At 38.4% G+C, this 72,089-nt stretch overlaps 3 protein-coding genes and 3 pseudogenes across 5 annotated transcripts; 4 read left to right on the forward strand and 2 right to left on the reverse strand.

Annotated features, from left to right (window-relative positions):
• Positions 1 to 19,211: 19,211 nt before the first annotated feature.
• Positions 19,212 to 20,149, forward strand: LOC147480461 (putative pectate lyase 4; annotated as a pseudogene).
• A 7,658-nt stretch (positions 20,150 to 27,807) lies between these two features.
• LOC147480462 (uncharacterized) lies at positions 27,808 to 30,518 on the forward strand. Its single transcript, XM_086578661.1, has 4 exons — positions 27,808 to 28,560; positions 28,680 to 29,477; positions 29,834 to 30,073; positions 30,168 to 30,518. The coding sequence occupies exons 1-4, from the start codon at positions 27,808 to 27,810 to the stop codon at positions 30,516 to 30,518; spliced, it is 2,142 nt and encodes a 713-aa protein (XP_086434787.1).
• Positions 30,519 to 31,866: 1,348 nt separating this feature from the next.
• On the forward strand, positions 31,867 to 32,424 carry LOC147480463 (uncharacterized). The gene has a single exon (XM_086578662.1). The coding sequence runs from the start codon at positions 31,867 to 31,869 to the stop codon at positions 32,422 to 32,424; it is 558 nt and encodes a 185-aa protein (XP_086434788.1).
• Positions 32,425 to 46,980: 14,556 nt separating this feature from the next.
• Positions 46,981 to 55,941, forward strand: LOC147480464 (uncharacterized; annotated as a pseudogene). The gene is made up of 2 exons (XR_015206530.1): positions 46,981 to 47,015; positions 47,256 to 55,941. The product of XR_015206530.1 is annotated as an uncharacterized LOC147480464 (transcript).
• LOC147480465 (F-box/kelch-repeat protein At1g26930 pseudogene) lies at positions 54,814 to 57,834 on the reverse strand (annotated as a pseudogene). The gene is made up of 2 exons (XR_015206529.1): positions 57,571 to 57,834; positions 54,814 to 57,198 (listed from the first exon to the last, which is right to left on the reverse strand). The product of XR_015206529.1 is annotated as an F-box/kelch-repeat protein At1g26930 pseudogene (transcript).
• A 9,797-nt stretch (positions 57,835 to 67,631) lies between these two features.
• On the reverse strand, positions 67,632 to 69,897 carry LOC147480466 (tubulin alpha chain). The gene is made up of 4 exons (XM_086580478.1): positions 69,604 to 69,897; positions 69,268 to 69,502; positions 68,812 to 69,182; positions 67,632 to 68,504 (listed from the first exon to the last, which is right to left on the reverse strand). Exons 1-4 carry the CDS (start codon positions 69,694 to 69,696, stop codon positions 67,851 to 67,853), a joined length of 1,353 nt encoding a protein of 450 aa, XP_086436604.1. The 5' UTR covers positions 69,697 to 69,897; the 3' UTR covers positions 67,632 to 67,850.
• Between the last annotated feature and the right edge of the window lie 2,192 nt (positions 69,898 to 72,089).

Raw genomic sequence — 72,089 nt, forward strand, 5'->3', positions numbered from 1 at the left:
CTGATGTCATATATTAGGTGGGCATTTATTGAATGTGCCATAAATGGCCCGTTAGCGTTATATATGGGTATTCATTGAATGTGTCATGAATGACCCGGGTATTCATTGAATGTGCCATGAATGACCAGATTGTTTGGACTGCCCTAGAGAGGAACTAAGGTATTCGCCTTGCGGGTTAGTTGTATTCTTTGATTATGCGAGTGTTTGGGTTACTTTTGAATACATAGGATATCTACATATGTTATATGCAAGTTCTAACTTTCTTTTGCAGGAGGGTAGGACTTAATAACATTTTGTGCAGGGACGCGGTCCTACCCTTATACAGCGGCGGACATCGGTAAGTGTAATTCAATTATTTAGATATTAAAAGGAGTTATTAGAATGAGTTAATAAAATGGAAGTTTTGCTTGGGAAGAAACTATGTCGGTTGAGATGACGGAACTACCTGTCTTCCAAGCTGAGAATGATTAGGTTATGATAGATTTAAAGTGTTAGTTGGATAAGTAAAGTTTGAAATGTTTATATGTATTTAGTCTACTCATACCAAAGAAATTCAATTTTATTTGACCCATGTTTGCCAAAACGTGAGTGTGTTCTTGGGAACATAGGTGGAAGGCAGTGGAACCGCGGCGTTTGAAAGAGATTTGACTTGGAGCAGACCGGGAGTTTATTTTTATTAGGTCTAATCTTTTGGAAGTATGTAATAACGTAGTTTTCTTTTCATATGACATGAGAATACGATGTTGAGGACAATTATTCTTAGAATGTTATATTGATGATTTTTGGATGGAAGATAGACTTGTATAAAGTAATAAAGAGAAATTTTGGAGATTATTTGTGTTGTTAAGATTCTTTATGATGTGGGTTTTAGGTTTTGAACTGTGTTGTATTCACCCCGTCATAGCCTAAGTTTTTAGACAATTGAACCGAGTGAATGTTTGAGATATTTATATTTCAAATATTCTTTTTTTTTTTTATTGTTTAGAAATTCGGGCTGTGACAGTTAGACAACTTAGTTTCCATATCCTGTAAGAATCTAACCAAAAGCCTCAAAATGTGTGATATATGAGTAATGACACAGAGGAGTAGTTCTTCCGAATAGAGAAGTTCACACGTCTAGTTACTTGATCACTACCCAAATCCTAGGCGATAATTTAGGCTTTCTTTGGAGCAATATAGCCAAAAATTCACACCTGTAAAAAAAAATTACCGCTAGTTGCCCCACTGAACCTTTCATTAATCATTTCTACTTCACCAAAAAATCATTACCCATCTATTAACCACAAATAAATAAGCCTACCTAGATGATAAGTATGAGAAATAGGATGAAGTGCAGAAAAATGAAGAGAAAAACTTTGTCACAAATCAAAATCAGTTACCTGTTTCAGAAGAAAAGAAAAAGAAAAAAATAGAAATATGTTTCCAAAAATCAAAAGAAATATCAAGGTTAGAATTCCCCCCAAAAAATCAAATCAAAAGGGAATACAAAAGCTTGAAAAATCCAAGTATGGAAACCCATGTTAGAAGCAGGAAAGAAAATAAGGATTCTCTAGTATAAATATCTCAAGACCTTATTATTCTCTCATACTTATCATTTTTGAATTTTCCATTCCAGTTTCTTCTACACTACCTCCTAACCCCCATAACACCTAATAAAGACCTCTAGCTCAATTAGGAGTAGGATAGTGTGATAATAAGTAGTAGTTGTAACTTCTCGACCTCGGCTCTCTAACTGTCATTGAGTATGTGAGGAAACGTGTGCCCACTGCACACTGGAGATAGCACAACTTGAGTTGAAAAATTAGAGAGAAATTGTGTTTCGACACATACCTGTGAGCCTATTTAAAAATGTTATCCAAAGGATCCAAAAACGGCTCTGCTCGTACATTTCATTATAAGATCACTGCATGCATGCTCATACGTAGATGTTTTGATTATTGTATGTATATTAACTTGACATTCGAAAAAATTAAATCCTTGTTTCCCCCGCTAGTGAGATGTCTAGATACCTGAGATTAATTAAGGAAACAAGCCTTTGTTACTGAGTCATTGTAGTATAAACGAAGTTTGTGAGTATCTTCTCTGGAAAACTCTCACGAGGCTATAACTCGTCCACTAGGGAATTCCTAGTGGTTCAAGGCCTTGTTGCATACGGTTAATGCAACCGCACTCCGCGAAATGAGATTTAACTTAGGACAATACATTTTTGACCACTTATCATTTTAATGTCTCCTCTTTGCTTGAGGACAAGCAAAATGCTGTTTGGGGGTGGTGTGATAAGCACCCAAAACTGTAATATTAAACCCCGAGAGACATAGCATTTTGGTTGATTATGTGTTTAATAATCATGTAATAATTATATTTTCGTACTTTAGCAGGTTTCCGCATTTAAAATGAATATAATGATAAAATATGCATCGAAGTACGGGAATACTAGAATATTTGAAGTTTCCCACTCAACCCCAGTGAAACCCAATGAGGCGACTAGAGCCAAAGTTTCCAAAAGAACAAAACCGGTCTGAGAACGGGTCCACATATAAAGAAGCGACAAACTTCCGAAGCTCAAATCGATAAATCGAGGCCGGCGTTGGCTAGTGAACCGCCAGAGCGACGAGGGCGACAAACTCTATAAAAAGCGTAAAGTTGTAAAAATGTCAAAAATCGGCGCCCCACTGTACATACTAAGTGGACCCACTCTGCGGGCCCAAAAGGCATGACGAGTCAGCATAGGCAGGTGGCAAGTGATGGTTTTAATTTGGTGCCACCTCGCAATATAGAAGACACGTACCAATTCAAACCAGGTGGTTTGAATTGAAATTAGCTAAAGGACGAAACCTTAATAAGGTAAAAGACAAAATTTAAAACAGATAAAAACAAAACTTTGATTCTCAAAGTTTTGAACGTTTCAATTAGCATATGGCCAAAACCCAATTAATCCGTCTCCAGTCTCCCGCCTATATATATGACGGGGTAGCCTTCATTATTTTTCCTTCAGCATTTTCATGCTTTAGCTTCCGTTTAGCAGATAGTTAGTTTTATTTCAGCACTTACATTCCGTCATTTTCATTCTAGTAGCTTAAATACTGTAAGTCATTTTACCCTTAATAACAGTCATTTCTTTTCTAGTTTAATTGATGTCCTGCATTTATTTACTTAATGTATACAACAAGTTTTATTATTCCCTCAATGACCATGAGCTAATCCCCCGGGGGAGGGTTATGATGCTCGTGTGAGAATCCGGATTGACTTTTTAATATTCTAGAATCACTACTTAGGAATTAGGCATAGATTAGACATCCGGTCCCAAAATGACTGAGACTATACAAATTTGGAGTCGATGATGCTCGAAGCGGTCGTCGCGACCAAAAAAATGTCTCAGCGACTCTATGGTGTCAGACAGCTCTCCAATTTGTCCAGCTGATGCGGAATCGAGCTAGGAGCTGAAATGATATTCCAGAGATAAAATATTAGTTCAACTCCTTATGCTAGTGCAATGTGGCTCAGAGATGTGGGCATGCGCTAGGGATCAATACTCGACGTCGTCTCCGAACACGAGACGAATTAGAGATGTAGTGATGTGGTAATATAAACTATTGAAAAATGATTCTTGCATGAGTATTATTAACTCTCTCCCTATTTTTCTATTTTTGTTTATCTACATCAAAATCACCGTAGTAATTTACATTATTTGCATTACTGTTAATTTAATTAAACCAACTAAAAACCTAAAATCCTACTCACAAAAAGTTGTAATTCCAATTGTGAACCTTTCCGAGCCCTAAGGTTTAGACGATCCCTTACTCGACCTATCCTACCAAACCCACGTGAGTAAGGTAACTTGACTAAAAACGTACGACTAATATGGACTTTGGACTTTGGTCTTCGGACTTCGGACTTTGGACTGTGGACCTCGGACTTAAGTAATTAATCAAGAAAACCAATAAACGTACAAATAAAAGCGTTTTTATCAATATGTCTCTCAGTTGGATGATCAGGGGTGAGTGACCAACAATTTCATCTTGTTTCCTAATCTAGACACCAGTATCTCAGCTATCCAGGAAGAACTTATACCTGATGCATCATCATCTTCTGAAGAAGACACCGATGATAACATGCCTCCCGTTCAGCTTCCTTTTTTGCCAGTTCTAGCTTTTGGTCAGTGTTCTATTCAGCCTTTGTCCATTCCAGCTTATCCAACCACACAGTCTATTCTTGAAAGTAAAACAAGAGTTCTTGGCGATGGTGCAGCAGCAATCACTGATGGTGAACCAAAGTTTGATTCTACCCCTACTTCATAAGCCTCTCAATTGATGATTGATGATTTAAAAAAACAATTATTTTTAAATAACTATTCTATAGGTCTGTAATATTGAGCTATGTAGCTCACATACTATTTACTTACTGAGCCCTACAGATTTTCTAGTTTATGTATGCATACTATTTACTTACTAAACTCTGCAGCTCTTCTAGTTTATGCATACATTTATAACATTTTATGTTTATATGACATATATTACTATGCACACTCTACCCCTAATGCCCCCAAAGTTTATTTGGAACAAAAATAGGTGACCCTCGTAGGCTAAACAAATAATGAGGCATAACCAAAATCTGATCAGGATGTCATGGAAGCCACTCAAGTTAATTGTAATTAAGAGTTCGATCGCAATAAAGGCATATGCCTTTGCGAAAGTAACTTGGTGTCATGAGCACGACACTGTGTTTAATAATGACAAGTCCTATTTATTTTTAAATAGGCTGTCGTTCGAACAATAGTAGGGGAGTCTTCCTCAGCGCCATCATGCTGATATAGTTCCAGGCCAATGATTGCATGCTAGGATCTGGATCCAACCCAAATCTTCCCAGCAACCCACCCCTATGTATGATGTATTGAGAGCTTTTAGGAACTGACATACAGTTCAGGCTCTTAAGAACACTATCTCTTGTTCTAAGTCAAACTGGCATACAGTTTACTAAATAGTTAGTGTGGTCCGATTTCCTAAAGGCTTAACCCATCAAGGATAATCGCAGTTTAAAAGAACTGGCGTACAGTTCCAGCTGCGTGGGGATTGATAGGGTTATATACTAAAAGCATTACTTTTGTATTAACTCTAATTTTTTATATTTTGAATGAGAATCATATGGGCAAATGTTATATATATTATATATGTTATTAGTTATATGCATGTGTCTAATACTTTATGTTGTAGATGATATGGTGTGAACACACAGAAGATCATATCATCAGTACCTTATAAAGTATAAGTAATTGTTCACAATCTAGATGGATTTGGACAAACCATTGGTACGATTGTAGTATAATCTGGTATTAGTCTATCTTGACTATAGGATTACACTAGTACACTTTGTGTGTATTGAACAGGACCAAGTGAGGTTGTTTCTCTTTATACTGACTATATAAGAGAACAAACGCCTCTGTTATTATGGATGTTTGTCCTCTTAATCCGGATATAATAACGGGCACTTACGTGTATTATACATTGCTTTAAATCATCAATGAGTGAGATTCATTTGTGAATCAAAAAACTCGATGGATTAGATAATGACATTGTATGTAAGGTGTGATGTTGATTATAGAAGGAATCCGTGACCCGCAGGAAGTCGGGTTGATGATGTCCCCTTGAGGAGCTCAAAAAGATTGTCATGTAAACCCTGCAGGTGGATTTATTTCGACATGACAATGAGGTTAAGTGGTACTACTCAAGGACATAAGAAGTTGATTAATGTAGTTGTCAGTAACTTGACTTAATCAACGGACATTCGATATCTTAAACACAGGGAGATCAACAAGCATATAATATGGAGCCCATAAACGCTGACACATAATTTGGGATTAGGGCGGTAGTGCAACAATGGCCTTTAGTGGAATAAGCCATTTGTTGACGGACTTGGGCCGTGTGTTCTGGGCGAACATGGAAAGCCCAAGTCCGTCAAGAGGCCCAACTATAATTTCTCTTCATGGTCCCTGTTATAGCCTATAAATAAAGTCTTTTTTCTCTTGGCGGAACTGATTGTAACTGGTATTCAGTGATTACCCTGATAGTGTGGGACTGGAAGTACGATCGTAACTTCTCTGCTGCAAAAACAAGGGCTAAAACAACTCTTTCGAGTTTAGGATATCTTGTTTCTGCTGGTAGGAGCGTTCAGCTCAAGAAATAGACAGCTTTTTTAACCTTCTTTTCATCCACGTGTATCAGTACATAACTGATACCATAGTCAGATGAACAGAGATAAAGGCCCCAAACTTCTCCCTCAGTTGGCTTGGAAAGGATTGGTGGTGCCCCAAGGTATGTTTTGAGTTAATTGAATGCTTTTTGGCATTCTTCTGTCTATGCAAAAGAGGTATTTTTTCTGAGTAACTGAAACAGAGGTTTGCACTTATCTGAACTCTTGGAGATTAACCTGTTCAGAGCTGCTAACCTGCTTATAACCTTTTGAACCTCTTTCATATTCTTAGGTGAAGGCATTTCTATGAGCATCCGGATCTGATCTGGGTTTGCCTCTATTCCTCGCTTTGTAACCAGATACCCTAAAAACTTCCCTGACGATACGGCAAAAGCACATTTCGCAGGGTTGAGTTTCATGTGATACTCTCGGAGAACGTCAAATACACGCTTCAAGTGGGAGAGATGATCTCCCCGTTTCAAACTCTTGATCAGGAGATCATCTACATACACCTCCACAATGTCTCCCATTAACTTTTCAAATATTTTGTTCACCAAGCGTTGGTAAGTGGCCCTGTATTTTTTAGTCCGAATGGCATAATCTGATAACAGTACAGGCCATCCTCGATTGTGAAACTTGCATGCTTGTGGTCTTCCTCATGCAATGGGATCTGGTTGTAGCTAGATGACCCATCTATGAAAGATAATAGTTCATGTCCAGCTGTCGCATCTACCAATTTGTCAATCCGCGGTAGAGGGTAACTGTCTTTCGGACATGCGTGGTTTAGATCCGTGAAGTCAATACATATTCTCCATGACCCATTCTTCTTACGTACTAGGACAATATTAGAGATCTAGGTGGGGAAATTGATCTCCCTGACAAAGTTAGTTACCTTCAGTTTTTCAACCTCGGCTTTTACCGCCTTGAACCTTTCATCACCTATCCTTCTCGATTTCTGCTTGACTACTACTGCATCACTCCGGACATTGAGTCGGTGGCATGCCACGTGGGGGTCAATTCCTGGCATTTTTTTGAATAACCAAGCAAACACGTTTGTGTGTTCTCGGAGGAACTGTATCAGAGCCTGACACTCTTCAGAACTCAACAAGGTGCCAATGAAAGTGGTTTTTGGCAAGCTGCCTCCTACAATTTCCACTTCCTCTAATGGCTCCAGTGAGGGGGGACCCTCCCTCTCTCTTGGGACCAGGTTTGGGAGAGGGGGATCCAACTATAATTGCTATTTAATAGGTTGCCCTACCTCCATTGGTTCAAAAGTGAGTGGGGACTGCTTCGTTGCCATAGTGTAGCATACTTTGGCAGCCACCTGATCCCCTCTAATTGTCTCAATTTTCCAGTTGTGTGGGAACTTCAAACATTGGTGATAGGTGCTTGGGATATCTCGGAGTCTGTGCAGCCAGGTCCTACCCAAGATCATATGATAGGGTGTATTAGCTTTTACCACAACAAAGTTTATGATGAGAGTTACCGGACCAGTAGCTACAGGTAGTTAGATTTCTCCAACCATCAGAGCTTTGTCCCCACTGAATCCATATAAGTTGGAGTTGGTGGCGACCATCTCAGAATCAGGAATCTGTAGCTTCTTGAATGTGTCATAGTATATCACATCTGCTGAGCTGCCTGGATCAACCAATATGCAATGCAAATCATAATCTCCAAAAAGGAGTGTCATAACAAGCGCATCTTCATGTGGCCTTTGGATGCTACAATAGTCAGCCCTCAATGAAGAGGATAAGCGGATCTTTGTGGGGTACTGCATTGAGTCAGTTCACTGTTCACGATCCTCATTTGCTTGGCAATGCGCATTTGATGTCGCGTGCCCTTTTCAGTGACCTGCCCACTTCGTTTGCTTGCCTTTCTAAAAATCGTATTTAGCTGGAGGTGGCCATTGAGCGGTCTAGTTCCTGGGGGATCCTGAACTGACGTACTAATCTCCTCAAACTGTACTGCGTTCGCCTGTTCGTGTGCTACAAACTGCTTCAAATTCCCCTTTTCAATCAAATCCTGTAGTTCATTTTTCAGGGTCCTGCAGGCTCTAGTGCTGCGTCCCTTACTCTTATGGAACTTGCAGTAGGTCCTTTGGTCTCTGGTACCAAAGGAGCCTGGCTTAAGTGGAGCTGGCCATTTGAGGTAGCTCTGATTCTTGATGGAGTCCAGAACCTCATCTGGCATTTTGTTCAAAGGGGAGAAATTTATGTCCATTGAAAGAAGAGCTTCTTCAGCTCCTTCCACTCGTGGCTTCTTATGTGGTTTTCCATCTGTGCCACTGGTTACATTCTAGTACTGACCTCTGGGAATCCGTCCCTTTAATGGGGATTCATCCCTTTGGCGGCCACGATTACGGTCTCTTTTTGACTTTTGAAGGGAAGAGTTCCCTTGTCAATGGGCCACAGGAGCTATCCGACTTGCCTTTTTTGCTTCCTGATGTCTATTCAGGACATCCTCCTCCCACCCCGTATAAGTCTCAACCTTATCTAGGAGTTCCTCTAAATCACAGGGTGGTTTCCTGGAGAGGGATCCGAATAAGGCGTTGTTTTCTTCCAACCCTTGTTTGAAAGCTATTATGGCAGTCTGTCGTCGCAAGACTCTATCTGGATTGAAATTTCCATGAATCATTACATATAATACCTCAATGTTTCTCCGTCCTTTTTCTTGATGTTGAACAATGCGTCAATCCGCTTTAATTGGTGCTTGTTGCATGAGTACCTGTCTATGAAGGTCCTAAACATTTTTTTCTTGAGGACCTATTAGTCTCTCAGGTAACCTATGATACCACTAGAGCGTAGATCCAGACAGGGAAGCTTTGAACTCTTGACACATCACATGGTCATACCTTATATATTATCTCATAGTTGCTCGATATCTGAATACGTGATCCACCGGATCTGACTTTCCATTGAAGACACTAAACTTCGGTTGCTGGTAGCCTCGGGGGTAAGGCTTTCTCATTATTCGAGATGCAAAAGGAGATCTGCCTGCCCCCATTATAGCGGATTGAACAAGGGAATCTTGCATTTTTCTCCCCTTACCTGTCATTCAATGCATCTGACGTATCAGGTCATTCTTCTTAACTTCCCATATAGCTTCTTTGGTGGAATGATTCTTGGTCTGAGCTCTTTTCCTGTGTCTAGGGTCGACGTCACAATCCTGGTCAGTGGACATTGGTTCGGATGCCATATCCTGAGTTACTGTATTCCGACTCAAATGTCTCGCGTCAAGCTGGGCCCCCACACCTTGGGTTCTTTGCATGACCACCTTCTGGAAGGTCGTCATCATCATGATCGATGAGTGGCTCCTTCCTTGTGTCAAATTGATACGATGCCTTAGCAGTTGTACTTCTCATTCAAGATAGTTTCTTTGTTGTTACAGAGCTTGTGCTGCCTGGCTTGCCTGAACAGACTCGGGGTTGGTGAAGACAGCATTCTCACCATCTTGACACTCCTCTTGAGCGTTATTCCTAGGGCCTACACTGGGAGCAGCTGGTCCGTCGATGCTGGTCATAGGTCTTTGGAGGAGGTTATTCACATCATTGTGTCCGGACGTTCTCCCCCCCCCCCCCCCTTCAGGTATCTCGTGCTCTTCTTCTTTCACAATGATGCTGCGCGTGGTAGCACCACCCTTTATTTTCTTAGATCCTGCCATCACAATGATAAGAGTTTTTAAACTAAATCAGTCATTTGAACGAATGTTTACCTGCTTTCGTCCCCACATACGGTGCCACAAGATGTAGGGGAGTTTTCGAGTATCCCCTGATCTTTCTCTATGTCTTGCAATCCATAATCTTTTACTGAGTAGCGAAGGGATGAGATGATTGTGAGTTCAAGGTTGAACCGCCTGGCGGCTGCCTATGTATCTCCCTCTTGATTTAGGATAATCAAACCCTATTTTGCGTAATTCCTAAGAGTGAATCCCTCTGGTTCTTATAGGAATAGTTACGAGAGTCCTAGGTTTAGGGTTGTCCTCACCGCTTATGAGTTCCCTTCCATCCTCAGACTCTATCTTCCTATTTATGATTCCTCTCCTTATGGAAGTTTGAATCTAGACTATATCTTATAAGAGGTAAGTTTCCTTGTTGATCATAATATCCTATCGTATATGGGAAGGTTATATCTAAAAGGTAACTCCTATATGGGAAGGTTATATCAAAAAGGTAACTCCTAAGATATATATATATATATGTCATCATGATTCCTTCCTTATCATCATCGAGAACGTTTAGGAAATGTCTAAGAACGACTTGGAGAACTGCCATACTTAGAAGCGGTCAACCACGTGCCTAACACATGCCCACTAAACACTCGTGCTATGCACGAGATCACTTATTCACAGAACTTATCCAATTGTCCTCGTCTCATTCTAGACATCTATAATCTTAGGTTATTTCACATACACATGTCATATATTCAATGATGGGAAATCCCCCTTACACATACCATGATTCATACTCAATTTTCCACTAAAATTCACATCCTTCGCTCTGACAATGGTGGAGAATATGTCAAACATGAATTTCAAAGTTATTTTCAGCTTCATGGCATTCTTCATGAGACCACTTGTCCTCAGACTCCTCAACATAATGGTACTACAGAACGAAAGAACAGGCATATTTTAGAAACTGCAAGGTCTCTCCTTATTGGTGCTCATGTGCCTCAAACTTACTGGGATAATGCAGTTGTCACAGTTGTATACTTGATGAACAGTATGCCCTCTAAAGTATTGGATTTCCAGACTCCACTTCAAGCTCTTTCCAAACATGGACCATTACCTTCCATCTTAATACTTACTCCTCGTATCTTTGGATGTGTTGCCTTCATTCACCTCCATAAAAATCAACGCAATAAGCTTGATATGTGTCCTGTTTGTTGTATTTTTCTGGGGTATGCTACACATCAAAAAGGATACCGTTGTTACCATCCTTCCACCAGACGCACTTATGTTACTATGGATGTTACCTTCTTGGAGACTGCGATGTTTTTTAGTGCCTCGATCTCCACTTCTCCTCTTCAGGGGGAGACACAGAGTGAAGAGCAGAATTGGATAGGCTTTGACAACTTAGAAGCCCCAAGTGAACAAACCGGCTTGGTAAGTGAAAGAGAAAAGCCAAATGATCCTCTCCTTGAGTTGGCAGCTCCTTTTGAGTCATCCATTATGGAGGAAATTAAACAGGTAGAAAGAGCTACAGCTGAAAATGAAGACCCCCCCCCCCCCTTCTCACTCTCTTATACCAGACAACCAATCTCCTGAGAATATTCCTGAGGTAAGCCCTGCTACTATTTCTCCTCCTCCTCCAAATGTGTTGGATACTTCTGTTGGTTCTAAATTACCTTACAAGCATAATCGAGGAAAATCACCAGACCGGTATTCTCCAGAGTATAAGACAAAGAAATCAAAATATCCGATTACCAATCATGTATCATCTCCGAAGTTATCAAAACCACTCAAGGCATTTGTGTACCAGTTATCATCTATTCATGTTCCCAGCAGAGTACAAGAAGCTTTAACAGATCCTAAGTGGACTCAGGCAATAAAAAAAGAAATGGAAGCACTATAGAAAAATCAGACTTGGATTCTTGCGCCATTGCCAAAAAGAAAGAAAACAGTGGGATGCAAATGGATGTTTACTATCAAACACAAAACAGACGGATCCGTTGAAAGGTACAAAGCAAGACTTGTGGCAAAGGGGTATTCACAGACATACGGTATAGATTATCAGGAGACTTTTCTCCAGTGGTGAAACTAAATACTCTCAGGGTATTACTATCCATTGCAGCAAATTTAGATTGGTCGTTGCATCAATTGGATGTAAAGAATGCCTTTCTTCATGGTGAGCTCAAGGAGGAGGTATATATGGACATTCCACCATGATACAATGTATCATCACAAACTGGGGTTGTGTGTAAATTGAAGAAGGCATTATACGGGTTAAAACAATCACCCTGTGCATGGTTTGGGCAGTTTAGTTTGGCTATGCACTACAAGAAAAAAGGTTTTATATCACTGTTAAAAACAGTGACAAAAAGTCTTTTGTCACTGTTTTTTTCCAAAACCGTGACGGAGTGGGAGTCATTTATTTTTTTCTCAAAACCGTCACAAATATTTGTTCCAGATAAGCCTATATCCACTACATAAAACAGTAACAAAAACTTAAAAATTGTCACAAAAAATCAAATCATTTGTGACGCTTTTAACAAAACAATATTGTAATCATCCTATAACCATCACATAAAGGAAACCTAGTCATGATGGTTTTCTTAAAACTGTGATAAATATACTTTTTTTTTTCAAAAAAAAAATAGTGAATACATGCGAAACAAAAACTACTCATAATCTTTTTTCTAAACAAACATAATCCATTAAGTTTCAAAATAGTATTCACAAACACTTATTTCATTGAAACTTTACAAACCAAGATAGACTTAGATAACCGATGAGACCATATTTAACATAGCCAGTGAGCCAATTCCCTAAAATCTAGGCCGAGGCATCATCATTCCTCTTATCCCACACATCATACCCGTACTATTTGCACCAAGTAGCATACGAACGCCACGATTTTTTGCAAGACCTAGGAGTAGCCATGCCGGAATGTTGAATGTTTTTACTAGGAAGCATTATTTGATTGTATGGTTGCATCTTTTGACTTTCATTATTCGATACCGACGCTGGTCGCAGCACACCATATCTTTGAGCATCCCTTATATATGATAAACAACTAGTGGTAAGCATGAATGAACAAAATTAAGGGTGGCAAAGAAATTTGATAGCTATCTTACAAACCTGGAAGAGGTATTGAATGCAGCATGATGGTGGTGACAAACTATTTTCATAGACAATGGCAGCAGCAAATCCTTGTAGCAGATGGAGTATGCACCAGATGTAGGATGTATTGGTGGAGTAGGACCCTGGTTTGAGATGGGCAATCCACTAGTATGAGAACCTTTATATGCAAGGTATGAACTTGATGTAGTTGGGTCACAAAGATCAAGAGACCATTATTAAATCAAATAAAAGACTCAATATGGATATATATATATAGTTCAAAGAGACTTCAATCAACATACAAAACAATACCCCAACGAGATTTAGTAAATATTGATAAAAGATAAATGAGTAGACAAATTCATGGAATAGTAGACAAACACAAGGACTTGCGTTAAAATTACTCAGATCAAGTTATTTGGGCAGGACTTTGGAAAGAGCAACAATATGAGAATTGTGAATTGGTACAAGTTTAGTCCCCTGTTTATCACTCTTCAGAAGAAATAAAAAGAAACAAAACAAAACAAAAATTAGTAAATAGATAAATCAATAAATCAAAATTACAAACTAGCATAAGAACTAAAACAAGAAAATATTTAATGAAACCATGGATAACATATTCAGATGACGAATAAACATCCAACAACACATAATTAGGATGTCAAAACCATGATGACTTGCCAAAAAAAGACGTACAACTTAGATTAGCATGACACGAACACCATGCATGCATTGAGGAAAAATGAAAGATATTAATATGCAAACAAGTGGTAGCACCTAAAGGCATTTACAAGAGAATCCATATTTGTGTTCTACCAAGAAGTAACTCTCGTGCCAATTGGAAAACAGAAGCCACAATGCCTAATAACCTAAATTAAACTCCCAACTTAACAACAATTGCAAAAAGAGGAGTGGAAACGACACTGACGCCAAAGATAATCATGTGGTGGTATGAAATATTTATAAACAAACCTGAGTTCAGTGAGGATGATGTTGTTCCTGCACACTAAAAATGAGACTTCAAAGTATCCTCTTCCATAGGTCCTTGCAAACGTTGAAACAATTGTCTAGCACTGCCCTGATGAATGGCATGGTATCCAAAAAGATAAGATTAGTGAAAGTGACAGGTGCCAATAAAAAAAAAATGGAAACTATTGGTCCAAATCTAAAACACAATTCAAATTTTGCAACAATTTCAAACATTCATACCTTCGGAATGCCTGGTAAAGTGGACGGATAAGGTTGGGAAGACCCTAAATCTTCCGCACTATCAGCCCCATCACCAGCGTTCCTGTCCATTAAAATTTTGTGGCATTCTTTGCATACTTTATGGTTTCTATATATACATTGTGAATGTCGGACAGGAAAATCAAATTAGCATTTCTTATTCTTCACGAAGAGATGAAATTAGAATAATCTTGGAAAGTTTAATAACAATGACTTCGAACAAATATAAGAAAAGTGAGGTAGATATTAAGGATTTGGGATAAGAAATATGAAATCCAAATCCAATATACCTTGAATTGCAGAGTAATACTGATGGCATCACTGACAAGCTCCCAGTTTGGATCGATATCATGTACAAGACAACAAGTGCCTGAGAAAAATAAATTTAGGACATCCTTTCACACATCACGACAAGCCAAAAAGGAAATTAATGAAAGAAACATAAACCTGAACTTCAAACAAAGAGCACGGACTCCCAAACCCTGACTGCCCAGCAGGCATGTGCCACAAATTTAAGAACCCAAGTTATAATATATAATTAACCAAAAAAAATGCTAAAACTGATTAATTGGATGGCAATCCATTAATTAATATCCGTGGTTGCACATTTTCACATATTAGAGGATATTTTTTTATTAATATTCAAATACATAAGAAAAAAAAATTATATTGGATTCGGAAGCATCAATTGGTTTATGATTACCTGTCAAGGTCCTAAATCCATACAAGTGTACATGAGCTGAAAATAATGGCAAGCAAAGGATTGAGCTAAACACTACCATAAATGAAAGACTAAGTATTAGTGAAATAGAGCTCTAGTGTAAAGTACAAGCTAAGTGTGCAACTGCAACTGTCTTTAGAACTACTAAAGATTAACATTCAATAAATACAAATTATAAAATGTTAGATGTGCAAAGATAAGAACATGCTTCTTAATTTCCTATAATGCCATGGCCAAAATCCTTTTGAGTTCTACGCAGATGTACATGGTCTTTACTCACACCTTGTGTTCTTGTAACGATCCAATAGCAAGCCAAAAAAACCATAACTATTACTAAACTGTTAGTTATGTGTTTCACCGACCTGAACAAGATAATAGAAGATACGAAGCCTTCTGGATCATGGCAACTTTGCTCATCTACAAGTGACTCGATCTTTGAAGTAGTAAATGAGTTGTGCTCATTCCATATCACAATCTAAAGCTCATGCCTCCCAATATGGTCAGGAATTGGCCAGTTACTATCGTTTTCCTCCTTATCTGAAACAAAATTCCACCATTTAAAACCCATCCAAATCTTCAAGACATACATTTCAATTACTTAACTATATACCTATCCTAATCATTTCTCCACGTACACACCCAACATCTCCTATTTAATTCACGTGTTCTAAAATCAGCATTTAATTGGCATAAACAAGTCCAATATAACATTAAAATCTTGAATTTCCCAACAATAAAGCTTAATTAACTAAACTAAACAAGGAAAACAATCGAATAACGAATTCAATAAAATATCACTTACCTAGTACTCAAAATGAGTTATTTTAATAACCAAGCTCACAATAACTTAACACTAACTCCACTAGCAAAAACCTACAACATTGAATCAAAATTATCAAACTAACCTAGGCTAAAATTCAAGACATTACACCAAGCCACTATATAGGTAATCACCAGGCCATTACCGGGCATAACCAGGAGACATACGGATGAGTACAGACCATGGGGAGTTGTGGATTTCAATTTTCAGCATGAACTAAGTTAAGTTAAAGCTATCTAGCATAAAAAACAAAGGAACGGATGGAAGTATCTAGGAGTTTATGCATCCTGATCCTTGCTACTTTTGGATTCAAAGTCGTAGTAGGCTACCTTATTAACATTGTAAGTTGACATTCACAATCTATTCTGGAAGATTCAGTCCTTCAAATCCTTTTGCAAGAAAGGAAATGAGAAAAATATTAATTAGCTCTGTTTCTCCAGTCATAGCACAATGTTGTTATATAAGTAATAATCCCTCCACATCAAAAGAAGAACTTAACTCCAGAAGAAGGGGGGGGGAAGGTCAGTAACGTACAGCATTTTGTGGTAAAGTTGGTAAATTCCCGTTCCAGCCATTGCAAGATTTACACTGACAAGGTTCCAATTTTTCTGCAGCCCAGTACAATATAATTGATTTTAAATTTATATTCAAGTGACTACTCTGTAGAAGACACGGGTCGAAAGAAGCCAAGGCACACTATAGAGGTGACAAACCAACTTACAGGAGTAATAACTGCGCTGTAGAGCCCCCAGATAACTCCAATGCATGTGACAACTGCGTACCAAAAAAAAATTTGATATATCAGTAACACAAAACTGTGTAGAGGAGAAATTTCATAATGTATCCATGAAAGAAGGACGGAGAAAGTTCTCATTTAAAAACTGAATACCTATTTGCTGGGGATATATATGATAGTTTCTCTGGGGGCTTTGCAAAGTCAACAATATTAGCTATGCTAATACCCCATTTAAAAGTTGGAGCCCAAAAGTGAACTGCAATTATAAAAGTTAATTTCACACAGAGGAAATTTAAGACTCTAAATTTTGAAAAGAAAAATTACGAAGAACAGTTTCTTCAAGTTCAATAATAAGAACTTATTATTTCTCACAAGAAAATGGCAACTTTGCATCTACTCAGTAAAGTTTGAGAAGTTTAATTAACCAAAACAAGAACAAACTAGCATAAAAAGAGTAACCTTGCCATTTTATCCACGGGTGTGTGGAGAAATCGGGGAGATAGATCAAGCAGAAACTGGGGAGCAAAAACCCTAGTGACAGACGATTTTCTAAAAGTTTAAATTGGGGAGAAATTAGGGAGTTTCAGTGAGACTATTTTTGGAGTTCCCAACCAACCAAAATTTTCTTTCTGAAATTGGAGTGAAGAGAGAGTCATGGGTGTTCGAACCTTTTTTTTCTTGTTTTTCATTTTGTGTAGAGGAGAGCACGTACGGTATGGGCTAGAAGTGTTTGAAGGAAGCCCATGAATCTGAACGTGGGCTCACTGGGCTGTGTTTGTGACTTTGTGTATCTAAGTAGTTATTTTTAGTGGAGTTGTGGTGCACTGGACCGAAAACTAAATGGGTCATATACTCATATGAGACTGTGACATAAAGTGGGGGTATCTAACTGTTTTGGGAAAATAGTCACAAATAATTCGTAATACATGAACCTTTCCTAGAAAAAAGAATTTGTCACGGTTCTAGATCCGACGGTCACAAAAAACATTTCAAAACAGTCACAAAAGCCCCTTTCTGCCATTTGTGACCGTTTCGAACAAAACATTCACAAATAACATTTTAAAACAGTCACAAAAACCCTTTTTTCTACTAGTGATGAGAAAGTATAATTTCAAGCAGAGCAACTCAGATCACACTCTATTCCTGAAACACCGGAAAGGAAATGTAACAGCCTTAATAGTTTATGTAGATGACATGATAATCACAGGAGATGACATAGAGGAGATTGCTAATCTTAAGAAGTATTTGGCAACCGAGTTTGAAATGAAAGATCTTGAAGGACTAAAATATTTTTTGGGTATTGAAGTTGCTTGGTCAAAGCAAGGCATATTTCTATCCCAAAGAAAATATGTGTTAGACTTGCTTTCATAAAATGTAATGCTCGATTGTAAGCCTGTTGACACTCCTATGGTTTAAAATCATAGTCTGGGAGAGTATCCTGATCAGATACCGACTAATAAAGAAAGATATCAAAGGTTAGTTGGGAAGTTAATTTACTTGTCACATACAAGGCCAGATATTGCTTATGTAGTGAGCTTAGTAAGTCAATTTATGCATTGTCCTAGTGAAGATCACATGAATGCAGTAGTTCGAATTCTTCGCTACTTGAAATCTGCTCCTGGAAAGGGGCTTATGTTCTCAAAGAATAATCATCTGGATATTTGTGGTTATACAAATGCAGATTGGGCAAGAAGTGTTATGGACATAAGATCCACATCAGGTTACTTTACCTTTGTGGGAAGCAACTTAGTCACTTGGAGGAGTAGAAGCAGAAGTTAGTAGCCCTATCTAGTGCCGAAGCTGAATTTAGAGGAATGACCAAAGGGCTATGTGAACTTCTTTGGTTAAAGAGGTTACTGACAGAGATTGGGTACACACCTATTTCTGCAATGAGTTTATTCTATGATAACAAGAAGGCAAATATTGCTCATAATCTAGTTAAGCACAAAACATGTTGAGATTGACAGACATTTCATTAAACAGAAACTCGAGGCCAAGATAATTCAGTTTTGATTTGTTAAGTCTACAGACCAACTGGCAGATATACTAACAAAGGTTGTTTCCAGTAGAATATTCTACAACTCACTTGTCAAGTTGGGCATTGGAGATATCTACACACCAAATTGAGGGGGAGTGTTGGCGTGAGCTGTAGAAATTGTAATAGTTGTAGGAAATCTAAAGTTTCCTTATTGTATTAAACTCCACATATTGTGGGATCTAGATATCCTAATATAGCTCCTTCCATGAGCTATATAGTAGTGTTCTTCTGTGTATAGAGAAGGAAGGAAAAAAAGAATAAAAAAAACTCTACCACTAGTAGAAAAAAGGATTTTTGTGACTATTTTAAAATATTATTTGTGATCGTTCTGTTCGAAAAGGTCACAAATGGCAGAAATGGGCTTTTGTTACTGTTTTAAAATGTTTCTTGTGACTTTTGGATCTAGAACTATCACAAATCCTTTTCTTTAGGAAAGGTCCATGTGTATTGAAGATTATTTGTGACTATTCTCCCAAAACTGTGACATAGTCCCCCACTTTATGTCACCTTCTTATAAAACCCATTTAGTTTTCGACCCCGTGCGCCACAACTCCACAAAAAAAAATTACTTTAGATTCAGAAATGCAACCCACGTTCAGACTCACGCTTCCTTCGAAAACTCTTACCCTTGCCCTAACCTTTCTCCCATTCTTCTCTCTCTCCTCTATTTCACTGTAAATTATTTATCTCTCTCATCCCTATTTCGCACAATCCTTTATCTCGCTATTTGGATGCACCAACAGTTTTACCATTTAAGAAAAACTAAAAGCCCCCGACACATAGATTCTAGCTTGATAGCTCTAGCTGCTCAAGTTGAAGGGTTTGGCCGGTTAGCTATCGGTGGTCTTCATGGTCCTCTTTATCATGTCACTACTCTTGCAGGTCCTCGCTTTCAATTCCCTATTTTGATCAAAATTTTGGTTTAATTTATTAATATTATTTTAATTTTTTTGTTGTGTAGATGATGAGCCTGGGTCACTTCGTCAAGGGTGTCGCCAGAAAGAACCACTGTGGATTGGCTTTGAAGTTTCTAGCACCATTCATCTTCTTCTTACTTGATTGTCTCATCCTTTAAGACGATTGATGGTCGTGGCCAGCGGATAAAATTTACTGGAAAAGGTCTAAGGCTGAAGGAATGTGAACACGTTATAATACGCAATTTGGAGTTTGAGGGTGGTAGATGGCCTGATGTTGATGGTATTCAAATTAAACCCAAGTCAAGGCACATATGGATTGACAGATGCAGCTTGCGTGATTATAAAGATGGATTAATTGATATTACTCAAGAAAGCACAAATATTACCATTTCTAGGTAAGGGAGGTTATCATCTGTTTGCCATTAGTTAAGATTTTTGGATGGGATTGACATAGTTTGATAGTCAGTTTTCTTTGCTTGAGGCTTCAGATGTCACTTCTCAGGACACAAGACGATGCTTATAGGAGCAAACCCCACTCACATTGGTAACAGATGCATCAGGGTGACCATTCACCATTGCTTTTATTGATGGTACGCAACAGCGACACCCTCGTGTAAGATATGGGAAGGTTCATTTGTACAACAATTACACCAAGGACTGGGGCATATCATTGTCGGCTTTTCCATACAAGAGAAGTTCTCCAACTTGGCTCAAAATCTCATCTTAAGATGTAAGCAGCAACAAACACAAACAACCACTCAAATCTAATTTAATATTTATTAACCATTGCATCACTACTGAGATTCACTCTCCTCTTCATTATATTTTCAGGTTGAGGAGAACATCCGCAAGTTTGTTAGGAATTGAAAGGTTTACCTCCATCTCAAATTGATGTGATTTTTTGTGATTCTCACGATATCGCTTAGGTTAAAAGTGTCACTGGTAGCAAGATCTTGCATATTCTCCAAGCCCACGGTATTGATTTCATTAGTTTATATTTATTTATTGGCTTATTTTTGTATTTGAGTTATAAGTGTTTATAATTAAAAATGGTTGCTTTATATTGCGGGGTTATAGCCTTATAGGGCTTACACATGAGATCCCTGAAGATCTGTACCATTTGATTAAGAAGGTGGTTGCTATTCATAAGCATTTGGAGAGGAATAGGAAGGATAAGGACAACAAGTTTAGGTTGATTTTTGTTGAGAGCAGGATTCATAGGCTTGCTCATTACTATAAGAGGACCAAGAAGCTCCCCCTGTCTAGAAACAGTGAGTGAACTTATACCTTGGATTTTTGTTAAGGCGTTTGTGTTTAAATGTTTGACTTTTTGAGTTGAAATGCTGCAACTATTAGTTTGATGAACTTATCGTATTTTATGTGAACTGAATTTTATGAGAAAAAATTAGAGATGTTTGGGTTTTTGGTTGCAAACTGAGATATACCTTATGTAGCATAAGTTCGTACAATACACTACACCCCACTTGCATAGCATAAGTTCGTACACAGTACACTTTCTTCTTACTATCTTGGGTACCATTATGATCTAGCACTATGTGAACAAAGGGATTTTGACAAATTAGCAGCATCTTAGCTTTGACTGGGTTTTTTTCTTTGTATCATAGATTTTAAGACTAACCTTAATTAACTTATCTATCATGACTTGTTATAGGAAACTAGTGTAGTGACCTTAATTATCTTTACTTGAAATTCCATTGTACGATTTTGTTTGTTCTTTACAGTAAAGGTAGTTCCAATAAGCAATAAACAATGGGCTTATGTATCGTGCTTTACCAAAGGTGATGTAGTTTTATTATGGTATACATGAGGTACTTCATGTGGGTCCTTCTAAATTTTTTTGTAGTTCTATATATGGTGCAGTAAGAGGACGCGCCATGACTTAAAAGCTCAAGCAGAAGCATTGATCTTGTTTGCAAATCATTTAGATGGGCTATTAAAGTGCGTGTTGCATCCAAGCAATGCCTTTGGACCGGGTAATGAGGACATTTCTTTCACGTGTATGATAATGAAATGAGAACAATAAGATATTGTTTAGTAATGGGACTAGTGGTGTATGATAATGAGGACATTTCTTTCACTTGTATTGAACAACTATGATAAACTTGTATAACCGTGATATAGATTTCAAAGGAAACATGATTGAGGAGTCAGATAGGCATGGCTGGCCAAGATCGACTACTACTCACTACAATATTAGAGAACTCAACCAAGGAGGCATCTTTACATATTCTATTGTAGATTGGTGGGTACGAGATATAAGGTATGTACAATTTGTTTACAGCCTTCACAGACTCTATTGTAGATTGGTGGGTACGAGATATAAGGTATTTGGTTGATGTTAGTGGTTTACTTGGAGAGTTTGGTATATGGTAAGGATTAGTGAGAGATTCCTTGTTGATTGAAACTAAGTTTCTTTCTAGTGTAAATAAATCCATATTGTCTATGAATTTCGTTTTGCATAAAAAACTTAATAAGATCATGAGTACATAGGTTAATGACAAGGTGTCCAGGTCCAGAAGCATTCAATTTTTGTTTTCATTGTTTTCTCTTAGCTTCAGCATGTCTCGAACCTCTAAATGCCCTCATTTTGTTTTTGTTTTTTTTTTTGGTTTAGTCAAAGTTGTTTGCCTTTAGAATACCACCTCCCCCCCCCCCCCTTGCATTTCACCTTCTTTGGTATTTTTCCTTTTTTAAGTTTCTACATTCCAGTTTTCTTGCAGTTTTTGTTTCTTACTTATATAGTTATATCTTCATTGAAACCCCATTAACTAATTATATTTGTTCTTTACAAAAGGTAGAGGTTGATTTGGGCATGTATCATGGGATCCCAAACAAGTCTTTAGTGGAAAGGTTAATATGCAGGTGAGCAACACATTTCATTACTAAATGGGGTTTTCTTTACTGTTGTATAAAGATTAAGTATGTTTGAATAGGACAAAGTAGGGGTTGATCTTGGTACAGGTAATGGACTGCATTCTCATTCATCTTGGGGGATGGAATACGGTCCTTTGGTAGACTTAGATTTAGCCATCTTTCTGACTGAAATTAAGCTATCCAATGGACTGCTTTCTCTGCAGTTTTTGTGCTGCATTTCAACCACAAAGTGTACTGATTTTTAGGTGCACCATGTAGTTGTGCAAGGTTATCCATTGGACTGATTTCAGGATATCCGTTGGCTGCATCGACACCATCTATTTGATTGAATTGTAGTGGTTTTTTGGACCAGGAATTTGGTCGTGTGGAGTTCTAAAATTTCTGATAGAAAGGAGATCAGAATGGAATTTTTATTTTATATTCTTATCTTTTATTCTTGTTCTTAGAACTATCTGTTGCAGAATGGCATTTCAGACTAGTGATGTAACGTCTCGATGAAGAGTCAACTGCGTGTAAAATCTTTCAGGAAACGTTGGAGGTTTATGTGTATATTTGGAGTTTGGAAGTACTTCTCAGGTACTTAAAGTTAAATGACGAACAATTTTTTATTTATATTCTAGTGTTGAATTGTCATGTTCTAGTATTGAACTTTCGAGTTCTAGTGATGAAGTGATGAACTGTCAAGTTCTACTATTGTACTGTCGAGCTATATAGGAAGAACTACGTATGACTTGATCCCTTAAAGGGTACGTAGGTAGCCCACCTGACACAACCGCTTCTATAGGTAGATACATACCTACCCCGTAGAGTTCTTTGTTTCTGATGTTTAATCATTGTTTTATTTCGTAAATATATATATATATATATATATATATATATATATATATATGGGGAGGGATAGAGGCACATTCTTATGCACATATTATAGCCACATCTTTCACATACAAATGAATTAAGGCATGGTTTTTTGTGGAGATGATCTCCCCACCATGAAGATCATTCTCACAAAAAATTATAATATTTGGATATGTCTAACCATGTAAAAATTAGTGTTCATTTTTTAGCTTTTCATCTAACGGTCCAAAATTTTTGTGAGCATGTTCTCCATGGTGGGGAGATCATCTCCACAAAAATGTAGCCTTTAATTCAACATTTAAGTCCACGATTTTGCTTAGATTAATTTACAATGTAGCTAGAATGTGGCTACAGTGAATGTGCCTCTATCCCTCCCCTATATATATATGTGTGTGTGTGTGTGTGTGTGTGTGTGTGTGTGTGTGTGTGTGTGTGTGTGTGTGTGTTAGAGCGTGTTTAGTGTGATTTGTGTGATATGTTTAATATTGGATCCTTACATATTTTTGCTTGAAAGAACTGAAATTAAGTGATTTAGGTTAATGTTTTACGTATGTCATTTGGTTACAAATAGGCAGATATGAGAATTGCAATGAGAGTAAGTTTTACTATAACTTAAATATTTATTGCTATAGGTGTCATTATTTCTAGTCATGTTTGTATCCACCCGATTGCCATATTAGAGATATCTTAATTTGTTTAGTTTGTGTAGTCGACATTAGTTTGGTACTCAAGTGATATAGCATTTGTCAATCCTTTGTTTATGGGTGTATTTGGAATATATAGGGTTAGATAGTTTTGTTTAGGTTGTTTTGATAACGTGGAGATGTATGTATGTTAGTTGCATTGTATAAGTCATGTATTAGGGTTTTTTGGATGTTGTTTGTATATTTATAGTTTTCTTTGTACTCAAGAATTGGTTACTTGACTTAACTGGCATTAGTCGAGATGGTTAAGTAGCTGGTTCTACGAATCAATATATCTTAGTAGTTGGGTTTACGACTGAGGTATGAGGTTTTATATTTAGTTTGGATGTATTCTTATTAAATTTTCAGGTTAGAATAGGTTTTATATTTATGAAATGTCAAAAATACATAGAAGACTTTGCCGAAAATTTTCCATATAAGCCACGTGTCATAGGTTTAAGTTTTGGGGCGTTACATCCTCCCTTGTCCAACTTTTACAAATGTTGCTATCTGACTTTGTACAACCCTATTTTCATATTCACTAAAGCTTAGAAGCACTTGTTATATGGATTTTATTTGTTTTGTAGTTCTCTTTACTAGAATAATCATTAAAGCCAGGTAATGATTTTCTTGTCATTCACTTTATCTTTAGCATTTTTAAGATTTGGTGGGATCAACAATGGTCGCTAGGTATTCGATGAAGATGGCCTAGTACTGTAGTGTGGTAGCTGCCCAAGCCTTGCATGTTTTGATCTTTTAGTTCCTTAGTTTTTATTTTTTATTTCTTATATTTTTAACTTTTGCAGATCAAGAAACTTTCTGACCAGCAAGAAGACTTCCACCTCGGATGGATGTCAAACTATGATGAACTATGATGAAGACTAATCACGAGTGTTTGACGTGAATATAACTTGGTCACAATTCTTTCTTAATTCATTCATTTGTATATTATTAAGTATATATTGATTACCTAAGTCTTATGTATATTTTTGCTACTAGAATGTTCAATGGAGTTAGCATTTATGAATGTTATTTGAATTTTACTTGATTATATTTTAGGTGTATATTTGTTGCAGGTCCAATTCAATGTGAAATGTCTGTTTTCAAATATATACAGGTTTTTTTTTTTTGGAAAAAATTATAACATTTATCACCGTTTTGCTAGAACTGTCACAAAAGATAAGTTTTTTTGTGACGGTTTTTTAGCAGTTGTTACCGTTTTATGTGGTGGAGATAGGCTAGTCTGGAATACATATTTTGTGACGGTTTTGGGGGATGACCCCCACTCCGTCACGGTTTTGAAAACAGTGACAAAAACTTTTTGTCACTATTTTTAACAGTGATATGCGATTAATCAGTGAATCGGTGATTAATCGGATATATCAGATGTATATATTTGGCCCTTTCAAAATATATAAGAGTGTAATCATACCAAAATTTTCTAAATAGTTCTCCGACATGCAACAAAAAAATATCAAATTCTCATAATCACATCCAACCAATTCAATTTTAGAATACTACAGAGATTCAAACACAATAATTATATTAAATATTTAAAGGAATAGGGGAAGAGAGAATAGAGAATATATATTAGAGAGACAATATAAGAATTTGTATACCTAACTTTATTTAAAGAGAAGAAAATGAGTAAGCTCTTAACTTTGTGAGTTGATTACATTCTTTTATTATTAATCAGGTTTAAAAGTTTCATTTTACATATTTTTTTGGGTGGGAAACCGATAATTTAGCGATCTTTTATCTCGATTTGGTGAGAAATCGGTCTAGTCTATTGAGTGATTAAATCAGGTCGTTGAGATAATTGAGAAAGCAGTAAAAAAAAACTAATTGCTTCACAAGCGATATACAATTAATCGGCGTAATCGGTCATCTCGGTCGATATCGATAGCATAGGTTGGCACCAAGATGTTTGCTTTAGATTCTTACAAGGAATTCGACCTCAGATTTTGCCCAAATATTGACTAGTGAAAAGCACAAATGACTAGAATCTAGCTTCTCAGTGTTCTTGAATTGAAAAGCAAAAAGTGACAATATCACAGATGGGCGATGAAAGTTCTTAGTCCCCATGGTTCCTTAAAATCAAACAAATAAGGATCCACATAATCAAGAAAAGGTTTACCAAACTCACTAAAAACGGTAACTAATAAGGAAATTGTTAATTGTAAACCAACAGTCCACACACCAATGTCTTGAGCACTAGAACATACTGCATGTTTTTTCTATCAATTAATCTCCCTCTTCGCTTAAATCGATCACTTTTTCCAACAAATTGCATCACAGGGAAAATCTCGATGCTACCAGTAACGACTAACATGTGAAAACTGAGATGCTGATAGGGGTGATAATTTGACCCTCAAGCCCTCAACCCACCCCTACCTGGCCCTCAAAATTGCATATTCAAGCCCTCAAAAGTTGGCCCTCACAAATTTGATGGGCGGGCCGGGCCGGCCCTCATGCCTATAAGGGGCGGGCTAAGGCCTAGGTTCTGAAGCATGAGTCTGGCCCTCATTAAGCCCTAACCATCCCTCACTTGGCCCTTATATGTTTTCTTGTTATTTTACATTACATTTATATATTATAGTTTAATTATCTAAGTTGTATCAAAAAAAATTCACTAAATTAGTTTTCAATAGGGGATAGATTATAACATAACTGTAAAGATTATTATTTGTTAACCTTACAAAAGTAGGCTGTTTTGGGGAAGCTGGTGTTTGTGGATTGAATTGACCGAGTTCTTGTAGACGAACTACCTACGTATCAAGTACTCTCTGCTGGGGGGAGACTTGAATCAGGTTAGACATAGTTCCTCATCCTCTTTATATAGGAAAGGTGCACGCGCCTCCTGCTCTCCCGCATTAGGTCAGATCCAGGTCTTCAGGTCACTTGCGAGCCATGATGGCAAGTTAAGGGCATTTACTGTGATGCGTACCTGAAGCTTTGGTTTTGATGGCAGTCATAAAGACATACATTACTAGCCGTTGTGAGATGGGGAGAGTGAGCACTGAGGAGATCACTTCTAGGCGAGGTTGTCTACTCTACTCGAGTCACTTTGAAGCGAACTGACGGGATGAGTAAATGAGATTGGTTTGTGGTGATATCGCTCTGGGCGCAAGTTACATGGGACGCTGGCCTAAGTCGAGTCACTATGAAGCGAGCTCTGAGGATGAGGATATGAGGTTGGTTGTTAACTTTATTGTGTTGGACACGTATTTGATATCCATTGGATGTGGATATTACTCCCTCACACAGCCCCATCTCAGTAGGCTGCTATAGCCGGAATAGCGATTTGCTGAGAGAAAACAGTGGCACGTGTATGGCACATGCGAGGGTGTGGGGATTTTTGAATGTGAATAGCAACCGCTCCGGTTTAGGGTGGTTGAAAATAGCATGTACTTGAAAAGACGGTTTGTGTAAGTGTACCAAAGAATAAAAATGGGGACCATGTTTTGGGCGAATGGGAGTGACATTACTTAAAGTAACTCAAGGGATATAGTGCTCCCTTTTTGTAGCTTTAGGAAAAATTTGGTTTGAAGAAATAAACTTATCTTCTCATCTTCATCTTCCACTCCATTTTGGGTAAAACCCTCTGCTGCTCACAGTGAGAGTTCCGAAATTGGAGTGATTATTTCCTCTCTCTCGAGTGTGTTCTCAGCTGCCTTATAGAGTGACATCTGAAGCCTTACCTCGCCAATATCTTTTTTTCTCAGGTTCCAATTTCATATAAAATCCTTCACTGATCAACAGTGCAAGTTCTAAAATTTGGGGAGCTTTAACCTACTTCTAGGGTAAAATCCTACACTGATTCACGGTGTTAGTTCCAGGAAGTAAGGGTTTTAAAGCATTGGACTTCTATCCTCAAAACTCCCATGTTTCATTCCTTTATTGGGTAAAATCCTACATTGATCTACAGTGTAAGTTCCAAAAAGGTTTTAACATGGATCTCTATGAGTTTGAGAACCCAAGAAATCATAGCAAGGAAACACCACACCAAGATGAGCAACCAACAAAATATGACAAAGGTGCTGATGACTTCGGAAAAAATGTTGCTGCTGACTCCGGGAAAAATGTTGCTGATTCACAAGAAGGTATCACGAAAATCTCTTATGTGGAGGCTGCAAAACAAAATGTGAGACAACAGGTTGAATTTCAAGAACTCCCTGCTCCAGAAAAAATGGGAGAGTACCCAGCCATAACTATACCTGAAAAAGCCTATGAAAAAGGATTGCTTTATTGTAAGCATTGTCTGGTGGGAAGAATTGATCTTCAAAAAGTATCATTGGATAGAGTTTGGACAATTGCATCACAATCTTGGAATCCAACAAGGGAATGGCTCATTACACCTATTGGAAAAGGTTTTCTCTTCTTAAGATTTTCGAATGCTGAGGATCTTAACAGGGTCTGGGCAAAAGGGTCTTGGGAGTTTGATAAAACTCCTATGAGAATCAGCCAATGGACTCCAAATTTCAATCCGGATAGCCAAAGACAATCTCATGGATTGGTGTGGATTAGATTGCCTGGCCTTGGACAGGAATACTGGGAACCTGAAGCTCTGATGTCCATTGCTCGTGGAGTAGGATACCCTATGCAAATCGATGAGAAAACACTCAACAGAGAGTATGGATATTACGCAAATATTTTGGTGGATGTGGACCTTTCGGAACCGATACCAGATCAAATTTTTGTCAAGGCAAAAAATATCTCATTCTGGCAAACAGTGGAAATGGGTAAGCTCCCAAAAATGTGCACGCACTGTAAAATTGTGGGGCACTTGGTTACGGAATGCAAAAACTCAAAAGCGATATGCAGAATAACAAGGTCAAGAACAAAGAAAAGGAGGTAGTAGTGGACGCAACCCCTTCCCGGGATGACTTGGGGGAAAAAACTTTTAGAAGACAGGGAAGGAGAAGAAACACAGGTGAAACAAGTAAACAAAGGGAAACCATTTGGAGAGCAAAAGTCACAGAAATAACTAATGATGTCCGCATCCAGAATCGATTTGTTGGGCTGGAAGTGGATGAGGTCCACAATATTGAGGACCAGGATCATCAAGTAGCTGGCCAGGATGATATTCAGGAAGTTTATGATGGGAATGAGAGTCTGACTCAACAAAAAGACTTGGATGTAAACTCAGATAAGAGACTAGAAGCTCCAGTCCATGACGCTGATACAGTCCATGACGCAGCTCCAGTTCATGATACTACCCCCCGAACTTCTTTGGACAAAAGGAACGAAAGAAATGAAACTGACAAGTTTGTTGAGGTAGAGGAGGGATTGCAACAAGAACATATAGAAGTGATGGACACACCAACATATTCAAGAGAGGAGAATCTGTTCATCTCTCGAACTGGGGACAGCTCAATATCTCGAATCCATACTACTCCAGTTGGAATAGTTATTGCGGACTCGGAAGCAGAACAAGTTCTTCATCTATTAGTGAAAAAGAAGCAGGTGAGAGACTTGGAGGATAAACCTCCAGATGACTCTTCTCCTCAGTCCTCGAGATGGGCAGATGAAGCTGAGGATGAAACTGACGACCAAGTCATCTCAAAAAGGCAACTCCAAACCACAATGGCAGCTGCAGACCAGAGATTTACCCTCCACCAGGTCCAGATCCCGATCTAGGACTGGAAGTCGGGCAGAATAAGGTGATCTTCACCATCTCCAAGAATAAACTCCCTCTGTTCATAATGAGGTGCTTTTTTTGGAACATAAGAGGTATAGCCAATGAACGATCTCAGATCAGGCTATCCAAACTCATCAAAAAATGGGATCCAGATATCGTGGGTATAGCAGAACCAAAGATACATCCCAAAGATATTCCCATCAATTTTCTCCATACTTTGGGAATGAGTACAGTTTTTTTCTCAAATATTGGAACTGATCCCAATCGAGTTCCCAATATCTGGCTCATATGGAAATCATCGCTGCCCAGTCCTAACATGATTTATTTTTCAAATCAGCACATCACAGTGGAGATTGAAAATGTTCTCATTTCTATTGTTCATGCGCACTGTACAGCTATTCATAGAAGGCAGCTATGGTTAGAACTATCCAATATTAATCCGCTTAATCTTCCGTGGATGATAATGGGAGACTTTAATGCCTATTTGAGCATCTCAGAAAAGAAAGGAGGTAATAATCCATCTTCATCAGCCATGATGGATTTCAGGAACTTCATAAGTAACAATCAGTTGATGGAAGTTCAATGCAGCGGATATCAGCTCACTTGGTGGAATAGACAAGTCGGGAGGTTTAAAATTCTGGGCAAGCTCGATAGAATGTTATGCAATGCAGGCTGGGGGTTTCAATTTCCTGGCTGGAAATACCAAGTTCATAGCAGAATCTGCTCCGACCATTCTCCGTTACTGGGGGGGAAATCTTATCATTCCGCAGCCCAAGAACAGGCCCTTTAAGTTCTTTAATATGTGGTGTACTCACCCTACCTTCAGGGATACTGTTTCAGAAAGTTGGCAGATACCTATTCAGGGAAATTCCATCTTTATTCTCACGCAGAAATTGAAAAGGTTGAAGGGTATTTTGAAGGAGTGGAATAAAGACATTTTTGGCAATATCAAAGTCAAAGTGGAGGAGGAAACAAAGAAACTGGAACAGATGCAAGACCAAGAGAGTCTGGAACCATGCTAGACATATTTTCAGGGCAACACACGCGGGCATTAAGAACAAAATTGTCAATCTTCTCTCAGAGATACTTTGACACTTCAGGAAGTAAGGCAACTCATAAACAAGGAAAAGTGTAAACTTTTTCTTAGTCCAATGAATACCATGAGAACTCATTCGATTGCCTAGGTTAAGAGATGGCAGGAGGTTATGGGCATAAAAGAGGGCATGCTACCCGGATGGAAAAATATCTTGGGGTTCCTTTAGTTACGGGCAGAGTGACTAAAAGCCGTATAGCGCCATTAGTTGACAAGATCGAAACAGAGCTGGATGGGCGGACAAAATGTTATCTTTCCAAGGGAGAGTTGTTTTGGATCAAATGGCTACGACATGTTCTTAATAGCATTCCAGGATATTTCCACAACATGGCGATCTACAAATGGCCAACATCAATGATCAAAGAATGCGCAATGACCATTCTCAGAAATTTTATCCGAGTGGCAACCATAAACGTGGATAGGAAATCTTTTTACGGTATCAGGAGGTTATGGGACAAATCATGTAAACCTCCTTTAGGAGGAAGGAGGACTGGACAAGTCCGAGGAGGCTTAAAGACATCAATCTCTCAATGCTCATGAAGCAAGCATGGGGTGTGTTAACGGAGGAGAGATGACTGGGCTGTTTTATGAGAGGAAAATATACCAACAGATCGGGAACATGGACGGATTATAAGATCGGGGAACATGGACGGTTTGGAAGGGAATAAGCTGGAGCTCTCAAAGAAATGACTAACCTACATGGATGGGTGGTGGGAAATGGTTTATCGGTAAACATTTGAGAGAGAACTGGCTACATCACCAACCGACGGCGATTTTTTTCAAGAGGAGAGGAGAGACATCAGGAAATACCAAGGCAGACTTCATGAGTTCATCCAAGGTAATCGGTGGGTGTTTTCCAGCAACTTTTCACAGGTGTTACATCTTCTTGGTATCGATCTCAACTTGCTGCAACAACCGGATTCTTCAAAAGAGGATGAGCTTAATTTGGTTATCGGATGGCAAAGGTATATTTTTCGGTAGCAAAGCTCATGAGGATATCGAAGAAAAGCGACTAAGCATAAGGGATGCCAATTCATATGGAGCTCGAAAATCTTACCCAAGACACAGGGCATAGCTTGGAAATTTCTTGGGGGCAAAGAATCCGATGACAGGTTGAAAAAAGGAAGACGCAGTTGGCCTTTCGATGTTGTGTATGTAGGAAGGAAGAAGAAAGTCTCGATCATATCCTATATCATTGTGATTTGGCCAAGAGAGTCTGGAACCATGCTAGACATATTTTCAGCATCCAATCAAATATTGATTCCTTCAATGATATAATGCAACAGGGGAAGCACCACAGCTCTTTGATTTTAGACATGTGGAAAGTCTGCTCTATAACAAGTCTGGTAAGCTTATGGAAGAACAAGAATAAAGTTCTCTATGATCAGAAGACATCTAGTTTCTCTACCATTTGTTTCCTGACCAGAAGAGCCATCATCAGAGCATACCATAAATCATCAGGTTCCATGAACAATTCGATGACAGATGTGAAAACCCTTCACATATTTAATCTCCAGCATAAACTTAGAAGGGCTCCCAAAATTTTGGAATGCTACTGGCTTCTCCCACCGCCAGGCACTATAAAAATAAATGTTGACGGAAGTTCCAGGGGAAACCCAGGCAAGGCTGGTTGGGGTGTGATTCTCCGGGATCATACGGGGCATTTATTGGGAGCCGCAGCAGGAGGTCTTGGGATAACAACAAACTATATGGCAGAAACCATTGCTATTATAGAAGGAATTCAGAGAGCACTGGATCGAGACTGGAGATATATATGGGTGGAATCAGATTCAACCTCAGTGGTTCATGCATTCCAGCAGGATAAAGTGCATTGAAGAGTAAGATCAAAATGGAAGCAACAAAGAGAGAAAGCAGCATGGATCAATATATCAACTACATGGAGAGAAACAAATTTAGGAGCGGATAGTTGTGCGAGGCATGGTGCTGCTTTACAAAATGGAGAATGTATATGGTGGGATGATAAGCCTCCATTTGTGAGGAACTTAGAAAACCATTTTACTACATATTTCCGGTTCATAAGCTAGCTTTTGGATGTAATAGGTGGGTTCACATATGATGAAACCCATACTATACAGGTCTCACACTTCATATTCTTTTTTCTTGTAACCTCATATTTTTTGAATCAATTACCTTTTAGCGAAAAAAACGTACTTGAAAGGACAACGCATAAGAAGACGTGTCGCTCTAGGTTTTGGTGTAATGATGGCTTGCGTTGGGAACTGAACAGGCGGCTTGTATAAGACATTTTTGGGAACTGAAGAGTTTATGTTTGACACATTTCCTTCACATTTTTAGAGCAATTGAGCATCCTGGTTAGTTTTCTCGCCATTTTTGCTTCTCTCACTTTCGTAGATAGCTTTTGTTTGTTAGGCTTGTAATCTTTCTTGTGTAAAAGATGTCTGACTCCGATGATATAAGTTCTAATGAGATTATAGAGAGATCGGTAGGATCTGAAAATATGGTTAAGGAAGAGGTTTTTTAGTCTGTTGTAGCTATTTCGAGTGGCAACGATGTAGAGGACGGTTCTTCTTCCAGTAGCTTACCACCTAGGGTTGTAAATAGGAGTGCAATCACAAATTTTGTAGATATTAGGTCAAGATTTGACATTAACATCCCCGACCTAGAGATACACGACCTAAGTAATGTAGATAACGTATTTAGCAGTAGTTTTTTACCGATAAAATGGAGGGTCATTATATGTGTGGGGCAATTTAGGGCGGAGCTGCATTTGCCATTCTCAAAATTGACCTGTGACGTGTTGAACTACAGTGGTAAGACTCCCTATCAGTTCGTTGGTAAGGTTGTTTAGGGTTATTGATATGTTGAACAAGTCAAGGGAGTATGATATCAGACTCGATGATGTGCTTGAGCGCTTCACTGTGAAGCAATCTAGGTTAAACAATTTTAGCTCACAAACTATGACAGGTAAGTTGTCTGTTTTGGATGGAGTTAGCAACGAGTCTTGGGAGCAAAGACCGTTGTTGTTTAGGGGAAAGTACTGTGTGGTTGGAAGTAGTTTGCAATGTAGGAGTTGTAATGTTGATAGTATGTGTGTACTAGTGTTTGTACTTGTGTTGATTACAAATATCGTTTTCTTATTTGTTCTGATATTTGGTTTGTGTTGGTTTTGCAGACGTTGTTATTACAAACCGAGAGTTCCATGGTGAAATCGAGAGATTTGCACAGCTTAGACGATCAGAGAAGAGGGAGATACTAGCTACTGTAGCGAACTACTTCATTGAACGCGGTGGTCAAGGTATCAGGTCGAAGAGGAGGCAACAGAAGAGAAGGGCACGATCTGCTATCGTGTTGAACTCAGAAGTTGAAGTTGAAATGGAAAGGGAACCAAGTGATCTGCTTACCCGGGAAGATCGTTGTCGAGTTCGTGTTGGCCCAGGGAAGACCGGGGGTGAAGCTGGCGGTTCGGGAAGTGGGGCTGGTGTGGTCAGGCGACCTGCTCCTCGTACTGGGGGAGTGCAGAGGTCGCTCCTTGGGACTTTGCGAGGCACTAGATAAAGGGTTCTCTGCTCGTGATGGACGATATTGTCGTCACGGCTCGTGACTCTCATCTGAAGAGGAAGGCTAGTCCTTCTGATGTGAGGCCTGGGAAAAGTGCGAGGACGGAGGGTAGGCGATCTGCTCCTAGGTCTAAGTAATCTGGGGGGCGTCCTTGGTCTTCTCCTAGGTCCAAGGTTGCGCCCAACTTGAGTGGCCTAGATTTAGAGTCTTTTAAAACCAGTTAGGGCCAACCTGGTGTCTCTGGTGCCCGTACCCAGGCAGTGAAGGTAAGAGTTATGAGTAAGGCAACTGGGAAAACTGTGATGAGTCAAGATGATCTGGACCACAACCTGGTGTACGTTGATGACCAGGGTATTAAGCGGACTATCTAACGTTTTGTCTGTAGTTATAAGTTAGCTCCTGTGGTGGGTTGCCTGCTTGAGAGTATCGCTTTGGATGGTGACCAGAGTGATCTTGATGGTAAGAGCTTGAAGGAAAATCTGAAGTTGATGGATCTGTCTCAATGCTTGGTAAGTAGTGTTGGGATTTTGCCTTGTTTCTTGTAATTGATCCGTTTGAATCTCATTTGAGTCTTGTAATTTTGTGCAACTAGTCAGTGGGTATCGCAAGCTTAAAGAGATGGCCCAAATTGCTGGGTCAGAGAAGGTTGTTGTTGATGGGCTGAGGGAAGAGTTAAAGAACTTCCAACTCGTTCAAGCAGCCAAGAAGAAAGAGTTTGATGAACTAAAGTCAAAGTACCAGGATGCTTGTTTGGATAAGGTCACAGTGGGTAATGAACTTGCTCAAATGAAGGCGGAGCTCGTGACAGTTATGAACTATGCAAAATGTTGTAAGGAGGTCGCCCAAGAAGCGAATGATGCTTACAATGCTCTGGATTTTGACTATGTGGAGGTAAAGAAAGCGTATTCAGCTTTGAAGGATGAACATGAACGCGGGGCTTTAGGTACACCAGTGTTAGACGTACCTGAAGATGCATGTGATGTTCCTCATTTGGGTACTTCTTCTTTAGTGATCATGGAGAGCCCTCTCGATCGAACTGTTACTGGTACTTCTTCTGAACCTGTTACTGGATCCAATATGGAAGGCGTACTTGATCCCCTAGCCACTGAAAATTTGGCAAATGTTGCTTAATCTTGTCAGCTTTGAATGAATGTTTCTCTCTGTTTCTTATGTTTCTTGATGTAAGTGGTAGTGATACAATAGAGCTGGTTTCCTGGGCTTGCTTGGGCAGTTCACCTTTTATGTTTGTTGTGGCATGGGCCAAATACATTAAGAGCTGAGAACCTGGGATAACCTGGGCAGTTCGCTTTATTTACTGCTTTATTTTGAGATCTTAACGAACTGGTTTCCACTTAAGTGGCAATTCGGTAGACTTTAAAGAACTAATTTCCTGAGTATGTTCAGGCAGTTCGCACTTTGCACTTATGAAATGCATGTTATTTTGACTTACTTTTGATTGAATGCTTGTTGCATGTTGTTTTGACATCTCAATAGGAATTGGACCTAGAGATGTATGTCGTGTCGTTTAGGAAAACTTAGGATGCCATGAAGCATTTGAATAGCATTCTGACTCTAGATAGCGTTTTAGGCTCGAGTGAGTGCGTTATTTGTCAAGAGTGTTCTGCATTGAGCTGGCCCTAGAAGTGTAGGTTTCCAACTAGTGAGAAGTGTTCGAGCTCTAAGTGAGCGTTTAATTGCAGAGAACATTTTAGCTCTGGAGAGCGTTTCAGTTCATTTGAGCGTTTTGCTCTTAGAGAACGTTCTGCACTGAGTTGACCCTAGAGTTGTGGGTTTTCAACTAGTGAGCGTTTTAGCATAAAGAACATTCGAGCTCTAGAGAGCATTTTAGTTCAGGTAAGTGTTTTGCTCTGAGAGAGCATTTTGCACTGAGTTAACTCTAGACCTCAACTAGTGAGAAGTGTTAAGGCTAAGTAACATGTAAGCTATGTAGCCCTGAGCTCGAGTGAGAGTTTTATTGTGTAGAACATTTAAGCTCTGGAGAATGTTTAAGTTCAAGTAATCGTGTGGCTCTTAGAGGGCGTTCTGCACTAAGTTGATCCTAGAAATGTAGGTCCTCAACTTAGTGAGAAGTATTGGAGCTATGAAGCCCTTGAGCTTGAGTGAGCATTTCAACTTGAGTAAGCGTGTTGTTATGGAGAACGTTTGAGCTTTGGAGAGCGTTTTAGTTCAGGTACACATTTTGGTTGCTTTTAAAGAGCGAGTTGTGTGTTTGTTTGTTAACATTGAGAGACTACTGTGTTTTGATGCAAACAAAAACTATGTGTATAGTGTTAAAAGTAAGAACTCATACAAATGGAATCTTTTATTGATAAAAATTTTTTAATAAGAAAGTATTCCAAGGACATGGTAATGTCTGTCTATCTTGGGTTTTGATCCAATATGCTCCATTGCCAACGACTCATTCCACTATGTAAGGGCCTTCCCATGTTGGTGCCAGTTTCGAGTCATCCTTAATCTTTTTCAAGACTAGGTCGCCAGGTTAGAAACTTCGAGGGTTTACTCACTTGTTGTATGTCTTCCTCAGAGTTTGGTGGTAGGATGCCACTCGAATGGCTGCTTGGTCGCATTGTTCTTCAAGTAAGTTGACCTCTCAAGCAAGAATAAAATCATTCTGACCAGATTCGACGATCTCAGATCGATTCATCGTAATTGTCAGCTCAGTAGGAATGATGGCCTCAGTACCGTAGCATAGTGAGAACGGTGACTCACCTATACTAGAACGAGTTGTCGTTCTATGAGAACATAGAATGTTTTCTAGATGCATTAGCCACTGGATTTTGTTCTTTTCAATCTTCTTTTTCAAATTCTCCATAATTACTTTGTTACTAGCTTCTGCTTGACCATTGCTCTGAGCGTATTTGGGAGTGGAGAACGCGTGAACGATCTTCCATTTAGCCAAGAACTCTTTAACTATTTTTCTCTTGAACTAGGAGCCATTGTCCATCACCAATGTGTGGGGGAGGCCAAATCTAGTAATGATATTCATCTAGATGGATAAAGCTTCTGACATGAGACTCTTTGACATGAGCTAAGGGGATTGCTTCCACCCATTTAGTGAAGTAATCAGTTGCCGCTAGGACGAACTGGAAGCCTGTGTTTTTCTCTAGGATGAACGGACCCATGATGTCCAATCCCCACATGTGAAATGGCCAAGGGCTGGCAATGTTAATGAGTTCTCAAGCTAGTTGGATGATATTGTGGCCAAATGTTTGGCATTTAACACATTTCAGCACATATTTCTTGGCATCGATCTGCATTCTTGGCCAAAAGTATCTTTGTGAGATCGCTTTGTGAGCCAAAAAGTGCCGCATTCTCCCTTGTGGATCTCCGTGAAAATTATTTGACCTGGGCTTATGCACCTCAGATGTGGCCCACCGGTGGACTTTCTGAAAAGTTTGCCGTTTACTAGAATGTAGCGACCTAGCAGGTATTGAACCTATCTGGCCTTGGTTCGATCTATTGGTGTCTTGCCTAGCTGGATATACTCTATGATAGGTTGCATCCATGTTTGACTCATCTGAGCGTCAGAGAGTGGGCATAGGTTGTTGATTTTTAAGACGTGCTTGTTTTGGTAAGCAGGTCTATCAATTACTTTGATGAGTAGTTTTCTAGGGTCACAGTTTGGTGTTTAGGTCGCGAGATACGCCAAGCTGTCAGTATGGTGATTTTCTTCCCATAGGAAATAGTGTATGGTGACTTTATTGAAAGAAAGTAGTAATTGATTTACAACTTGAAGGTATTTAGAAATGTTACCTTCATTGGTGGTATACTCATTGGTGACCTGGCAAACGACCAGTTGTGAATCGCTAAAGACCTTAAGCTCCTGAACTTTAAGCTCTAATGCCATGCGAAGTCCCATGATCAGGGCTTCGTACTCAGCTTCATTGTTGGAGGTCGCAAAATCAATACGAACTGATTTTTCCACCATAAAGCCATCTAGTGACACTAGGACTACTCTGACTCCGCTGCCACCTGGATTGCTAGCTCTATCCACAAAAAGTGACCATACCGACAGGTCGTGTTGCTTCGAGGTTGGGGTGTCGACCTCTGGTTCCCAGTTCAGGTCGTCAGCTGGGAAATCTGCTAAGAAATCAGCAACGACCTGACCCTTCTGAGATGTTCTTGGGGTGAACTCAATGTGGTGTTTGCCTAGTTCTTCTACCCATACTGCCATGCGAGTTGTCTTGTTGGCTTTAAGAAGGATCTTCTTTAGTGGTAGGTCGGTGAGCACTTTGATTGGATGTGCCTAGAAGTAGGGCCTGAACTTTCTTGCTGAGTAAAGTAATGCAGTACTGCCTTTTCAATGTGGGAGTAGTTCTTCTTAGCTGGCAACAATGTCTTGCTTGTGAAGTAGATCGATTTCTCTACGTTCTGTTCCTCTTTGAAGAGAACTGAATTGATAACGAAGTCAAACACAGCTAAGTGCAGCCTCAGCGTTTCACCATCAATCGGTTTTGCCAACACAGGTGGTGTCGACAAGTAGTCCTTGAGAGTAGAGAATGCTTGGTGGCATTGCTCGTTCCATGAGAACTGTTCATCCTTCTTGAGAATTTGCAAAAAAGGTCGGCATTTGTCTTATGCTCTCGATATGAATCGGTTTAGAGCTGCCACCATTCCTGACAGTTTATGTATCTACTTCTTTGTTTTTAGGTCGAGCATGTCCAAGAACACTCGAATTTGATCTGGGTTTGCTTCTATCCCATGTTGTGAGACTTGATACCCCAGAAATTTCCCAGAAGACGCTCTAAAGAGGCATTTCTCGGGGTTAAATTTCATCTAAGTTCGCCGAAGTCTGGAGAACGCTTGTGTGAGATGATCTAAGTGATCTCCAGCTTTCTTACTTTTGACGACCATGTCGTCTATGTAGACATCCATGGTGTCACCTAACATGTCTTGGAACATATCGATAACAAGTTGTTGGTACCTCGCTGCAGCGTTCTTGAAGCCGAACGGGAGGACGTTGTAACAGTAAATTCCTTGCTCTGTTACGTATGAGGTTTTCTCTTGGTCTTCTTCTGCCAGTTGGATTTGGTTGTAGCCACTATAGGCATCCATGAATGATAAGAGCTCGTGGCCACAGGTCTGGTCCACAAGTCTGGTCCACAAGTCGGTCGATTCTTGGTAAGGGGAAGCTATCCTTAGGAGTTTCCTAATTTAGATTGGTAAAGTCCATGCAAAGGCGAACTGTGCCATTCTTTTTTGGGACTGCTACTATCTGAGCAATCCATTCAGGGTAATCGACCTTCCTAATGAAGCCAACTTTTTTGAGATTTTCGACCTCTTCATTGATTGTTTTTTGAAATCTAAGGATAAATTTTGAGGTTGTTGGCAAACTGGTTTAGCATTTAGGTTAACATTTAACTTATGGCATACAACATTGGGATCAATTCCAGGCACATTAATGTAAGACCAAGCAAAAACATCTTTATTTAATGATAAAAAGCTTACAAGTTATGCCTTGAGAGTAGGATCAAGGTTAGATCCTACATAAACAAACTTGGGGTCCTCTTCAGTTCCTAGGTTGACATTTTCCTTCAATTCGGGCTGAGCAGCCGCCTCAATGGGCTGAGCGACCTCTAGGGTCTTGGTCTCTTGCGGTGCCTCCTTGACCTGAAGGGGTGGAGCAACCTCTGGGGTCTTGGCTTCTGGAGGGATGTTTTTGACCGAGCCCCCAGTGTTCTCCTTTGTCAATTCGTTTTGAGGGGTCTTGGTCAGGGTCTTGACCTCAGAGATGAAGTCTTCTGCCAGCTTGGTTTTGGAGATCTCTCCCTTGTTTTTGAGTGAAGCCCTAATAGGCTTGTTGACAGAGAGGATCTAGTTGTAATTGTGAGCATCGAGCTGGTTACTTCTAAGCTCCATCATGCCTCTGGGACCAGAGAAGCATAAAACTTGATGGAGTGTTGATGGCACTACTTGAATCATGTAGATCCAACGACGTCCTAAAATAGCAGTATATGTCGAGTTGACATCCAGAACGCTGAAGCGCGTGTTGATGCTGACTTTATCTTCACTTGACCCGACTGAGACAAGTAGAATTATGTCTCTAATTGGATCATCTTGAGATCCATTGAAGCCATAGAGGGGGGGCTATTGGATCAATCATAATCAACCTAGGCAAGTTCATCTCTTTGAGGGTTTGATAGAACAGAATGTTGCACGAACTGCCTGGGTTGACCAAGACGTGCTTGACTGTCTAGTCGCTAATTTTGACGTGAACAACTAGGGCATCATTGTGTGGGAGGCAAACCTTGTTGAGGTCGGCCTCAGTGAAGGTTATGTCTCCTGATAAGTGCTCAAAAAGTGTTATTTAACCCTCGTGCCTCTTGTTTAGCCATCTTAATGGACTAACAGTGTTTGTAAGTTATGTTTTATGATTCTACAGGTGAAAGAGAGAGTTTTGTGGAATATTAGAGAAAAAGGGGTAAAATAGAGCAATTCAGAGCATTAAGGATCACATGGGAAGCCCGTGGACAATCATGGAGAAGGCCAAGGAATTGGAGCTATTAAAGATGCGACATGGACCTATTTTAAAGCCTATTTGGAAGCCCAAGGCCAAAGGATTCATTGCTTAGACCAAAGCCCGTAAAAGAGGATAGAATGATAGAGCAGAAGTGACAAAATAGGCTTACACGCGTCTGGGACGCATGGATCGAGCGTCCAGACACATTGATTGCGTCTGAGACACATGAATAGTGCGTCCAGACACATGGATCGATTTCTTGTAGCCAATTTCTTCGGTTTTGGAGGCGAAGTTGGACTCGAAAAAGTATATTTGTATTAGGAAACAAATGATGGTTTGGAATGCTTCTAGAGCTCATTGTAACCTCTATAAATAGAGGACCTAAGTGCCTCATGTAATTTGCCAATTCACTTATATTCTTGTCTCTTTAACTTGAGGCAGAGAGAGATTAATAATAAAAGATCGGTTTTAACTAGCTGAGTCTTAATAAATTAGTCTTTCTAGTCTTATGTTCTTCGATTCTTCTTTTTCTCGTTCTTCGTGTTCTTCCTTCTTTATGGAAGGCTAATCTTCTCCTTCAAGGGAGGAGATGAAGTCGATGCTTAAGGTTTAATGATTCTTCTGGTTCATGGTGTTCTTCAATCAGGTTAGTTCTTTATGTTTTTAGTTATTAGTTCCATTGCCCACACCAGGGGATGGATGGAAGTATAGAATAGAGTTTATGTTTTGCAATATTAATATCATGCTAGTGTTCTTTACTTTTCTTCTAGTAGTATAGTTCTTTAGAGTTAGGGAAGTATTCTTTGTGTTGCCTTAGAAGGGGTAGCTCAGGGAGTGGCTGCCTAGGGGAAGTATTCTTTGTGTTTGCCTTAAGTGGTGATTCATTGAATGGCCGCCCTATTAGGAAGTACTCCTTAATGTTGCTCTTGGTAATACATTGAATGGCTGCCCGAGCTTACATAAAAGAAAAGAAGATATTAATAGCATAAACATAGGAACAACCTTAAGTAGAGTTAATTGTTAATGATGTTTCGTCCAAGAGGGCATCGGCACTCACTAGATTGCCTAATTGTAGTCTACTTGTAAGAACAACCATGAAGCAGAAGGTCATAGATTAAAAGTATTGGTGGATTCTAATCTCTTGAATTCCCTCTCTTATAAATTCTCAATAGTTTAGTTAATTTAGTTTAGTTTAGCATTAGAATCTAAAATCTCTACAGTCATAGTTTTTAATCCCTTAAACCCCCTTTCCAGTCCTGTCCTTCACATAACATACACTTAAAAGTGGAACGATATCCTACTCATCCTTTACTTATTAAGGGATAATTTGGTTTTGATACGCTTCTGTTTTGTTCAACGACCATACACCATCTACATACACAAAAAGAGGCAAGGTCAAATGGCGCCGCTGCCGCGGATATAATTAATTGTAGCCCTGGAAAAGGTCAAATGGCGTCGCTGCCATTTTAAGTTGTTTATGTTTAACGTTTTCTTTCAAGATTAGAAGTTTGGATCTTGAGGTAATTTTAGCCGCATCATCCATCCTTTTGAGAAAGAGAGAAGCTTAAAGGACATCTCGAAAACAAGATCTACCATCTAGGTTAGTCGAATCTTCATTCTTTTTATTTCATTCTTAGTATAGCTGCATCATAGTTTAGTTTTATTGCTTTCTTAGTATAGTTGCATCATAGTTTAGTTTTATTGCTTTCTAGTATAATTGCATTTAGGACCTTTCCAACAATTGAAGTTGTAAGCCAACACAGCGAAACATCAAACTCTAGTGTTTCTTGTCTGAATCTTGACAAACGGACTATCATCTATGGGCCGTGGTACTTAAGCAATCCAAGTGATTCACCATAACCCTAGAAGAGACAGCTTTAGACAATGGGTGAGATACTAGCTGCAAAGCCCAATCCAGTTGAAGGAAAGTAGTTTTACATTTTAGTATAACTTAGAATAATTGCATACTATTCAAGCATTATAGGATAGTTTTCTTCATTTTTCATAGCATTTTCTAGTGTATGCCCCGTCGTCCATATCATCGTCTGGTAAGAACACAACAGTGGACAAGGTTTAACAACCGACTCACAAGAATACTAGACGAGATTGATACAATGGCGCCTTGAATGATGGAGGTGTTGTGGACACCAATAATCCCGGGCTATCCCACCCATGCAAGCCACAATGAGAGGAAGAAAGCTAAGTGATTTCTATTCGCTAATCATTGGAGACCCACCCAAAGAAGTATTGTTTTTCCGAGACGAAGCTAACCGGTTTGAACTTAGAGCATCGGTAATCTCTATGCTTCCAAAGTTCAATGGTTCGGATAATGTTGACCTTATGTTCACATGAACAAATTTCTATCGATCCTCGAGAACTTTCAAGAACCAGAATATCAAGGGATGAGAGTATCAAGTTAATTCTTTTTCCACTCTCACTTTCGAAGGTAAAAGCATTGAATGGTTAAGCTACCGCGACCCGATCATCAATTCAATCAACAACTGGGAGAAGTTGAGAACAAAGTTTATGAACAAGTTCTACCCACCCTGTAAGATGAAAGATGATGCAGCAAGCCATCAACAATTTCAAAGGGAAGGTGGTGAAGAATATATCATCAAAGCTGGGAGAAATTCAATAATCTACTAGTCTCATGTCCACATCATGGTTATGATAAGAGCACACTGGCTCATTTTTTCTTTCGAGGACTTTCTACTATGAACAAGCAAATGATACAGTCAATGTATCAAGATAAGTTTACATCATTGGATGGAGAGGAAGCCTACAACTTTCTCGAGAATTTAGGTGAAGACACTCAACAATGGAGTACTAGGAACGAGGACGTAGCTAGAATGGAGGGGGTGACGAAGCAATTTGGCAACCAAATTCAAGAAGACCCAAATCAAGCGATGATATCAATTATGGCAAGCCTATCAACAGGACTTGAAACTCTGAACAAGAAGTTTGATCAGTTCTCTATGAATCCTCCAAAAGCAAACAATTTCCAAGCTAAACCTCAGCCAACCAAGCCTTGTTATGCCATTTGTGAGCTATGTTCTGATGAAAGCCACACCACTGAAGAGTGTTCGTACTATCTGGATACTATTGCAGAGGCATGTAGTATAAACTCTTTAGGAAGAAATAACCAGTTCAATCAGGGACAAAATTATTGGAAGCCACAAAATACAAATCAGAGGAATTTTCCTCCAGGATTCCAAAATCAGTCAAATCAGTTCCAAAATAACCAGTATCAGTTCCAAAACCACCAGCAACCATATAGAAATCAACAGTCATACCAAAACTAGCAATACCAAGCCAACACAAATAGAGAGTTAGTGCCAGATCTTATGAGTGGATATATTGCCCCTACGCCTCAGTCAAGCAAAGCAGTTATCCCACATCTGGAAGAAGCTATCACCACCATTGTCAATGAGCTAAAACAGACAAATCAAAGAACCCAAAAGTTGGAGAATAACTTTAGTGTCATTCAAGGCCAGATAGGGCAAATCGCTGCCGCCTTGACGGAAAGATCGAAAAGAGCATTACCAAGCCAGCCGGAGCCAAATCCGAAAGGAAGAGGTGTCCTGCAGGTGGATAACCTGGAGATTACTCATGAACAAGTTAATGATGTCACCACTCTAAGGTCAGGCAAGAAAGTTGATAACAAGATTGTCTATGAACCAGGAAAAAATTATGCGGAGCCTGAGGTAACTTATGTTCCCACCATCCCACCCAGTTCTAACATTCCAGATATATCTAGTGTTGGCCACCCAATTGAAATGCTTTGTTGAGAGAGAAGCTGAAGGAACTACTGTGGAACTAAGTAAGAAGAAGCCATCACGAGTGACTCCACCTGCCACTCCACTATTTGTTATCAAGCCAACCGAACCCAAAAGAAGATAACCGATATTGAAGAATCCGCCAGCACCGTTTCCTTCGAAACTATTGAATACTAGAAAGGATGACCAGTACAAGGAGATTTGCGATGTATTTCAGAATTTGCATATTAATATCCCATTTCTGACTGCCATCAAGCAAATTCCCTCGTATGCCAAGTTCGTGAAAGATCTAGTGAAGAAGAAGACCAACATTCCGAAAGAAGCTTTTATCACTCAAAGATGTTCATCATTACCCTCTCTGAATCAAGCGGTTGTGAAACTGAAAGATCCTGGAAGTCCAACTGTTACATGCAGAATTGGAGATTCTTTAGAGGAGCAAGCTTTATTAGATTTGGGTGCTAGTGTGAATATTCTACCATATTTCGTCTACGAGAAGTTAGGCTTGAAGGATCTAAAACCGACTGATGTTACTTTACAGTTTGCAGATAGATCAGTAAAGATACCTAAAGGAATCATTGAAGACGTCATAGTCAAGATCGAAGATTTCTATTATCCGGTTGATTTCATAGTACTCGACACATAACCTACATCTGGTAGGCAGATACCAATCATTCTAGGCAAACCATTCTTGGCCACTGCAAATGCACCCATCAACTGTCGAAACAGTAATATGACGTTATCCTTTGGTAATATGATCCTTTGGTAATATGAGAGTCTAGACCAATGTTTTTCATATGTTACAGCAACCACAGGAGGTGTGTGTTGTGAACGAGGTATGCATGATTGAAGTGTTAGCACAGGATTATCTGACTCATTCATTTCCTGCTAAACAAGGCTTAGGACTGTGAGGAACTTAATGTCGAGGCAATCAATGCGATTTCAGATTCATCACCTGTCATGGATGATAGCAAGTTCAAAGAAAAGTTTGAATCACCTATGCCTGATGGACCATCTAAAGAGCTTAAGAAGGAGTCGCCTAAGCTAGAATTGAAACCTTTGCCATCTACACTCAAGTATGTTTTCTTGGGAGATTTGGGAACCTACCCAGTAGTCATTGCATCAGATTTGACTGAGGAGCAGGAATCCAAGTTAGTAGCACTTTTAAAGGAACACAAGTCAGTTATAGGTTGGACAATTGTTGATATCAAGGGGATCAGCCCTATGATAGTTCAACATAGGAACATTCCTTCAAGTGCAACCATATGTGCTCGACACAATAATTCATCTTCAGCAGAGATGAATTCCAAATTACGTCTTGGACGAGAATGGCACTCCATATTTTGTGAATTGGCGAGAGAAAGATTGGTGATCCATTTAATGAAATAAGAAAGATGGGTGAATTGGTGAAAAATAAGTGAGGTAATGAAACAATATAAATAGACCACAAGGCCAACAGACCTAAATATATCCGTTCAAGCCCAACGGTACAAAAGCCTAATAGTATAAAATCGAGCCATTTTAATTTTTAATTAAAAAAAAATACTGGACGGCAAAACTTGTCTATCCCACTCTTGGACAGGACAACTTGTCCCGTGCCTGTACGGCTCATTTCTATTTTTCTCACGAATTTGGTTTGGAATTTGACAATTTTTAGAATACAAATCGTGTTTTGGCAGTGCATTGGGAGTCAAAATTGCCAAAATCATTTCCATCTGTCACATTAGAAATGGGATTTTGCAATGCGTTGATGATACTCTTAGGTTTCGGTAGGACTTATTTGATTTACACCCGAACCCGAGATAGACCCTAAATTGTCGGTTTGGGTAATCCGAAATCGATAAAAACCTGAATTTTCAGGTTGTGGGTAATCCGACCCGACCCAAATGAACACCACTACTTGCAAGGGTGCCACTCCTGCTGGTGGTGGTCATATCGGCCATAATCTCGGCATACATGCCTTTGACGGCGGATTGGAGTAGGAGAACGTAGGTGAGAGGGAGGTTCATACCTACTGGAAGGAGCATACTGGCAGCGACAATCCGAATTTCGAGACCTCCAAAGGTTTGAATCGGCGTGATACTTCGATTCAAAAGTAATTTGACGGTTTGGTGGCTTTTGTATCTCTCTTCTACCATTTCTAAAATACTCTTACAAAGAAAATTAGAGGGAAAAAAAATCGCAAAAATATTTTAGCTCTGATATCAATTGGAAGGACAAATTTTTGTACTGAAATGAAAACATAGTTTCGGTATATTTATTGACTTTAAGAAAAAAGAAGTTTGCTAATTGACTGCATTATGCAAATACAATACAACTTTTGGCCATAAGATTAGGGTGTGTTTGTTAACTGGCAAATGGGGGTGGCTAATTGTATTTTCCCACTAGAAGCACAATTTGTCAGTGTTTGGATGTATTTAAAGGCACTGGCAAATACTATTTAGAATTAGCCGGCAAATCAAATTTTCCCACTAGAAGTGGGAAAATAGAAAACACCTCCCCCCAAAGTTGGATTAGCCACCCGGTATTTTTCCACTAGGGTAGAGAAAATATAAACACCTTCTTCCTCTCGATCTCTTTCTCGATCTCTTTCTGTGGCCTCTCTCGCTCGATCAACTCGCTCTCTTCTCAGGTATTCTCTCGCTCTCATCTTTCATCTCTCATCTTTCTTTCTCTCTCAAACTCTCGGTCTCTCTTTCTCTCAATCTGGTAGCTATTAGCCTATTTCTTGAAGAACCATTTTACATGGTTAATTGTCATGCCCCTTGCTTAACAATTAATTTCATACAAGTAAAGTAATTTAATTTTAATGGATTTGTTCTCTGCCACTATTGCTAATTTGTTATTGTTGGTTCTTGCTGGCAATAAAAAGTTTTCTCAGACAAGAATAAATTGCTACTACTGAATAATTGACGCAGGGAGGGAGAGAAGGGATGGCCACTTGTTACTTCTTGGCCCCGTTACTGAATATTGTCACTCCTGATCGACACTGTCCAGCAAAGCTGTTGCAGTTTCAGACCAATGGCTTCTGTAATTCCTCGAACCACCGTTTCCTTAAAGTGCGTCCACACTTGAGGAGCTCTACCGTCCCCCCTGGTAGGATTTTCCGCTACCAAGATGAGACTGAAAATAAACCTCGTAGTGAAGCCGCTGGAATACAGCTCTATGGTGAGATTGAGAAATTAATGACAGAAACTGCAAAGAGGTCCCAAGATGGTTGGGGTGTTTCAGGAGACTGGCGTGAAGTTGAGGGAGCTTGGGTGCTAAGACCAAGAAATTCAAGACCAACATCCGTTGTCCATTTCATTGGTGGTATCTTTGTTGGGGCTGCCCCCAACTAACCTACCGTTTGTTTCTTGAGCGACTTTCAGAAAAAGGTGTTCTGGTGATTGCAACACCATATGCTAGTGGCTTTGATCACTTTCGCATTGCAGATGAAGCACAGTTCAAATTCGACAGATGTGTCCGATCTTTACAAGACATAAGTGATCTTCCTACTTTTGGGATCGGTCATTCTTTGGGATCTGTGGTACACCTTTTAATTGGGGCTAGATATGCTATTTAACGAAGTGGAAATGTGTTGATGTCATTCAACAATAAGGAAGCAAGCTCAGCTGTTCCATTATTCTCTCCTGTTATTGTGCCTATGGCCCAAAGCTTTGGTCCAGTTATCTCCCAGCTCATATCATCTCCCACAGTCTGTTTCAGTGCCGAAATGGCAATGAAGCAATTCGAGACCCTTAGCCCTCCAATTATGAAACAAGTTCTCCCTCTGGTTGAGCAGCTTCCTCCCTTGTACATGGACTTAGCTGAAGGCAGAGAAGATTTCATCCCAAAACCTGAAGAAACACGGTGACTAGTAAAATCCTATTACGGTTGTAAAGGTGGGTTTTGGTTTTTGTAAAGGTGGGTTTTGGTTTTCCTTGATGATTGCGTGGGATGAGGGAAGAGAGTCGAGATCTTTTGGAGAGACCGAGTTCGCTTGTGAGCAAGCTGCCTACGTATCCTCTTTTGGTTTTCCTTTTCTATGGGAGAGAGGAATCAGGTCCGACGTAGTTCAAACATGTGGTATTTATAGGCTTAAAGAAATGTCAATCCGGAAGACACGTGTGTCTCTTGTACACATGTAAGGTGGAGATCGTGAATGAGTGTTGGGCTAGTTATATTATAAGTCGTGTGCTGATTGGGAGTTGGCGCGGTCGCCCTTATTTCCCGGAAGTGAGAAGGATAAATAAGATTTTGGTAATGATTACCCCTGGTAGTGACCTTATTCGCGGCGTTCTGTCTTTGGCCATGTGTTCGTACCGAGCCATCTTTGTTTATACCACCTATCTGAAAGGAGCTACTCACTGATCGGTCTTGGAGGTCGATGTCCCGAGTTCGCTTAAGCTGCGCACATGCGTGTTCACAAGGGAACTGCTCACAGGTCGGTCTTGGAGATCGATGTCGAAGTTAAGCCGCACATCGCGTGTTCACAAGGGAACTGCTCACAGGTCGGTCTTGGAGGTCGCCTTATGTTCGCGTGTATGATAACCTTATGAGGATATCACTCTCCTACAACGGTGTTGCCAAGAATCTTCTGGTAAAGTTTAAAGACGATACCATTGATGAAATTCCAATATTAGCGCAGTTGCTAAACTCAGAATCTGCCATTAGTTCACTGCTGGACATGTTAGTTCGTTCTTTACCCGGAGACCATGGAAGTCCGTTGCAACAGGTTATCCCAGATGTTCCACCAGGAATGGCTGATGCAGTGAACCGTGGAAGCGAGCTTTTGGCAAATCTGACAGTGGGAACTCCGTGGGAGACAGTAGCCAGAGAAGTGAACAGCACGTTAGGCGTGGACATCAAGTCCCAGATCTCAAAGGATGTTGACTTGCTTGTGGATGTGATTGCTTCATGGATGACATCCACCATGGGATCAATGCTTCTAAAGCCATGACATGGCAGATATTGTGAATAATAGAGAGAAAAAGTGAGTTGCTCTGCTGGGAGAGGGTTACAAATTTGGGAAGATTATATCTCCAAAAAATTGAAATATCATTTGCCATTGGAGAAAAACCATGTAAACAAACACAGGCAAAATTTACAAATCTTATATTTTCCCACTATAAATTTTTGCAAACAAACACTGGCAAATTGAAATTTTCCCACTATTAGTGGCAAAACACTGGCAAATCTTAGTGATTTGTGATGCGTTAGTTGTTACCACGAAGTGATTCCTGTTGAAGAGAGCTAGACTGGTAATCTGATTCTATACTTTTTGGAGCCCGCAGTTGCGCAACGCAATAAATGATTTATGTTAGCCGAAATATAAGGCCTTAGGTAGGTGACGGGCCAGTCACAACTCAAATTAGTTTACACAATCACACACAAATTTGTACTAGACTAGAATACTAGATCGAATCATGCTCCATCACTACATCATACTGGGAAATCTGAGCTTTTGCCAATTGCCCAATAGAGATTCTGGTAGAGGTTGGGCTGCGGATGGTTAAGGTTAGGATATATCTGCTGATCAAACTCATCTGGTGTGGCCAATTTACTCCTACGGTCTGAACTTGTTTACTCGGGCAGCTATCGGCTACAAATTTTGTACAGGTCAATGCCAATTCAATAGCTGCAGCATTGGTTGCATCCTTTCTTGAAAATCGCCGTCAGCTTCATTTTTTGTCTAGGGTCCATACTTCAAAGGATTCTTTCAGACTTGGTACATGGTCAGATTGTGGATGGCCCTTAAAGGCAAGTTGTTCAGCTCAATCCGTTGTACAAGTAGTTCTTTTCTTTATCACTTTTTGGATGGGAGTACTTGGTCTTTTTAACTGAAAACATGTATCTGTTGTTGACTAAAAACAATTACAAGTTAAATTCGATAGAGGAATAGAGGATGCTAGAGCTTGCCATTGAGAGATATTGCTTCTCTATGAGGATCACACAACATTATCGTCCACCGTAGACTCTCTTGTAATTAACAAAAAAAACTACTGATCATACAAAAGCATATGGATACCGTATATGATCCCAACATAATAAAGAGTATATGCTAAACAAATCCATTATTTTGTGCAGATGCTACGTATATAAACATCCAGAAGCAACTACTCCATTAGTGTTTCTTGGTGCTTTATTTGCTGTAAAGTTAATGGAGAAATCTAGGAACTTTGCGCATAAATGCTTAATCACATGCGTGGTGGGGCTCCCATTAATAGGTTTTGATACTCTTATAAATGTACTTTTCTTTCTTTTCATGAGAATCCAGTATACCATTATATATTAGTGGAAGGCATCTAATACGTGCTCAACCCTAAACATCCTTGTCATGTATTGGTGTTTTAAGATACTCTGTCATTATTTAATGCCTTATATCCTTCATCTTCATAAGAAAAAATATTGGTTTATAACTCATACTATATCGATACTTGGTATTAGTTTGTGCAAATGACGTGTTCAATGTATTATAAGCAATTTAATACAAGTAGACGACTAACCTCGTGATGATCAAAAACATATTATAAGTGTTAAAATGCCGTTAGTTAATCTTGGGCCGTGGAAACTTGTTCGAGGAACGATTATTATAAGAGTGGATTATCACAAACGTAGTATAATCAATACACTTTAAATGGTTTTGCATTTCTCTCTATGGATGTTGATATACTAAAATATGTATGTAATTGCAAGTGTAGAAAGAATGCAAACTTTGCAGATATTCAAAGCCGAAAGTGAAATTGACCTATATCGTGTAACATGAAATGGCACTTTCAGAAGCATAATGACACATAGAGCCATAGAGGTATGAAATTATGAATAAGGTTGCTTCTGTACCATAGCAACCAGTAAGAAGTTAACAACAAAGGACAAGTCCAACCTTGAAATGCACGAAACACTTTGGAGAGTCCATGCTATCACCTAATGTACCTCTTCATCTGAAATGCATATCAAGTATCAACATACCTGTACGCTCAATGTCCCCATACTATACCACTCTTCTACTAAACCTTCTTCCATGTGACTATTTGGGTAAGCACCTCATCGTCCAAGCTATGCACATGAAAATAAGTACGAAAGTTTATCAACGTAACTAGCAGGAGGTTGGAGTCTAAAGAACATGACAGTAACGGGCTTGGGAATGCAAGACCAGAGACCAAAAAAATACAGCGGCTATGAGATTATAAGAACAAGATGACAATGCGTCGGCTCTCATATGAAGGATTGTTTTACTTCTCCTTTACAGATTCAATATAGGCTTTATCAACAAATACGTTTTCTAGGACAAAAATATTATATACCCTTTGCACATGCAACAGTTTTAGTTTTCCTTCATTACCAATTATCTTGATACTTTGAAACCAAGGATACGGTTTTGAAACAATAGATAGGAAGTTGTGTAACCAATGACTTGTCACCAATCCCCTTGAAAAACCATGGTGTTCTTTTAAAGTTTGCCGTGACCACATTACAAGTTAAAAGTAACTCCAGTGCAATTCAATTCGAAACTACATTCAACTAGCCGAACAACAAAACAATCTATCGCACCCCCACCAACCAGTTCACATAATCAAAGCCCTTAAATCCAATATATTAAAATCAAACAAGGGGGAGGGGCGAAATCCTGTTAGTGATAAGAAGTGATGTAACCTGTCCATATATGGTCAAGTATAAGCCATTAATAGAGAAAGGCAGGAAATTGCTACTGACGACTGTCAACCCATGGTCCAGACCATTGGATGGCCCTCAAACCGGATCTCAAAAGACATTTTAGCCTGGCAACAGTGCCAATCAATAAATTTTCAAATAAAACAACCAAGCCGCAACAAATTAACTAATTAACTAATTAAGACAGTTTTTGATATAAACATAGCTTAAGAACAGGACAAAACGTAAATCATTGCACAGAAACAAGATAAGATTTAGAGATAAGGCCACCATGATGTACAGAACCACAGAGAGATGACAAAGTAGTCTATTAAAACGTCTTGCAACACTATTTCTAACTACCCAATTCTGAAGAGTCCAAAGTTTTTATCTTCAGTTTATGGCCATAAATCACAAAGATGAAACAAAAAACACAGACAGGATCCTCAAATCTCTACTTGAGAGGAGGTGGCCATACTATGAGACCACAAACTAAAGTCAGAGAAGCTATTTGCGAGATTTGTTTGCTTTTTATTTTTCTTAAATAAAAATATAAAACGATAAAATGAGACTTCTACAAGTAACAAAAAAAAACATTAGTAGCATGAAGTTTCCACTAATCTGTCCCTTGAGGCAATAAATACAAAAGAGAGAGAACAAGGAGAAAAAGGAAAACAGAGAACGACATGGCAACACAAAAAGCAAATGTCAATTAGCCATGAACGTATGTGAAGAAAAAACACTGAAACCCAAAAAGGTCATGTCACGTCTCCTTAATCGATTGACCTAACCCAAACAAAGGACTCTAACAGACTACTCCTCAGTTCCATCAGGAAAAACCGGAAAGCTATCGTTAGAAAAGAACCACAACCAAGATAAACAGAGTCATGTATTACTCGGCAAAAAAAAGTGAGAAATTACCAAAATAAAAAACAATACTCCCACCTCAACACAAAACTCAAGAGCACGACTTATTCTTAGTTATTTTAAATTCACAGCATTAGAGCTGCTTAATTTTCATATTATTGGCAATAATCTCCTAAAAGGTCATTCCATCTATGATCCAAGGTTCCACACCACACTGAAAGGCGTAATGCCATCTCGTCTTTACAAATGAATAGCAAAAGAACTCCAAAGCAAATAGATTATAGACACAGATAGGCAACACAAACTCCACTACTTACGTGGGACAAATAAATCCTAACAGAGATCCAACATTCCAATGAAGCAACCACTTGGGAAATAAACTGAAAGAAAATCATAATAACAATAAGCAAGACAGGAAACTTACCTCTCATAATATTGTCAACTGTAAGACTTTAAAAGAGATATGTGCAATAAGCATACAGATGCACCTGAAACGGGTGGCCCGTGGACCATGAACAAAAGATGAACTAACAACAAGAGGAATAATTTACCAAAAGGTCGGCCGAATAACAATAAAAATATTTACAGGTACAAAACAAATAGTAATAACAATAATAAATTGAAAAATTAAAATAATTCATAACTTAGAACACCAACAGATAAATCTAGATGTGCACAGATATAAGAAACACAGGTGGAGCATAATGCATTTAAAGACATTAACCAGTGTGTCCACAGGCACTGAATTCCTAGTTTATTACTTCATTTTTACAATAATGGCTTACAAAGAGATCAAACTGAATGGTATAACTTGTGTAAAGATGGTAAAATTCATGAGCGTTACAACCAAAAACCAGTTTCAAAACTGCCTTCACCTACTGACGACAGACCTCTACTGAAATATTTGATGGCAAAGGCTAAAAACCTAATGGAAGGAAGCATCGATCAAAATGATATAGGTAGTGCCACACCACCATGCCTTTGTTGGCCTCAAGAACTTGTAACATAATAAATTTGACAAAAAACCATGAATGCTATGTTCAGGTCTCAGGCTAAAGCTATTTAATGTGTTCCAAGTTCCAACCATGCACTATCTTTCAATCTAAACAAGAGGTCATTCATTTTATGAATAAAGAACTAGAAGAGGAGTAAAAGAACCATAATTATTTTTATTTTTTTCCTAATTCGAATTCCAAGGATGTTGCCAAACACATAACAACTATATGGCATAACGGACCTAAATGTTTTCAACCCCTAAAACCACACACCCAAGATAAAGGGAAGTACATGGCAAGACAGCGCCTCAACAAAGTGGAAAGCAAGAACAGCAGCAAACATGCCAAAGCCAAAGTAGATATTTCGCCTGTACATGGTTGCCACACGAATGCTAGGAGCCTCGGACTAATAAACAACGAACAGCTCTGTTTTGCGTGACTAATACACTTTAAGAGAGCTTTAATCAAACTTATCGTAGACAATGTTCTTATGGAACACTAGGATAGACATAGGTTATAAGATAAACAAGTAGCCCCTACAGTCTTCACTCTTCAAAATTTCTTTGTGAGGTGGTGCAATTACCAGCTTGTAAAGATTGTTAGGTTGACTACACATAAAAACCCACAGTTTTCAACCTAAAGCTGTAAAAATTGACAGCCTCTGAAGTCTCAAAATTTCTTGCAAAGCTGCAATATCAATGACAGTGTTAAGAAAAACAAAGACAAGTACTACACATCTATTTCACCAGAAGTGAAGGCAAACAGCAAAACGAATAGTAACTTAGTAAGGAACTCAGCAAACACTCCAAACGTGACCCAGAAATGCGAAAAACCGTACTATAATGAGTATGCATGTCACAAGACATGAGCTATTTTAAACACATTTAAGCATAGATGGCCATTGTAAGGATCCTAACACCAGTAACACTATCCATGTGATATTAAGAAGCTATTGATAAAAAAATATGTGATGCTAAGAAGCTTTTAGCATTACACAAGAACTAAAAATACATCGACGCTTCAAATTATTGAATATCCCTGCTGCTACATCATGACATTCTTTCAGGGGTCTCAAAAGTGCGAGTTAAGGTGGGAAAAAGTAAAATCAATGGGAGAAATTGAAAAAAAAAGAAAGATGAAATTCAAAGGAAAACCCAAGACCTCCTAAGGAAATCATTCTATTGAATTGTGATTATAATCTGATATTTCCAAAAGTTTTAGGCAGAGAGTACCCATTAGCCAGAGAACATGCCCTTGAACCATTGAGCACACCAATGTTGTATATTCCATCCAGTGTGAAGAATAAATACATAGTGTCCACAAGATCTGACATGTCAGCACCCCATCACGGCACAATTATAGACAAAGCTCGCTGAAGGTTTTCTGGCAAGCTCAATCCACTGAGGCTGTCCTTCTTTAGGAATCCATGAATTAAGCTCAATGATCCCTCCACCCAACATCCGAGGTCCACCAATAACAATAAGCTGCTCCCCACAAGCTCTAAATGCAAGTCCCCAACCATTCATTGACGATGCACGCTCAGGCAATTTACCCACAGTGTCCCATGATATTCTGTCCTTGTTATATTTCATCAGCTCCCTCTCTGCATAATCAGCTGCATACAATTCATTATTTACAACAGCGACAAGAGGGGGTGCCTCAGCTGGTCCAGTACGCCGAGGGCACATGTTAGGTATTTCACGCCAAGTCTTTGTCTCTAAATTATACTCCTCCCCACAGCTGAGCAGTTCTGTATTGCTTCCACCAATGACATAAAACTTCCCATCCATGAAAACTCCTGAGCACATCTTTCTTGGCTTTTGCATGCTTGGCAAAGTCACCCAAGTTCCAGTCTCGGAGTTATATAGCTCAGCCGAACTCAACACTCTTCCCTGAGAATCACAACCCCCAGCAAGAATTGCAATCTCTCCAAGGCTTGCAGACCCAAACAAGCACCTTGGAGCATTCATTTCCATGCCCGAAGACCACGAGTTTGTCAAAATACTATATTTCCATATCACATGGGAGGTTATCTCTTTTCCAAATACAAGAAGTTCAGTGCCCACAGCCACTGACTCCTTATCAGAGCACCTGAAGCATTCATTTGAGGGCATTCTAGGTAAATGCATCCACCGTCGGGAGATGGGATCAAAGGCATCCCATTCAAGAACATCACACGAGAAATAGACCCAGTGTTCAATTACTCCCATTTGCCGCCTCAGCCTATAGAGTTCCCCACTCCGAATTAGATTCCTAAAGCTGCTATTCAAAGAAGCGATTTTGTTGTAGTCCGACCTCGAGCAACGGAGCAGGCAGTTAATTGAGATGTCTCGGCCAAGACTCTGGATGAGGGAACTGGTATCTGCTTGATTCCCATCGTTACCTTGCTGACCGGAATGATCAGCAGGAGAGAGGGAGAGATGGTACAGTGTATTGGTCATTTCATCCCTCGCCTGCATGTCCAGTAGCCTGCATGACTTTCTCTTTCCAAATAGGGATTCATTCCCTTCTTTGTCTAAAGGACGTTTAACTTTTAAATTAACCTGAACAAAATCATGATATGGCTGATCAGATTGATCGGAAGAAGACAAACGAAGATCATGCAGCGAAAGGGTCATTTGCTCTTTTCCATTCATGTCTAGTCGCTTGGATTGCATTCTCTTTCTAGGTAGACATCTTGCCCTTTCATCTTTCACAGGATGCTTCCCATTTGCATTCCCCCGAATACAATCAATCTGGTCTGCTGCAGACAATTGCAGATCACACATAGTAAGAGCCAATTCCTCCTTCTCATGCACAACCTCGCCATCTTCTCTCGGCTTCTTACCATTCACAACAAAGTGCTGATCAGGTAGGTTGGACAGAGACAACTTGAGATCATGAAACTTGGGAGTAACATTCTCAATCTCCTGCACGACCGGAAGCTTAGAAGACTTCCAGTCCGCATATGATTCTTTCTCTTCAACTTTAACTCTAAGCTTAAATTTTGCATCTGCTTGATCCCAATCACAACCAAACTTATCAGACTGGTCATCCGGAGATGGGAACAGATTGTGCAAGGTAGGCATAATTCCATCTGGCTCATACCTTCCCAATCTCTTTGGCGACTTTCTCTTCCCAAACACCTCTTCTTCCCCATCATCATCATCTAAACGACGCTTACCATGAGAAACCTCCATGAAATGATAAGTCATGTAAACCCACTTAGTATCCTGCTCGCAAGAGGTCCGTAACGCCCTCGAAACCAAACAAGACCGCTCTTCCAACATATCGTCCGGAACTTGATCAAGTCACTAATCCAACCAAGCCAAGGCCTCCTTTCTTCCTCAACAAAACAAAATTCCACAAAAAACTATCATCAGAAAAAGTATTTACAATGCTTCAATTAATCAAATTAAAACAAAAAAAAAATATATATATATATATATCCACATGCAATAGAGATCATCATAAGTCACTGATCTATACACACATATGCAATCAACAAACATGCAGTAAAAAATGATTCTTTACACTTTAAACAACAAATTCATCAATACTAACAGATTCCCAAATCCCAAAACACCTCAAAAACAACAAAAATCAGATCTCTTGAGTCCAACCAAAATTATATATATATTCTTCAAAAAAAATAAATCCCCAGATTCAGATACAATGAAATAAACAATATAGAGAAGATCTGATTGAACTTACGGATTAAAATGTTACAAGTAAAGAGAGAAGAAGAAGAAAAAGAAGAGGAGGAGGGGATTAATTGGAATTTAAAATGCTTTGGTCTCCTTTTTTTTTTTCTCTCTCTCTCTCTCTTTCTTCTTCTTCTTGTTCAATTGTTCTTCTTCATCTTCATCTTCTTATTCTTATTCTGTTACTCTTTCTTTCTTTCTTTCCTTCTTCTTCTTCTTCTCTGCTTGTTTAGTCCAGTTGTTCTTAATAGAACAAAAAAAAAAATTAGGAAGGACTTCGTTTTTGGGCTTTTGAGTTAAGGCCCTTTTTAATTTTGACTGTTTGTGTTTACTTACATTAATTTTCTTCCCCTCATTTTTTGGGTAATTTAATTGTCTACTTCACTTTTGTTGACCAAAATTGTTGAATGGTCTGATTAGTTATAGATAAGTGTTATTAATTAGCTACTAATAATACCTTTTGAGAAGGCTAAAAACGAAGACAATTGATGGTGTAATGGTGTATAGGGATGTGCGACAAAATGATATTATTAGAGTTATATATACAAGATGTAGGATAAAAATGACAGTATTTTACACATTTATTACACATTTATTATTAGTTGAATAAGTAAGTAGTCATTTATTTGATGTAAAATGTTCAAAAGTACTGTGTTTTGGCAATGGAAACTGACGTTTAGGAGACAGTATATTGTGTTTTGTTTTCCTAAATAAATAAGCTTTGGTGCTTGATTTAATCAACAAGAGTTTTTATCATTTAGCACAAACCCGATACAATAAGAACATTTTGGACAATAAACCGTGTTTGTTCTCTTTTAGCCCTAAATTGAACAGGTCAAGTCGTGAGGATATTATGCAGAAGCAGTAGTTGGATGAGACATGGATCCAAGGAATTAGGCACAGAGCCATAGAGGTACATCTAAATTTGGAAGCTTTATAGGCAATTTAGCCTTCAGACTGGCAATCTTATTCAGTTGTCTAATTTTGTGTTCCACTTACCACTTTTACCAGCATTTTTTGTCCAATTTTCAGAAGTGTCCCAGCCTAATTTCAACAAAACGAGACTTATCAGCACATTGTTTTTCATAATTGCCCATTGAATTGTCAAAGCAATAATAATGAGAGTGCGGTTTCACATCAAAGATCCAATTTTATGTGTACTTGGATATTGGACGTGTCACCACTCACCAATAGTGCTTAAGTGTGCTATGCTAACAAAAAAAAAAAGCTAAGATCCAACATATTCCCAACAATAACATTTGTATGCTGTCTTTATAGTAGTTTTGAATTAGAAGCTTAGAACACACTAGTTCCATTATGAGCAATCACTCAAAGAAGTGCAATTTTCATGTATTCTAATTTACTTATCATACATGTGCTGGTAGGACCAAAGAATTGTGTCATGGTGTCTTAAAAAGCTGGAAAGGAATAGACCACCCAACTCCCTAATTATAAAAGATCCAAATCTTTGGATCAACCAGCAACTCCAATGAGTTAACCCAAGTCTCAGGGAATTTGTTTCAGTCTTTCTACAAAATTTTCTCATCAGAAGTTCAGAACCACAAAACCGGTTTAAGAACTTGGAATTGTTAGCTGCAAATCAGATATTTACTCTCTATTCGAATAATTATTTTACAGTTTGTCAAATTTCGAGCTGGACTTTAGTTTTTAATCTACATTTTGCAGCAGGTATAACAAGTGGAAATCTTGCATTTTTGTACCAAACAGTGGTCATATAATATCATTTAGAAGTCAATGTGAAGTATTTACGAGGCAGTTATAAAATGTAATTCTCGCAGACAAGACAATTCAACGTACGTGTAATTTCGTAATCAGTAGAGAAATGTTGTCTACAAGAATCATTCATTTCCACTAAACCACTTAATCACATTTAGCACGTCTATCACATTTAACGCGCCTAAATTTGACTTGACCAATCAATTGTCAAACATGAGAAAGAGTTTGAAGTTTTGAACACCAAATGAACGGCAGCCTTAAATCACAATCAACTACGCACCGTGATAGCACATACAGTTGCACGACTCAGGTTCAATTCAATTTTTGTGTTCCTTGTGCATCTACGAACACTGCCAATGGTACACAATTGGTTGTGGCCTTAATTACTGCCTTCATAAATTTCTTAAGTGTTAGTCAAACTTTTAAGGAGGCAACTGAATTAGCTGTACAGTTTGTTAATTTTAGGTAGTTCAATAAAAGTTTTTATATTTGTATTAACCCCTTATATATAGTAATTTTCCACTTTTATATAAAAACAAAAAAGGGCCCACGAGTGGGTAAAGTTGCCGTTCCGCGTGTAAGAAGGCATCGAAACGGTTTAAGAGCCCGTTTTCTTAAAACATTTCAGACACGTGTTGACTACAAAACGGCTTTTTAATGTGATTGAAAAGTCCCCCCCCCTTCTCTCGCTCTCTTTTTCTCAAGTCAATTTCTCTAAAAAACAAAAAGTCATAATTAAACTGGTATTTTATCTTGCCTTATCTTAGCTTGCAGGGGTAATGATTACGTGGTACTGCGTTCTATTAGAGTTGGTTGACAGATCGATTTGATCGGTGATGGTTAAATGTTACAGTCCAATCATAGTTGACTATAACTATTTGGTAATTTAACACATTATTCAATGCAGTTGAAAATTTTTATTTGATAAAGAAGATTGATTGACCATTTCTATGTTGTAATAAAACTGATAAAACAGGACAGGCTATCTTATCCACTGCTCAAAGTTAAGTTTGTTTTTTTTTTTTTTTCGAAATGTTAAATTTTCAAAACCGAATTTTTTTAAAACCATCCTTCAAATTTTCAAAAAAAATATTTCTATGCAAACTAGGGGTGGGAATTTGGGATGTTGGATTCCGTCTCGGTGTAAAGCCCCATGCTGAGTTTTTTTAAAAGAAAATGGGTTTTTTTTTAGGGACGGGATGTTAAAACATTATAACCAAGCCCTCTAATGATTTTTACACATTTTTTTTCAATTTTTTAAATTTATGACCGGGATGTTTCATTTCCTTTTTAATAAAAAATAAACTTTATTTTTTCGATTCAAGTCAAAGCCCGTAACTTATTATTCCAACATTTCCGACTTATTCTTTATAAATTATATTTTTATTCACATCCAAGTCGAGTCTAAAATAAAGGTTTCCTTTTTTTAGAAAATCTCGGACTTTTTAGCATGTAGAAACCAAAACACCCTTTGTCGGAAAAATGACATTTGTTCTCAAACCTTTCTGAAAATTTTATTTTGAATTGATGACTTTTAAATTAGAAGAAAGGTAATATTATATTTGTTTGAATCTATTATAGAAATAAAATGATATTACAAATATCACCTAACCAAAACTATTATGCTTCTTCCTTTAAAAAATAATATAATTAATGATTGATTGTTAATTTTAATTTTGTAGGTAAAGTCTGATAAAAGAACAAATTAGCTATCTTATCCATTAGATTGTCAAATTATTTAAGTTTGGACTTTTGAGTTTTAGATTTTTTTTTTTTTATAAAATTTTAAAATTTTCAAAACCGAATTTTTTTAAAACCATCCTTCAAATTTTCAAAAAAAATATTTCTATACAAACCCTAATGCAAAATCCAAGCAGGCATTCCAAATTCAAGAAATTGGTCTCCAAGCCCCATTTTCAAGTGAAAATAACTCACAACTAGTGTTTTTTTTTTAATCACCCTAAAAACCAATTTTCGGGTGAAAATAACCCATAAAAACAAATAGTCCGAATGTGAAATAAATATTATTTGATTTTACCATTTTCTATCATTTTGCTATGGACAATGAGTATTCATACCTTATGTTGATATATAAATAACGATTGTTCATACCCAAATAGATGAAAATATCTCATACAATATATTAATGTATGAACAATGATTGTTCATAGCTTATATTAAGATATAAATAATAATTGTTCATACTCCAATAGGTGTTCTTACTAATCATACATTATGTTGTGGTATGAACAGTGATTGTTCATACCCCAAATAGGTATGAACAATTATTGTTCATATGAACTCTAAAAGCACGGACGCGCCTCCTAATAGGCTGTGTCTGCGTAGGACGCGATCAAGTCAACTAAACCAGATCGCTGGTCAAGACACAGTCAGGACGTGGTCAACATAGTCAAGACGCGGATTTTGACCTTAAAAAATAAAAAATAAATCAAAATAATATTAAAAAACTCAATTTTTTCATTTTTTTTGTTTTGTTAAGACTTATGACATGTTTTTAAAGTTTGATTAGAAAATATTAAACTTAATTTTGTGGCTATTTATCTTTGATAGTTTTGAATTTATAAATGTTGATACATTTAATTTTGTTTTTAATGTTTAATTTATATAAAATAAAATAATAAATATTAATTAATTTCCGCATCCGCGTCCTACTTTTTTTAGATATAACCGAGTCGCCGTATCAATGTTCGCATTCGCGTCAGTGTGTCGCGTCCGCGTCCATGCAACATAGCATATGAACAATAAGTGTCCGTACCTCATGTTAAGATATGAATAATTCTCTAATATGTGTTCTTACTGATCATACATTATGTCGAGGTATGAACAGTTATTGTTCATACTCCAAATAGGTATGAACAATTATTATTCATGCTATATATATCGGGTCATTTTAGTTGGATCGGGCTATTTATTATTTCGCATTAGGGGGTATAATTGATTTTTCATCTTTCCGAACCGTTTTTAATTTTGCGTCAATATTATAATTGACCTTTTATTTATCCAGTCTTTCTAAGCGATTAAAAAAAAAAGGCTTTGAGAATTAATTTTTTCCCTTGTCTGTCCTGAAAAGTCACTCCCTTTTCCAAATTTCCGCCAGGAAATCTTAGTCTTATAGTTAATTAGAAATTGAGGAATCTTATTGTTAATTAGAAATTGATCTGTCTACGACACAGCCAGCTATATTTTGTAAATCTAGTATGTAGGTCTAGAATTTCAAATTGTACGTACCTATTTCTACAGTTAGGACACTGGTGAGAAAGAATATAGTATGTTCATTAATAGTCACTAAAAAAAAAAGGAATATTTGTTGGATTAAGCCCAATAATTATGATGACCAACTCACCAACATACCACTACTGTTTTATCCCACCTGTTGCTACAGTCTTACAGAGTCCATGAGTGGTAAAGCCAACTGTAACTGGCTTTCAGGTTTTTGCCTTGTTTTCAAGTTTAGCCAAGACATATTTGGCTGCTTTGTAGTGGACTTGTAGTTGAAACTTCAGATACTCAGGAAAATTTGATAATGAAAAGAATTTGCTTTCTCGAACAGAACTTAAAATATTTCTATAGGATTATAGGATAATTTAAAACTATAGGACTATAGGAATAATTGAAATTAAATAAAATCTTATAGTTTTTGGCTTGTTGGTAAGTTTCTGAAGTTTGGCAATGGTAACTACTGGCCTAAGAAAAGGAGTGTATAGGGTTAGGAATGGTACAGGATCAACCCAAATCCGACCCATATCCGAATTCATTTTTATCCTAATAGACCATATCCGAATCTAAATTATCCGACCCAAATATCCGAAAACCCGAACTATTTTAATAAGATTCATATTTTGATACCTAAAAATAATTTATATATGAAAATTATTAAAATAATATATTTTTTTGTGTATTTTTAGTGGATATGGATATCTGAAATCCGACCCGAATCCGGATGGATCGAATATGGTAATGAGTTTTGAGTAAGAATCCGACCCAAACCTACACCATTTTCTGCCCTAGGAGTGTATGATTGAAAACCAATTTCCCTATAGCAAATTGGTCCTACCTAGTCATTCGAAAATTGAAGTGTATCATGTGGTGAAGCTTTTCTTCAAAGAGAAGAATTAAATATAAGTTCTTCATGTTCCTAAAGAGTGTTCATAGAATCTTTTTTTTTGGTAACCAATGTTCATATAATCTCAAAATCATTATAGGGCACCTTTACATTAATTATTAAACAGTTTTGCATATTTCTCAACAGTGATTGGATCAAAGAGGGTTTAGTACTTTAGGGCCCTAAAGACTTTCCTGTCCATTCATAAATGTGGAAGAAAAGTTAGAGATCTCTACACTATATGATAGCCGAATTTTTAGGAGAAAATTTCTCAATAGAACTGTATATTTGTAATCTATCTATTTTATGATTTTAGAACCATTTCTCTTAATTATTCTAATCAGCTCCCTCTTTTTTAAACAATTTACCAAAAACTCTATCACTTTATTGAAATTATAATTAGTTTCATATTATTTAAAATAATTTAGAAAACCTCATTCACGTCACTCAAATTATATTCAACCCCTCATAATATTTTTATATTATTTTTTAGATTATAACTAGAATTCAAAAAATCATACTATCAGAGAGATGTTAGAGCGACAGATTTAAAGATTTGAAAAAACACCGATGCATAGCACGGTTCGCATACTCGTGATCTATTAAACTACAATGTTTTGGCTAATCCATAGTTTGTGATTTCTCGCAATTCTCCTAAATATTTCAGTTTTTGAAAAATTCAAAATTCGGGTTTAAAAGTCCAAAAATATAAAATTTCAAAATATAATCGAAATATAGTGGAATAAAAGGTGGTATTTCAGTTTTTGAATTTGTTGAAATTCTAGATATTCCGAAATCTTGAACAATGGGCTAATCTACCATTCAACCATTCAAACGCCCCCTTTAACCCAAACAGAGCGTTTGTGTGACATGTATCGAGCAGATTAATAATACCGAGTTACCAACACTTAATGAATAACTAGTTATATACAACTTAGTGCTTTTCAACAACTGAACATTTCGAAGAAACTAGTATCAGTTTCAACCTAGCTTCAACCTGAGGTGTAGCGTAGTACTGTTAATATATATATTCCAATAAAAGAAATTGTGATGACTGGTCATGTTATAAGTCTGTATGATACTTTGGAAAGCGTTTTGCCTCTTTAACATGGCAAAATTATGAACAAAGCTTAAGCACAAAACTGGTCACGGCATAGAACATTGCTTCTTTTAACATGGCAAAATGAACAAGCTTAAGCACATAACTGGTCACGGCATAAGATGAGATTTATCACATTTCAGAATAGCCAATAAGCCAATGTTTTTTTTAGACCAAATCATACCAGGTGATATAGTATGCACTTGGACTCTATCAGTCTCGACCAAACACTTTGATGGTCTACAAAACAATCCAATCCGCGATAGGGGATGGACTCACTCTAGGGCCTAGTCTACTTGCCTCATGGTGGCAAAGAGAATATGAAAAACTGAATGGCTGCACGACTTTGAATTGCGTGACTTTGACAGATGAAGTGATGTCAGGCTGGAGTCTTTTATCCACCCTTATTACTCCAAACCCTGTCCAAGGAACTTTAGGGGGTATATCAGATAGGTACTAGGTTGAAGTCAGGGTCCATATATAACTAGAGCCAGCCTAGCTACTGACCTACGTGAGGATTGTCTTTTCCGGGGGTGTTTGAAATTGGTGTCATGATACCTCACAGATGCAGAGTATGAGAGTTTACTTTTGTGTGAAGCGGACAGATTTTTACCCAAATTAATCCCAGCAAGGTGGAATTGGAATTCGTTATCTAGGGCCTGGGGGGACTGGTAACCAGCTTTCGTTTTACGGACCTACTGCTGATGGGCTGTGAAGACATTGGTTTCAGAATCACGGTGTATTGAGAACAGTTGCCTGGGAGAATTATTTAACCTGGGCTACCACGACAATATCCTCGTAGGAACGAGGGTTCCGAGACCATTGTGTGATTTAATAGTTCGAAAAAAAAAAAAAAAAAAAAAGATTGTGAGTTTGTTTTTTATTTTTGGACTTTTAGATCACACATCCAACAGTCTCGGATCTTGTCCCTATGAAGACATCCTCGAGTAGACGAACTCAAATTATTTTGCAATCACATAAGAGCATTCCCAATACATATGGATATGGTGGGAATGTGACAATATTCACTTCTTTATAGTTCAAATTTTTTGCCCAATGCAAAGATAAATATCAAAATGACTATTTTCCTAAATCAAAACAATAGTAAAACTTTCAACCGAGATAATGGCTGAGTTGTGATCTTCGGACGGAATGTTAGATTTCATTTTAAGAGAATACATGTTTTCAAAAAATTCATAAGAGTTGGACTGGACTTTGTTTCATTATCGAAAAAAAAAAGAGATTGGACTTTGCTACAGATATTTCAGTTTCTAATCTCAATATCAACACAGCAGATTTGGAAAATGGCTAGCTGATCACAAAAGAAAACCAAAAATGGCTCCCTTCATTGTATCTATATAACAATGAAGGGAGGAGTGGGATGACAAATTCCACCTCATAAAGTGATATTTGGTCGTGCCACCTCCTCACCATAGCCATTAGATTGTTTTCCTAAAGTGAGTTAATAAATTTTTTGGGGTGAACTTTTATAGGTTGTTGAGCTCTAAAACATGAGTAGAGAGGGAGGGGGCGTGGATGCACCAAAGACGCACGTATCTATGCTATACCGGTGGGAAGGGGGGCAATGTGCATCAGGAGCACTAAAAGCGTAAGTATCTGTGTCTTACCAGGGGCAAATCTGCGTTGGGAGAACCGAAAACGCGTGTATCTGTACCATACCGGGGGGCGCATGTGCGTTGGGAGCGCCAAAGGCTTTCGACACGTATATCTGTGTCGTATGTGGTGCGGATGCGCATCGGGGGCAACAAAAGCACGCGTATCTATGTCGTATAGAAGGCGAATGTGCATCGGGAGCGTTGAAGACGCGCATACCTATGTCGTACAGGAGGTGGATGTGCATCAAGGCAATTAAGGCACGCATATCTGTGCCATACAACACGGGAAAATACTAGCCTCACATACTCTTTAGTTTAACAACAGACTTAAACTTAAAAAACACTCTCAAACCATTTTTGAATTCTAAACCTCAAACAATTTAAACATATCTAATTTCAGTATGTCAGTCCAAGTTTTGCCCTCAATGGTAATTGATGAAGATAATCAAGGCTTGTCTAGTCTGGAATCATATCAATCCCCAACTTAAACGTCTTCTTCCATTTGTCCATTTGTCCAATTCTAGGCTTGTGCCTTTTGGTGTAGGAACCGACACTATAGTAAAAGGGGTCCTACAGTCCTACCTGCTCAGATTTCTGATAAGATCTTATTCAGTACCCGAGAGAGAGAAAGGCAGAAAGCTGCATCTACGTTATCTATAGAGTATAGACCAATGTGAACTATAGCCCCATTTCCAAGCCAAGGGCCGAATAGATCCTTCTCTTAGGCGCTTCACTTTCCAAAAGAACATTACGGGCCTCCAGCAGTCCAGCCTAATTTTTAAAAACCTGGTTGCTTGCCATTGTCATTTTGCCCTGCTCTTACAACATAGGCTGACCGTCCAAAGACAAAACACAGAGCAAGGATTTTTGAAAGTACACTAGCGACCAAAGTTTCTAATCCAAATTTTGCCAAGAACGTACCCAAACTAAGGTGTCATATGACTTATGTCACACCAAGTATTTTTCTTACTCAAGGACCAAGGCACAGTACAGTTACACAGTTAACAAAAAGAACTTTAGTTCGCCTAATAACACTGATAAGCATTCCCATTGGGGATAATATCCCAACACAGCAAGTGCATAAATTCAAGAAATTGTTAGTCTAAAACTCTAAATGCAGAGTCAAGAACAATGTTGGTACTTAGGTAGTCTAACTAATGCAGCAACGAACTCTTACTCTTTTAATTGTAGCTACGAAAGTAAGAAGACAGCCACATACTCGAATTCAGGAACAAAGACATTCAGTAGCACTGTGGCAGTTGCAGTGGCAGTGTCAAAATGGAGACTCTAATCATAATTACATTATCCAGATGACAACAAGCCACGGATTCTGGCGCATGAAATCAATGCATATGGGTAAAGACAGTTTCGTCAATAGCAATCTGTGGTGGATGAATCTACATTTTCGAATGTCACCATTTTTTAAGTCTTCCAAAAAAGTACGTATAATCAAAGAAAACCTGGCAAGGAGATTATCAACTGATAATGCACACTACACACACCAACTAGATATTACTTAAAATTTTCAATAAACCGAAACCAAACAAATCCCAGGCATTCAATGAAACAAAAGTAACTAAGTTTCTCAAGTTGCATTGAATCAAAACAGACATAAAAGTAACCAGCAATAAGTAGACTTCTAAGATGAGGTAAACCAAACCATCACTGCAGGACCAATAAGCACATTGGTTGAATCAGTACTCTTACTTGTGAAATTAGTATTCATCTCCTTCGTCTTCTTCACCTTCAGCAGACTCAGCCCCAACCTCTTCATAATCCTTCTCAAGAGCAGCAAGATCCTCACGAGCTTCAGAAAACTCACCCTCCTCCATTCCCTCACCAACATACCAATGCACAAAAGCACGCTTGGCATACATCAGATCAAACTTGTGATCAATCCTTGAGAACACCTCAGCAACACTGGTAGAATTAGAGATCATGCACACAGCTCTCTGGACCTTAGCCAGATCGCCACCAGGCACAACAGTAGGAGGCTGATAGTTGATACCACACTTAAAGCCAGTGGGACACCAGTCAACAAACTGGATTGTCCTCTTTGTCTTAATTGTAGCCACAGCAGCATTAACATCCTTTGGTACCACATCACCTCGGTACATCAAACAGCAAGCCATGTACTTTCCATGACGAGGGTCACACTTTGCCATCATGGATGAGGGCTCAAAGGCACTGTTGGTAATTTCAGAGACAGATAGTTGTTCATGGTAGGCCTTTTCAGCAGATATAACTGGAGCATAAGAAGAAAGCATGAAATGGATACGTGGATATGGAACCAAGTTAGTTTGGAACTCTGTGACATCCACATTCAGGGCTCCATCAAAACGGAGTGAAGCAGTTAGAGAAGAAATGACCTGTGAATCAGGAACAACAGTCAGTTTTTATCAACTTTATACAGCATACAAGATCAACATAATTATCAGATCATTAGTTCATTTTATCATTAAGAACAATCTTCAATTCTTCAACCATCTACGTATTTAAATGCAAAATTAGTTATTATAATCATTAGAGGCACTATACAATACAAACTTATAATCCAATCCCAATCAACAGTCACATCACCATAGTACTTGCAACATAATTTCAGAATCAGGTAATCGTATCCATATGTTTTTACAATTTCGCTATATAAACCACATTCATAACAGACAAGCATACCTGTGAAACAAGCCTGTTAAGATTGGTGTAAGTAGGCCTCTCTATGTCAAGACTTTTGCGACAGATATCATAGATAGCCTCATTATCGAGGAGCACAGAGACATCAGTGTGCTCCAGCAGTGAGTGAGTTGAGAGAACACTATTGTAAGGCTCCACAACAGATGTTGAAACTTGTGGAGATGGATACACAGTGAACCCAAGCTTGGATTTCTTCCCATAATCAACAGAAAGCCTCTCAAGTAGAAGTGATCCAAGACCAGACCCAGTTCCACCACCAACAGCATGGAAAACAAGGAAGCCCTGTAGACCAGTACAGTTGTCAGCAAGCTTACGGATACGGTCCAAGCAAAGATCCACAATTTCCTTCCCAACTGTTCATCAGAGTCACATGAGACAATCAGCATAGATCTACAATCATGATTTAAAAAAAGAAACAAAGGGAAAAGCAGCTTATACTTGTGTAGTGTCCTCTAGCAAAGTTGTTAGCAGCATCTTCTTTCCCACTAATGAGTTGCTCAGGGTGGAACAGCTGACGATATGTCCCAGTTCTCACTTCATCAATCACAGTTGGTTCCAGATCAAGGAAAACAGCTCGTGGAACATGCTTTCCAGCCCCAGTCTCACTGAAAAAAGTGTTGAATGCATCATCACCTCCTCCTACAGTTTTGTCACTCGGCATTTGTCCATCCGGCTACACCACAAACATTCAAATCCACAGATCTATTATTAAAATGAGACAATTCAACGCTTTTCATTACAGATCTAGATCGAAAGAGAGAGAATGGGGTATACCTGAATGCCATGTTCAAGACAGTAAAGTTCCCAACAAGCATTACCAACTTGGATGCCAGCCTGACCAATGTGGATCGAAATGCACTCCCTCATTTTTATTCAAAGGAAGAAAAATTAAACAGAGATCTGAGAGAGGGGGGAACTCAAAAGACGTATACAAAGACGTCTGAGAGAAATGAAATGAGAATTTTGGAATGAGATTCTTTTTTTTTTTCTTTATATAGAGAGAGAGAGAGAGAGAAAACCTAACAGTGAAATGTTATAACCGTTTTGTAAACTAACGGTGTTAGTTTTGAATTTTGAATTGTTTTTGTTTTTTCTGTTTTTGAGGAGTGGGTGGGATACAGCTGTTTTCTTAATTGTTTTTAAAAAAATTCGAATTTGTCAGAGCGGGACATAGAGAGAGTAACGTGACACCCCCCATGTGTCTATCATGTGACTTGGATTCTAAGTTTATTAAAGTTCTTCTCTTTTGTTGGGCCACAACATCTTTTTCTTTGGGCCTTGCTTATGTTACAAATCTATGGCATTATTAGTTGATTAGCATGAATTGTGATGATCGAGAAGGATAAAATTATAAGTGGTTCATGATGACAGATTTTAATGATGAGAATGAAGCAATTGTCATGGTTGTAAGTCTAACTCTAGTGCATGTTTGGATGATTATAATCCGCCGATAATTTGGAATTCTAGCGAAAAATGAACTCTCATTTTAATAGGAATTTGATTCTCGCCTAAAATCTATGTCAATTGGAAATTCTCATAGTTGTTATGGTGGTTAATAACTAATAAATAATACAAATAAGCAAAATGTTATCACCTATGTCATCAAATGACGATATGTGTACTCTTTAAATTTAGAAAAACAATAATTCTTAGGGGATACCAAACAGACTCTTTCTCATTTCAATCCTTAGCAATTTAATTCTCATAGAATTATATTTCTCACTAGAATTTCATTTCTCATTTTCAAAATGCACCCTAAGGAGGCAAAAATGATTAACAGACTCTAACTATAGTTTGTATTTCACCCCACACCAATCTCACAGAGACATCTTGACGTCGGTCATCGATAAATGAACTTTAATGTTTTTAAGGTCCTTTTGACGAAACTAACTGAAAGGGCGCAGAACATCTCCAATACTGACCCATGGAATATGAACTAAGAACATCTCTAGGTGGACGCATTCATGGTCGCATTCTTCAAATTTGAAGAAATGCGTCGGAATTTTTCGGAATTCCAACTCTAGGTGGTCGCATTTGTGGTCGCATCACCTGCTTGTTCGCATTCTTGTTCGCAAATTTGGCAATTTGGATGCGGATGCGGAACGACAATAGTAATGTTGCGCGCCACTTTGTTGACTTTGACCACAACAAAGTCGCGTCATTACCACTGTCGCGCGCCACTACTACTGTCACTACACCATTTGGGTGAATTGGCCACAATTAGGATTTATCATTAGTAACACTTCTTCATCCGTTAGAAAGTTAATCACATCTATTATCCGTTAGGCATACTATTAACCGTTGCTTAAATAGTTGAATTATTCAGTAACATTTCTGTAGATATTTAGTGACGGTTAGTAATATGTTAGAAACTAAGAAAAATTATAAAAATAATAAAATCACATGGGAGAAAAAGAAAGATAAACTCAAGCGGGAGTTTTTCACTTCTCGCCGCTCATCTAAAAAAGAGAAAACGAAGGAAAAAGCCTGAAAGGGTAAAACGATAAAACTGTGAGCTTGGACGAGTAGTGCTGCACTGCTGCCGTGCCGTAGAGTTCGTCCTCTCCATTTCTTCTTTCTTGTTCTTCATCTCATCTTCCTCTTTCTACAAATAATTATTTAGGGTTTTGATTCTAATTTTGGTTTTGTATAGTTAGGGTCTCGAGATTTCATTTTTAGGCGAAATTGTTCGATCTACTGAACAGAGGATTCTCTTTAACAGAGGTAAGTAATTGTCGGTCATGGTCTGGATTTTCCTTTTCTGCTGAACATGTTTAAGTTTTGTTAATTGTTGTTTATTATGTTGATTTTATAGAATCCAGTACAATATTGTTTTTAAAATGAGAAAAAAATGACATTTTTATGAAATTTTGTTAAAGATTGATTTTTTTTTTTATCTCTGTTTGTCAATGTTCCAATTCATATATCACACAAACTTGAGAAATTTTCCAGTTCTCTGTTCAGAAGGTACCAATTTCTCTTATTGGTTGTTACTAATGCTTTGGTTTTGAACCAAATTGCTTACTTTTAATCATTATCTATCAAATTCATGATTTGGGGTTCAATATTTTAAGTTTTTGAAGGTGCTTGATGTCAGTAGGCTGTTGTCGCTTCTTCGAAAGTGTTCGATCCGCTCAAGGTAACAACTAATTAATGTAGTGTTTTTAGTGTAACAAGTTTGTGACATTAAGGTTTTAGCTTATGGTGGTTAGACTTTGGATTATTATGTAAAAGATTGTATGTTTATAGCTTCATATATG

Source organism: Coptis chinensis, chromosome 8 (genome assembly GCF_015680905.1).
Source record: "Coptis chinensis isolate HL-2020 chromosome 8, ASM1568090v1, whole genome shotgun sequence".
NCBI classification, from domain to species: Eukaryota; Viridiplantae; Streptophyta; class Magnoliopsida; order Ranunculales; family Ranunculaceae; genus Coptis; species Coptis chinensis.

Bases quoted from the DNA above. Each gene is read 5' to 3' on its own strand.
- LOC147480466 (XM_086580478.1), bottom strand. From the start codon at position 69,696: ATGAGGGAGTGCATTTCGATCCACATTGGTCAGGCTGGCATCCAAGTT. The intron at 69,503-69,603 runs GTATACCCCATT...TTTGTGGTGTAG, and splicing joins GTCTTGAACATGGCATTCAG to CCGGATGGACAAATGCCGAG. The intron at 69,183-69,267 runs GTATAAGCTGCT...TCTGATGAACAG, and splicing joins TGCTAGAGGACACTACACAA to TTGGGAAGGAAATTGTGGAT.
- LOC147480462 (XM_086578661.1), top strand. From the start codon at position 27,808: ATGGATCTCTATGAGTTTGAGAACCCAAGAAATCATAGCAAGGAAACA. The intron at 28,561-28,679 runs GCAAAAAATATC...AGCGATATGCAG, and splicing joins CAGATCAAATTTTTGTCAAG to AATAACAAGGTCAAGAACAA. The intron at 30,074-30,167 runs GTTCAATGCAGC...TATGCAATGCAG, and splicing joins GTAACAATCAGTTGATGGAA to GCTGGGGGTTTCAATTTCCT.
- LOC147480463 (XM_086578662.1), top strand. From the start codon at position 31,867: ATGCAACAGGGGAAGCACCACAGCTCTTTGATTTTAGACATGTGGAAA.